Source organism: Mustela lutreola, chromosome 1, assembly GCF_030435805.1.
Source record: "Mustela lutreola isolate mMusLut2 chromosome 1, mMusLut2.pri, whole genome shotgun sequence".
Classification (NCBI taxonomy): Eukaryota; Metazoa; Chordata; class Mammalia; order Carnivora; family Mustelidae; genus Mustela; species Mustela lutreola.
In genome coordinates, this window is record NC_081290.1 from 125,957,589 (window position 1) to 126,029,677 (window position 72,089).

The following is a 72,089-nucleotide window of genomic DNA, read 5'->3' on the forward strand; positions in this document are numbered from 1 at the left end:
CTTTCCTCCCGCCTTCCCATCCTCACTCCCTCTCATCCCTCATTCCTTCTTTTTGGTTGCTGAATAGTACCATGGGAAGGATACCAAGAAAGAAAGAGTTCTCTTGATAGGGCTCAAGCTATTTAATTGTGAATGTTAGAATATATGTGAGGTTTTCCAGCTTAATGCAGTCACACATACACATACACAGAGAGTTTTCCACTTTAAAAATTTTGTTTTGTTTTGGGCTGAAAAAGTGATATATGTTAAAATAATGTGATAATGAGTGATAAGTGATATATGTTAAAAAATGTTAAAATAAAATTTTAAGCTATTTGCAATAGTTATCATACTCATTTTAAAGCCATCTTAATTATATATAAAATAATTTATATAAATTTATCAAATAACAGGGTCCTTGCTCTTTGTGTACTATGGTCATTATAAACACATATGCAGTCTTTTATACTCTATTTTTAACTTGTTCTTTATCAGCCAAGAAATATTCATCCAGGCCCCACTGATAAAGGAAAAATGCCAATATGTATAAAATATATAATATATATAAAATATCATTCCCTGCCCTCATGAAGTTCTTTAGTTGGGGAGATACATACATTTGCCTACAAAGGTGAGACCTTCCATAACAGTTATTTAAGAGAAGGGAACAATGTAGTAAAGAAGGTAACAGTTACTCTTGAGTATATGGAAGATGTGTAGGGATCACAGTGGATTTTCCCCAAAGGGAACCCATGAGCACAATAGATTCATTAATTTTAAGAGTAAAATGGCTCTCTATACAAAATACAAGTGAATATTAATCAGCCTCAGAACAGGATTGGTTTTATTCTTTTTCTAACCAACAGATTTTCTTACTATGCCTGATTATTGCAATTCTACCAAGAATCATAATTTTGTTTTAAAAGCTTCAAAAAGAAGCCTAAAGCTTATCTCAATATAAGGTGGGCAAGAATATCCAAGAAAAAAAAAATCTGGAAGGAGGAATGATCAGAAAGTGTGGTTGAAATGTTTCTTTTCTACTCAGTGTTCAATCTCTGTTTAAACTGAGCAGCTAGGACATTCCTGAGAACTGTAATTGAATCAAGGATGTGTCGTCCCTGATAAACAAGTCGATCTGATCAGACCAAAGGAAAAGACATCTCTCTAATTAGGGGAGAAGTTTTCTCTGTATTTCTCCCATGGATAAATGAGCAAGCATTTTGTCTTGCTGTGCAGTTTTTTTTTCTTTTTTTTGAATTGTGGTAAAATACACGTAAGATAAAATTTACCGTCTCACCCATTTTTAAAACATACGGTTCAGTAATGCTAAGCACACACACTTTGAGGTACAGCCAATCTCCAGAATTCTTTCCTTTTGAGAAACTGGATTTCTGTACCCATTAAACAACTCCCATTCCTGTGTAGTTCCTTGTAGTTCTGGCAATATAAAAAAGTTTCTAGTTTTATGAAATTTCTTTTGTTTTTCTGTAGTGATGATGGGATCTGACAAAGTGATCCATGATGTCTTTCTTTTCTTGCACATGCGCCTTAGGGAGGTTAATCCTGAGAAACCTAAGTGACTATCTCAAAGCCTGTTTCTCAACCTGCTGGCTTTCCTGACATTGTGGCCCTCCCCCTCCACCCCCGCCCTTAAGAAAGACAATGCAAAGGGGTCGGGTGGCAGGGAGAGGGACTGAGGGGGAGAGGGAGAGGGAGAGGGAGAATCTTAAGCAATCTCCTTGCACAGTGTGAACCCAATGCAGAGCTCCTCATGACCCTGACATCAGGACCAGCACCGAAATCAAGAGTCCCAGCCCTTAACTGACTGAACAACCTAGGAGTCCCGCCTCACATTTTAATAGCAGATGCAAAGAATATGACTAACTCCTTAAATACTATGGATTCTTTTTCATTTTATAGATTTAATGAGGTCCACCCTCTTGATAACAAGGGTAGTGACTACAAGGATGTTGGCTGTATTATTACTTATTATAGTAAACAATTATAAGGAAGCAAATTGCCCAAAATAGGTTAGACTGTAGTTGCAGCATCAAAGATTATTAGAAAATGCATAATAGCATATGTTCATTATCTATTGTTGAGTGGAAAACACTGGTAACCAGAAATTTATAAAAATATAACACATATGTATACATACATATATTCAAACATTTTTATTCTTTAAAATTAAAATAAGATCAAAAAAAGTTTTGCACTCAAATATATATATATTTATATAAATAAATTTTATATATGTATTTTATATTTATATATTTTATAGATATTACTCTATATTTAATAAATATATGCAAAGATCTATGTATACAGAAATACAACACATAGGTATACACACACAGGTGGCATGGGAGAGAGGCACAGAGAAAAACAGAGAGAGAGAGAAGGAATTTTATTTCTATTTTCTTCACTCTCCATTTAATTCCAACTATAGGAAAAAAGGCACTGGAAATTAAAAGCTGGAAGAGTACAAAATATGTTAACTATGATTATTTTGGGGAGATGGAAATGTGGGTTATTTTTGCTATTTGCACTTTCTAATTATTTGGTAAATTTATAATTACATTACCTTTGTAACTTATGTATTACTTCAAGAAAAAGAAAAGTTTATATCCAAATTTTCAGTCAGTTTTGAAAAATTTTCAGGCATTTCTAGTAAAAGATGTATCAGCATAATATGATCATTTCATCTTTTTTTAAAAGTTCTGTAGTTAGCAGACAGTGTTATGTCAATCTGAGGTGTATAATACCGTGATTCAGCATTTTATACATTACTCAGGGCTCATTATGGTAAGTGTACTCTTCATCCCCTTCACCTATTTCACCAGTCTCCTCACCCACCTTCCCTCTGGTAACCCTCTATTTGTTCTCTATAATTAAGAGTCTGGGTTTTTTTGTGTGTGTGTGGGGGTCTTTGTTTTGTTTCTTAAACTTGACATATGAGTGACGTCATATGGTTATTTGTCTTCCTCTGACTGCTTATTTCACTTAGCATTTATACTCTCTAGATCCATCCATGTTGCTGCACATGGCAATGATCATTTCATCATTAGCCCAGAAATGAAACTCATACCACGTTTTCCAAAGTTATGAAATGAAATCTGGCACGATCAATAAATAACATCATAACCCAATAAAATAAATCTTGAATGGTTAACTTTAATTCAGCACAACATGAAGTATGATACTAGAAAGCAGACAGTAAGTACATCTCAGGTAATTCTTAAAATAACATCCTAAATTTAATACCAATAATTTAGTTAACATTATACAATTACATGTAACATGTTTCAAAATAATCAAATCACCTGAAATTTTAAAACAGAAAGAATTCAGGGAAGTCTCCAGTTAAGCATTTATATAGCATTCATTATTCTGTCAGCCAGTGTACCTAGGAAGCAGGGCAACTGATAATATCTTTGCTTTGTGTAACATGGGAGCATATGGGACTAAATACCTATTAATATAGCACTTCTGAAATTAGAGCCAAGATGACATCAGGGAAGTTTGTTTTCTGTACGGGTTTATTCTCGGGAACTACTTTGACATGCAATTTCTCCCATTTTGTGAAATTCCTTTTTCCCATTGTATCTTCGCCTGTGACTTAGGGCTTGAGAAACTTATGTCCATAAGTTTCTACCACCCATGAAGTAGTCATGTAGGTGTCCAAAGAGCCTTGATCTGGTGGAGTTATGGAGAAGGCACTGGAAGGATAAGGACCATCTGAAAGGATCACAATGAACCAAGCTGATAATGACCATGGATACAAAATTTAGTGTGAAAAGTTTTATTGGGTTCTCAAAATTATGGGATGGGGGCAAATTACAACTAGAAAACTGGACATCTCATCTCTAACTCTGGATTCTTCTGGTTAGTGGTATGGGCGTGGGCAAGTCAGAGGAATTTTGTTCAACTTGGAAAGAGGGTTTGGGCCTGTTTTATTAAAGTATTAAAACACTCCCAGATGCAGTTTTATCACTCTAAGGTAATACAGCTATGGACACTTAACTATTATCAGCTACTGCTTTGGCAACAGTGAAAAATATCAGTTTCAATACTATTAAAACAATAAATGAGCCACTAACATTTTCAAAATGTGATATAATACAAATCTTGGAAAAATTGTTATCCCTGAACATTTCTTATCTTCTTCAAGAAAACTGCCTCTTCCTTCTGATCTAAAATGCCATATAGTTTCTCTTTATTTATGTAACACTATTTTCTACAAACACTATTTGTTATGGAAAATACATTGTGTAAAATATTTTATTTTTTGTACTGATAAGTAAATTTCTAGGGAAATTCTTTTCAGTAATGTTTTAGAATATTCATTAAATTCTTATTTTCTTTACTTTGAAGTGTCAAGTGATCAATACAATTTACAAAACTGGAAGCTTCACCAGAAAATGTATAGGTTTTTAGTGTCCTTAATTTGAATTCCCTCTTATTATAAATTAATGAAAACTTAATGAGCAAATATGTCTATTTACATTTGATACTTTTAAGGACATATGGGGAACTCATACCCCTTAAACAGATAAATATATTCACGAGAATACTACCAGGCTGGATTCACTCCTTTCGATCTCAGAAAATAAGCAGGACTTTATTTTCACCCAGCTCCCAAAACTCAACTTTATTTCTGCTGCAGGAAAAAAGAGGGTTTCATTCAACTAGATAACTGGCCAGCACAGGTTGCTGTAAATGGGAAATAATATATTATTTATCATAGTAAGACAAACTTCCCCATTTGAGGGAAACAACTTGTTGGGTCTTTGCAAACACCTCAATTTCTCTTTTCATCCCATTTCACAAGCAGTGCTAAGAAATTAGTATTTATGTTTCTTTTTAGGAACTCCCTAATACAGGTCATCTCCGTATTCTCCTTTGAGTGCTGGACTGGCCAGGAAAGTGGAGATTTCTTCTTGTTTACTAAAAATGTATGTCAAATAACCATTATCAATGCTGCCTACATTAACCTTCTCACATACATGAAGTGGGGAAATGCAGGGCTCTTGACAGTCCCTAAATGAAAACAATGCCATGTGGTTTACTTTAATTACTAATTTCATTCAGTGCTCACAACACTAAGAAGGGATAATGGCAAGCTACTGAATATGATAATGAAGAAGAAAATAATTGGGAAGTGTAAGCAAATATTTAATATGAAATTTATGACACATATCCCCGATCTTTTTTTTCCTTTTACTTCCCTGGAATTTGCAAATTCCTTTTTAGCTGTGAATAGTTAATTGGATATCAAAAACAACGATTCATTCTGGTAGGCACTATATATGTATTTGGTGAAAAAGAGATGAGCTAAATCCCATGTTTTGATAGTACATAGTGAGGATAACAGTTTCAATTTCATGAAGTATGCTCCTAGTTCCTGGCAGTGTGCTTCTAGTTTTGTTTATAATTTTAAAACCAATTTATTCGTAGCACTGATGTGATCATAGAAAGTGACCCACGGTATCTCCCTAATTTTGCACATGCACCGCAGTGACGTTAATCCTCTGAAACTTCCTGAGTGACTATCTCAAAGCCTCTGTTCTACAACCTGCTGGCTTTCCTCACATTCTAACGCTAGGTACATGGCATTTGACTAAATCTTCAACTATTATGGAAACTTCTTCTACTTTATAGATCTAATGAAGTTCAACATCTCTAAATAACAAACAGATATTTCTTAAAAGGAAGATAATCTCCGGATAACAATACATGATTTTAGGATCCCAGAGGTGATATGTGTTTGTAAAGTTGATATAATACAGATTCTGGAGGGAGAAAGACTTAATTCTCATCCTGATTCAATCACATGCTAAATGTATGGCAAGTTATTTCTCTGAGTCTCAGTATTTTTTAATCTGCAAAATAACACCTACACAGAATAATTGTCTAAAGATAAGAATTGACATCTGTAAAGATCCAGCAGCAAGCATACATTAGGTGCTTAATAAATAGTAATTATTTATTCTCATTCATCATTGCGCTGCACCATTGGCAAAAGTAGTATTGCAGCTCTGAGAGCATACATTCGGTCTGTGATAAATCAGCTGACCAGTTCAAGTATGAGTCCAATTAATTTAAAGATATGCAGAGATCAAATAAATAAATAAAGATTCTTTGGGCATTTTCTACAAATTGCCTTCTATATAGGTGTCTTCTAAATATAAACTATAAGACTCTGGAAGGGCTAAGAGATTGAAAATTACGTTTACATGAAAATTTACATTGAAAATTACATGGCTTTAGTCTGGAAAAAATTAACAGTGATAACGACCTTGAACTCTCATGGAATTTCCATAACTATTGCGTGAAGTGTATTACTACCAAGAAATGGATGTATTTTTGGTTCCACTGGAATAATAAAGTGAGATAGAACTTAGAAGACACATTTTAGAGGTCTACTCATTATAAAAGTGCCTACGATTGTCACCTTAAGTCTGGGACAGATAAAACATAAGGCAAACTTTTGAAATAAAATGCCTCAACAATTCAAGTTCTACTGACCTACTGCCTTAACTGACTGAAACTCTAACTTGCACAGTGCAAGTGCAACTGCTTGAGCTAAAGATCAGTTTAAAAAAAAATATATATATATATATATATACATAAATATGTATGTGTATTTACATATATGCATACCCCCAGAGATGATTCCTTTTAAAACCTGAACCTAGGTGCACAATCATTCACAGATTGCATTAATAATTTCTATGATTATAGCACCTAGATGGTTTCCTATTCTGGGGAATAAACATACTTAAATACCATGCACAGCTTCAGGAAAGTGACCATGGATCATCTGACTGTAAGGACTGTCAGGACGTGATGGTCATTCAAATGGTAAGAGCAATCTGATTATTAGCTTCTCATCTGAGGCAGTTTACCTACAGTCCAAAAAAAAGCTTTCAGTTATTTCACTGATTAAACTCCAAAGCATCTTTTCCATTGTTAGTGGAAACGGCTGGCATTTAATAAAAATAGACTTTTCTAACTATAAGTAATTGAATAAATAGTGGCTAAAATGGGGAATTGATAACTAAATTATGTAAAGCTGAGAAGTATCAGAACACTTTTGAGAATACAGTTCTGCTTGGAGGGCTCCAGGGAGGAAGTGCCTCATTTTCCAGAAAGGGATGACGCTTCTTTTGTTTTCGTTCGATTCTTTCCTGCCTTTCTTTCTTTTCCTAAAGAGAAAATAGAAAACTTTAAATGTATATACATATATGAACATTATTTTCAAATCAAGTTGCTTGCTAAAGAACAAAGTAACCCATTATAAGACATTAAAATGTCACTTCCTATTTAACTGGTTATAAAGGAAAAGCGGCTGAGTATATTGCTCATCTATATTACCAATAGGTACTAATGCATCACTTAATCACTTATTTTTTAATATTTAAAGTGATAATATTTAAACAAAATTATGAAAAATGGGGGAAAAGACCTATAATTCCATAACTCAAAGAGAAAATTATGAGAAGTTAGTGATGACTTGAGAACATAATCTCAGAACTTAATTTACTGGGTGCAAAGGTTGAATATGCCATGACCAGCAGGGACACTTCAAAATTGTTATAAATAGTTGAAAATTAAGTCTCACGTTTCGTTGATTATTAAGTTTGAGCACATTATATTTTTCTTTAGCCCTTTCGTGAATTTTTTTGCTTAATTATCTGGCTATGGGTATCGATGCTTTTAATGCTTAGTAATTTGCATATTTTCATATGATATATATTATCTTTGCAGCACACATTTTACCTACATTACTGTCCTTTTTAACAAAAAAAAAAAAAGAACGATTTCAGCCGAGACAATTGTTTAAAGAGTAATGTAATCAAAACTTGTGTGCCCACCATCTGCCTTATGAAAAAAAACAAGGACCAATACTTTTGAAGGTCTCTGTGTTCATTCCTCCATCATACTGCTTCCTCTCCACCCCAGTGAGGTAACCATTACTCTCAACTTGATGCTTATCATTTCAGCGCATCTCTTAGTACTTGTATTATAAATGTATTAATTTCAAAACAAGTAATTTTGTTTTGCATGTTTTTATAATTAGAGAAAAATGTAACATGCTGTACTTTTGCAGCTTCCTTTTTTATCCATCTTAATATTCCTAAGAACCACCTATGTGAATTACAGCTCTAGTTCATTGATATTCCATAGAATATTCATAGAGTTCCAGCATGTCAACTTATCACTATTTGTTAACCTATTTTTGTGTTGTTGAAAACATGATTTTTTTTCCCCCTAGTAAACATCCCTATTTGATGCCTTGTACTTATAAGTCAAGATTTTCTCTCCAAGTATCTGCCTAGGAGTGAATCTGCTGGTATTAATATAATTTGCTGGGAAATGATTTATTTTCCAAAGCAGCTGTAGGAACCCACCACCCCAAGCAGAACCTACATGGACTTTTTATGTTAACATATTAGTGATTTTAAATTCAGTATCTATTTATGTTTTTCTTTTTATTTCTATAGCACTTCTCGGTTTAGAAAAGCATCTTATCCCTGTGAGACTTGATAGTGTTTTGTTTTCCTTCAGTTCTTCTATTGTTTGGCATTTTATATTTAATGCTTAGGTGCTTTCGCTTTGCTTTGAAGTGATCTCATGCCCAAATGTGACACAAATAACCCAAGTTACAGTTTCCTTGCATCCATTAATTTGTGTTATTTATTATATAGCAGCACATCCTTCCTTGTTCTGAGAGGTCCTGGGGCAGGGGATGGGGGTGTCTATTATTTACTGGTATTATACTGCTTTGATTTGTGTTCATTCATCGAACTGTTAAGCACCAAGATCCTACTCTGGGTCAAGCAGTATATTATAGGGGACCACGTATAACGTGATTCTAAAATCCCAAACACAAATCTGGTCCTTGTCCCTCAGGGGATTTTCAAAACAGACAGTTAACAAACAAACAACAGATCATTTCAAATTGTGAAAATTTCTATGGAACATATAAAAAAAAATTGTTGTAATTGCTAAAGAATAAAACAGACTGCATGGCTTCAAAGAAAAGTGGATTCAGGGAAAGTCATTTCAAAGTGAGACAAGCCAGATAAGAGAAGCCCCTTGTGAGAGGCACTGAGGAGAGAGCATTCCAAGCAGAGCGCGAGCAGTATGTGTGAGGGCTCGGACACGTGGGAGAAACGTGGGATGTGAAAGAAAACAAGAGGGCCAGTGCTAGCCAGTGTGACTCAAACTGGGCAGAAGACAGGACAGGGTACCAGAAAAGACAGGTGGGTGTGTGAGGTGGTGTGGGGCCTGCAGGCCAATGGTAACATCTGGAACACAGGTAAGAGAAGTCAACAAATGCCATTGAGGAGAAAGGCAGAGAAATGAGAGACACCAGGGGAGCAAGGTACCCAGGGGAGGTGACAGTTGCCAGAAGATGAAAGTGGCTAGGGAGAATGTTTGAGAGGTCTGGGGAATGCAGCAGGAAACAACACATTGGATTGCTAGATGGTTTGGCAAAACTAACTTTCGAAGCGTAGTTACAGTATAGTGATGGCGAAAGAGACAAGGCTGGAGTGTGCTGAGGGTGAAAAGGGTATGGAGTGTAAATAAAACTTCCTTAGAAGTTTAGCTATTAAAAAGGGGTAGTGAGATGTGGAACCACAACTGGAGGCAAATGAGGAATTAAGAATTAAGAATTATACATCTTGGAAAGTGATGGGACAAATCCAGGAAAGGAGAATGCTGGTTCATGGGAGAGTAGGACAGTAAATTTATACTTTATTGCTTGATAGAAACAGTCTTCTACCTCATCTTATTTTGGAAATATTACCTTCTATATTCTCCCATTTTTATTATGCTGGATGAATTTTAGAATCATTTTGTTTCCCTGCACATACTCCCTTCAAAGAAAGGGCTATGTGAGGGTTACTATGAAAATTAAACATTAATCCAGGAATTCCTGAAATGTTAGCAGCACTAGCTCTTTTCATCCTACAGCTCAGATTGTCTCTTCATTTCTCTAAGTCTCTGCTAACACTATAGAATTTGGTGGTTTCCTCATATTGATGATTTTCTCAAAGAGCAGCAGTATCCAGGAACCTTAGATAGTGTCACCTCTACAGGCTGGACAGCTTGGGAGGGGCAGCATCTTGGTATATTATGAGGTGTCTATGATTCTTTCATCAGCAAGTGTATGGAATTGATGTGTCACAAGAAGAATACGATAATGCAAGGTTTCCATAAGCATACAATTATTCACATACAACAAAGGGAATGAAAAGAGATATGAAATTCTTTTTACTGTCTTAACATTTTGCCCCATGCCTGATATTCCTACTAAAGCAAAGAGTGATTCTCCTTTCAGAATCCTAACTAAGAAAAAAACAGCAACAACAAAAAACTGTAACTGGGCCTCTGTTATAAACACTGTAGTATCTTAGAGAGAGACACACTTTCCAGCTAAGGAGCAGAAAAGCAGTGTGGGGCTGAGTCCACAGAAACTGATTGCACATACTATGCTCTTTTTGTCCATTCCATTTCACATGGGGAGAGAGAAGAAAACATGAAACAAGTCCGCTCTTAAAAGCAGGTGCTAAGTCAGAATAGGAAACAGGCAACTATTTATCAATCTTAATATCAATTAAGATGATCAAAAAGGTTATCTGGAGTAATCATTAAATGAATCTTGTTAAACAGTCCTTTTGAGTACTGTTTTTTGGAGTGTGAATTTTTTACTCATTCCCTTATTAATGGTAACTATTCATTAATCTGGGAACCAGCATAAAGAAGAGAGTCTTACTGATCTTTGACTATAACTTTCCCCTAAAACGATAACCCATCCAATGCTCATTACTTAAAGCAGGTTTTATAACAATATCTTGAGATGTAACTTTACATTAAAGTTGAAATTCTTAGATTTCCATATGGGGGTATTTTTCCATTCTTTCTAGAAGCAAATTGCAATAAGAAATTGGCAAGTTGGAGGACTAGATCTGTAATGTGACTGGATGTTTTAATAAGTAGCATTATATTTGTCAAGGTTGTACTACATATCAAAACAAGTTATTTTCATCTTTGATAAGTTTTTGTTCTCCAGAGGACTGATTAGAATAAGAAAGTGGTTAAATACTATAATAAAACACAATGTACCTAACAGTGACTAGGTCATTAAGAAAATTCTATTCCCATCATCAAAAGTATGTGAAAACTGAAAAACATGCCAATTTAGTTGCCCTAAGTGATATAGCACAGTTAGTATATGCTTCCTTGATAGAAGAAGACTTTTAATTATTCTTGAACCAAGGACTATTTAAGAGTTTAAGGAAGCCATCACAAAACACTACCTTTTTCGTTCAAACCATCCAACCAATTCTGATCACCTTTTTTTCCTTACTGTTTTTCTGCATGGACTTAGCATAAAGTAGCACTAAAATCAACACATAAACAAGAAGAAATTCTGTTGGCCAACTTATTAGGAATCATTAAATTTGTAAATTGCTTCAGGAAGCACTGACATCTATAACATCATTATAAGACTGAGTGTTTCTATCCAAGAGCAGTTTGGATCCAGGTTCTCAAGTCTTCATTTGTGTCCTGCAGGAGTATTCTAAAATTTTCTTCATAGTGGTCTTATACATTTCTTAAGTTTATTCCTAAGTGCTTCATTCATCTTTTTACCCTATCTTTAAATAGACTGCTTGGTGTCCTGCATGCCTCTCTAGCTACTGTTGGTTTTAAAGCTCATGTGAAAAAGTAAACAGTAACAGTCAGAAATACTTTGAAAGACATGCTAGGAAGGAAGATTAACCAAAACAGATACGAAAACATATGAAGCCCTGAATGAGACAGTACAGTGCTGGAATATGTACCATAAGATTTGAGATTGACCAATGGGACAGAAAGTCAAGAAATTGACCCCAAAATCTGGGAAGGTATCATATAACAAAGGCAGTACCTCAAATCAGTGAGTAAAAGATAGTCTGTTTCATAGGAAATGCATTTGGAAAAAATAAAATCAGAATCATATTATCATCACTATTACTATTATCAAGGTAAATTACAAGCTGATCAAATGTTAAAATGTCAAGATACTAAAATTAGAAAGTTATTAGAAGAAAAATGGGAGTACTTCTTTTAGCCTCAAGTTATAAAGAAAGCTTTTTCAATTATGCTTGAAAATCAGAACCTAACAGATTGATAAGTTTGACATCAGAAAATAAAATTAGTTCTTCATGGCATAAAATACTATATGCAAAGTTTAGAGACCAACAAAACAATGGGGGAAAAAGTAGTTGTAACTCCTATCAGAAATGATGGGTTGATTTCCCTAATACTTAAACAAGCTTCTAAAAATCAAGAAGAAAAAGAGCAACAGAAAAATGTGGAAAGTCTATAAATTAAGTTTCCACAAAAAATTATAAAAGACCCTTATACAAATGAAAAGCTGCTCAAGTTCAGTCCTAACCAGAGAAATACAACCACAAAATACCCTGGATGATATTTTTAAGTAGCAGATGGATGTGGATTTAAAAAAAAAAAAAGGCAGACAAGCATTCCTACTAGAAAGATACCCTACTGGATCCCAAACCCAGCGGAGCAATTTTACACGGTTTGGTTGCTACAACATGGGATGTGCTAACCACTCAGATGAATGTGTCACCAACTCATATATAAAGTACTTATTCATATGAATGCATTCTTAGCCAAATATTGATAAACATGCATATTTATAATGATATTTTAAGCCAGAAAATGGTATTTTGCTTAACATCAATGAAAAGTGACCATAAACATAAGTACGTTAAAACAAACAAAAAATACAAAAAACAAAATAATGTTAAGTCCAGCTAGACATTTTCCTCCCACACTTTCTACTTACTTTCTTTCATTAAAAATTACCAAAATGAAACCTTCTCCTTGAGGTCATTAGAAAGATCAAAAGAGAATTTAAAAAATGGAGTAACTTTCTCACTATTCAATCCCGTATTACTATGTGTCATGACAAGTCCCACCTAAAATAGCCTGGCATACCGTCAGCAACACACTTGTCAGCTCTCCATGATTTTAGACAGAATAGTCTTTGCAAAGGAAGAACAGGCGTGATTGGTAAGTAAATGCATCAGGATGCAGATAACGAAGAATATTCTGCTTGACATTTGAGTGCTTGAGGAAAGAGTAAAAGCATCAACAGAAATGAGTAAATCAAAGAAAATAGGATGGACACAGGGAGAGAAAGAGATTCCACAAGGCAGCTTCAGGTAAAAATGGTCAGTAGGCAGAGACAGAGAGAACTGGATGGGAAAGTCACGAATAAAGGGCATTCACAAGACACAAGTGCATTAACAGACAATACCTACCAGCCATTTTTCATATTCATCAATAGCTTGCTTATCTTTATCTTTTTTCTCTGCTCTTTTCAGTTCTTCTCTTCTTTTCTCATTTATTTTCTCTTTCTCCTTTTCTTTGAAAAAAGCATCCTTCTTTTCATTCCTATGTAGGATATTACAGAACACCGGATGGTTAAAGGGGAGGATAGAATAAGAAAAAATTAAGATTCCTGAATATAGCTTTGCAATAATGAGATGGCAATGTTTTAGTAAATTTCAAGCAAATAATCTTTTCAAGAGCCTTAAAGTGTTATTCACTTGGAAACTATCAAATAGCTCTCATTTGGGATTACCATTTCTCAACAGCAGTTAGGTTATCTTTCCTTTTCTCAGCAATCGTCTCCTCCTCTTTCTGCTTCTTCGCTCTTTCATATTCTCTCTCCTTTTTATTTTTCTCCCTAAGATATTCCATCTTTTTCTCTTTCCATCGTTCAAAGGCCTGAAAAAGTACACAGTGATTTTCTTATTAACTGTGAAAATGATCAATAAGGAGAGCCAGAGCTAGTCACTAATCTCCAGTAGTCAGAGAAGGTAAAATCATGCCACCAAGAACTTTAAGCCGCCGAGTACCTGCAGTGCTTCTTCCTTTCTCACGGCATTTTCTTCCTCTGTTTTCTTCTTGTTTTTGGCCTCAAGCCTTTTTTGGGCAGCTATTTTCTTTGCTTCCTTTTCTTTCATAGCCTTCCAGGCCTCAAAGGATGCTAATGCTTCTTCTCGCTTAGCAGCTTTTTTCTGTTTCAAAAAAATAAGAGACAGACATATAAACAGTGGACAGACAGCGGCAGATACAGACACATACTGATTGTGTTGAATTCCCTTCATCATCGTCATTTCTAGACCTTGTTGTTCAGAGTAGGTAATTTTTTTAGAATGGTTGAGACAAGTGGATTTAGAAAAAAAGTGTTATCGGAATTACTCATTTCAGTTTAAAATATCCTTTTCTAAACCCGTTTATCAGATATTGATCTGCTGTTCATGGGAAAGAACTCTTTTTTGGAAGCCTACTAAACAAACGTTATCAAAATAAACTATAATGGCCTGAGTGCTACTGCAAAATGCTCAGAATAAAACATTCCTTCCAAGGAAAATATCAGGAAAGTTTCAGGCTTATAAAGTAAGAGTGAACTCAACTGGCCAAGTCCTGCAGAAAGCCCCGGATCTTTGCTTTGAACCTGAATTTTGACTGACATCAAAGCATAAAACTGTTACAAAATGAACACAGCCGGGATGCTGAAACTCGGTGCCAGACTGAGAAAAATGTAGATGAGGGTATGGTAAGCATGTTATTACTTTGACTTACCTCCATCTAATTCCATTATATTCTCTGCCTTATTACTTAATGCTAAATGACATGAAGTCTTATAAAAAAACACGCTTTAGAAGTAAAGGTACAAGCCACCTCAGCGAGTTGTGACGATGACAGAAGAAGGTGTCGGGCTTGCAGCTCAGCCATCTAAGGCCACAGAACTGCTGATGGGGATGCAGGCACACCCCTGCATGCTTCTCCATCAGTACCAGGCATTGGGGAACCCCGTTTCCTTCTGAATCCCTTTAGTACTGGACAGCACAGAGAAGGGTTTCTATTTCAGAAGTCGGGAGGGAACTTAGCATGTTGCGGACCACCAGGCAGGAGTCAGAGGTAGAGACTGAAGTACAGATCAGAGTAAAATAAGAGTCCACCTCCAGTAAGTGGGAAGGATACCAGTCAAGAGCTCACATGGGCGTTAGTATTTTCTTTTTCCCCAAAGGCATTAGTCTTTTTTTTTTTTTTTAAGATTTTATTTATTTATTTGACAGACAGAGCTCACAAGTAGGCAGAGAGGCAGGCAGAGAGAGGAAAGCAGGCTCCCTGCTAAGCAGAGAGCCCAGTGTGGGGCTCGATCCTAGGACCCTGAGATCATGACCTGAGCTGAAGCTAGAGGCTTTAACCCACTGAGCCACCCAGGCACCCCTCCATAGACGTTAGTCTTTAGGACATAGATAAAATTCAAGATGGAAAAGAGGAAAAATGGAGGTTCATATCTGCTGATCCTTTATGTTCCTGGCTAAGTTGTAAGACTGAAGTCAATTTTAACAGTGAAAAGTTAAGTAAGAGTGAATAGGTAGTCCAAGTAATAGTTAAGTTCCTAAATCAGTAGTGTCAAATATATTCCACACATACAAAAATCAGAAATCTTTGCATATCTGTTTTCATGTGAGATGGTTATATTTATATCAAACTAAAAATGTATGAAGTGCCAGAGAAATAAAATCAGTAATCAATTCTTTTATATCCATGTTATTTTGCCATTTAAAAAACAGTGGATTTAGAAATGTTACTCAGAGATATTTTATTAACTTAAAAACCCAGAATATTTTCCATTTCTATATTTCAGAATACCTGTTCATTTTGGATCCTTAAGTTTTCACTTTCGATCCTTTTAATTCTGTGCATTTCATGTAAATATACATTTTTCTTTTCTAACCACTCCTGTGAAAACAAGAAAAAAGTATATAACATTCAGTTTCCCAAATGATTCAGAATTCTTACTCATTTCTGAAATATTTGATAGAAATTTTATTTTTTTATTTATTTGAGAATGGTGGGGGGAGAAAGAAAGAGAGGGAGAGAGAGAGAAAACAAGCAGGGGGGAGGGACAGAGGGAGAAGCAGATGCCCCACTGAGCAGGGAGCCTGTTGTGGGACTCGATTATGACCTGAGCTGAAGGCAAACACTTAACCAACTGAGCCACAGGAGCACCCAAGAAATTTTAAAAAAGCAAAATACAAAATGTAGAAATTCCATATAAACTAGTATCACTTTTCTTTTTCTGATAATATTCTAATATATAAAGATGAGTTAAGAAAATAAAACTTATCTTAGTTTTAACAACAGACTCTGAAGATTGAACATAATGGCTACATAAATTAACAGTTTTCTCCAAAATTTACAAGTATAATTTTCTAAAGTGTACTAGTGTACTATTTTGTAAAACAAACAAGACCAAAAAAAAAAAAAAAAAAAGGATGTCTTTGGGAACTGTGAAAAAAATCAGGCAAGTCTTGTTCTGTATAAGCTTAATGCAAAGTCTTAGGAAAAAAGTAAAACTCTTTGTGTTCTTAACAATATACATTTTAAGGAGAAAAAGTATAAAAACATGTATAGACCTTAACAGTATTTTCATAAGTTGCTATGGCATATTCTCTTAAACAACCATGATCGGTTAAGCAAAGCTTGGAAGGAAGTATTCTAGTAAAACAAAAAAAACTCTGGGTTGCTCAGGTATTATAAAAGAACATCTTTCCTAATAAATTAAGTATTAAGCCATCATTTATGATAGGGTCTTTTTATTCCTTGGTAAACAGGTAATCTTATTACGTGATCAGTTCTTCATTTTTTGTTATATGTTTTCCTTTTTACCTGATAAACAGCTGCCCTTATGCTGTCTGCTCTTTCAGGTTCTATGTTCTGTTTCTGTGAGGGCTTTTGGTCCAAGACTTTCAAAGTCCCTAAATAGTGAGAAGAGGTAGTTGTTGACGGAGGTCTCCTTACAGAATTAGATTTCTTTAAGAACTCAGGGGTCATTAATCTGAAAAGATCCAAATAAATCAACAGAAAATATTAGTTGTACTTGGTAGAAGAAAAATTCACTAGAATTCACAACTACTATATTTGAAATTATATTGTAAATTAATAAATTATAAGTACTTTGGAAGTGATGATAAAATAGGAAAATGATAGTTTTTTCTTCATCTACTAAGAGCTTCAAATGGATGCTCTTTCAAGATATTTATAATTAGAACATTTTCAAGAAAAATGGACTACATCTCAAGTTATATGGAAAAAAAAAGTATTAATAAAGTAGATTTTAAGTCTCTTGTATCATTTTGTTACAAAAAACAACTCTAAATATAAAATTAGAACAGCATCCTCTATTTCAGGGGTTGGCAGGAAAATATGGCCCATGATCCAGTTTGGTACCGTCTATTTATTTTTTAAGTTTACTGCACCACAACTATTCCCCTGCTATACCAGCAGCACTGAGTAGTTACAACGGAGACCATACAGCCTACAGAGTCCAATACATGTACTAACTGGCAATTTACAGTTAAAGTTTGCGGACTCTAGTTTTATTTGATTTATGGTAATTGAAAAGACTGAGAAGGTTCTGATTATCATTTATGAGTTAGGCATTTGTTATCATCAGTGTGAATGAAGCAATATAGAGTCTTTTCATCTAAATAAACCAACTTAGTCCACAGAACCTCGAGGTTTTAAGTACAATTTTCATGTGTGGGACAAAGGTGTTTAATAGAGAAGTATGATGCTGGACTTCAGCTTTATTACTGATATGTACTGTCTCAGGAAAAACAGGACAGAAACTCCATCGTAGGACCAATGCAGAGCATAGAGAACTCCTAACCAACTCCTTTTCATAAAAGAATATGATCAACTCAGGAGTTTTATCATGAAGTAATGAACTCATTCATTCATGAGATGAGAGTTTAAAGAAAATCAAGTAATACCAAATGAAATTCACTTTACAGAAGTTAAATTAAAACTAGCTATATTGGAATGTACATTCATTAATAAGGGATAACGACAGCTTTATTACCTGCCAGATGCACTGGAAGCTCTAGAATTTGTTGACCTTTTAGTCTTCATATTTCTATCTTCAATTGTTTTCTATTAAAGAGAAAATACCACAGATGGATTACTCACTGTAACTGTCATAGTTACCTGCCTAGAGGCCAGGAAATTAATGTTTTTAGAGCATCTACTATGTGTCAAGTACAGCAGCTACTGGAAACTAATAAGGATGCTACATTTTAGGACGTGAAACACAAAGCCAAATGTGAGTCATAATGGAGATAAACTAGGGTCCAGTGAGTGTGACTAGGGTGAGGGGTTACATTAATGACAGTGACCAGGAAAGGCCTCCCTGAGGTCTTTTTTTTTCTTTTTATTTATTTATTTATTTATTTGACAGAGATCACAAGTAGGCAGAGAGGCAGGCAGAGAGAGAGGGGGAAGCAGGCTCTCTGCTGAGCAAAGAGAGCCTAATGCGGGGCCCGATCCCTGAGATCATGACCTGCGCCGAAGTCAGAGGCTTAACCCACTGAGCCACCCAGGTGCCCCTGGCCTCCCTGAGGTCTTGACAGCAGTGTCAAGTAAAATGATGGGTAAAAAGGGGCCCGCATCAAGGAAGGTCTGTGGGAAGAAAGAAGCAGTAAGTACTAAGAGCCTAAGAAGGGAAAGAGCTTGATAGTTTTGAGAAACAGAAAGTGAACGACACCAGTGCACAGCAAATGGCAGCGGGAGTGGATGAATATATAGTCAGAGAAGAACAGTGTGAGGTCCTGAGGATGTGGGAAGGAATTTGCATTTTATTCTTCTGATGACAATCCAATTGAGACCTTAGCAGGGGAGTGATGTGATTTAGACTTGAGGAAGATCCCTCAGGACAGAGTAAGGATAAAGCCAAGGATTCAATCAAATGAAATGTTACACTCTTACTTGTTATACAAAATTCCCTGTTGTTATTGATAATTGCCCCTATTAGACATTTCTAGGATCCTGTCTGTAAGTTCCAGAATACCCTTTTTCTTTTTAAGGAGTAACTTCTGTACTTTACAGAGACAGATCAGTGCTAGCATTGAAGTGAGACCACAGATGTAAGCACATCACTAACTTGGCATAAGTGATTTTTCCTGAAGAAAGTGGTTAGGAACAATATAACTGGAACATAGTTTAATGAACCATCTCCATAAATTTTAATACAATGCACTAGCACTAATATTCTGTATTATAAAAGTCCTACTCAACCACAGTTTTCAATTAGCACTGTTACCTTCCCCAAGATTAGGTATACATAGCTACCAGCTAACTATAGCTATAAGGAATAAAGACTAAATTTAAGAGGAATAAAGACTAAAAGTACTGTACCATAAATTTTAAAAACTATAGTTTTCTGACACCTTGTAGTATAGTGACAAGTAATCCTACACACCAAACATTTGGTTCTCAAGGTAATAATAGTAATAATAACGTTTGTGATAATAATCCTGTCCATCCTTTTAAGTAAGCAAGACGGTGATAACATGTCGTAAGGATTTTCCTTAAAATTTGTAAAATGTTTCGGGGTACCTGGGTGGCTCAATGGGTTAAAGTCTCTGCCTTCAGCTCAGGTCATGATCCCAGGGTCCTGGGATCGAGTCCCGCATCGGGGCTTCCTCCTCTCTCTCTCTCTGACTCTCTGCCTACTTGTGATCTCTGTCTGTCAAATAAATGAAATCTTAAAAAAAAATTTGTAAAATGTTTAAAAATGATACCTAAAAGAGTAACTTTCACTAAGGAAGTTGTTCCAGATAGCTATATTTTTATAATACGGAGACCTATAGAAACCTACCCACTTATGGGTTTGTATTTCTGAGATATTTAAGAGTATATTATGATCATATGCCTTTGATAATTTTTAAGGAAATACTGACTTTTTTATATTCACTGCAAACCTCCACCAAAGTAAAACTCTACTGACTCTATTGTCTACCTAACAATATGTCATTATCAAAAAATGAGTTTTCCACAGACAATTCAGAAGTACATAATGTGGCAGATAAAATATTTAAAGCGTCTATTTTGAGTTTCAAACTGTAGTATAAAAGGCATAATTTCATACAAATACCTTTGAAGGCTCCGTTGCATCAGTAGATATTAAGATACTCTGATCTTTCACCAATGGTGGATCAACTGTTAAGTCATTCATCATCAGTTCAGCTTTCTCCTTTTCTTCTTCAAGGTCATTAGTAATCACTTGACTTTCCTGGGATTTCTCAATTGGAGGAGTGACAAAGTCTATCAAAAATGAATTCTCTTCATTTTCATTGGATCTCATGTGGTTTTCAGGGAGTTCTTCGTTCTGATCTATTTTGAGACAGAGTCACAAAACTGAAACTCCCTTCCGAACTAGTGACAGATTCATTTGCTTTCTACTAAAAGGAGTGTTTACAAACTCTTTGTCTTTCAGAATACAATAAAGGAGAGCTACTGTATTCAACCTGAGTAAACTTTTCTCCAGTGATCTATGAAAGAGAAAATGGCTACTCAATCTACAAAAACACCTGACATACCTAACACTTAGAAAAAAATATAGGAGTAAAAAAATGGAATAACTATCCTAAAGCAAAAGACACACCAAAAGCTCCTGTTGATGATAAACCAAGTAAGTAGGCTGGCAATATCTATTCTATTCAAAGTTTGGCCTTCTTAGCTGGAACAAGAGGCTATGTAAGCTGGAGGCACACATCTCTACGTTACCAGAGGCACAATCAGTACAGCTGTAAACTTGTATAGGTGCAGGGGAACCAAGAACCCATGCACTTTTAGAAGAGTCATCACACCAAATAAAGCCATCCTCCAGACAGCTTTATCCCTGTTAAGATGCTTGCCTTTACTAACAGGCACTAAAGGTGAGCCTGTTGCTTATCCTTTCCATGCTCCAAAGGACAGTCTCAGGCTCTGGCATGAGAAGATCCCATTTTGCTATCACAGAACTGCTTCTGTTATTCTGTCTGCCCCACTTTGGAACGTTTAACAGAAAGAAATCAATCACCAACTCTCAGCTCTACTCGGAGCCACCTGCTGGCAACCTTGTCTCTTTATTGTCAAAGTCTTAATTCTGCTGCTTTCATTAAAGCCATCTTTGAAACCTGCTTTGCAGTAAGCAGGAGTTAAGATAATTTTGTAATAGAGTTAGACCTGTTCATCTGGAGAGCACTCATGACTCCAAGTACCATCAGTGGATTCTTTAGAGCTGCTAATCAATGCGTTCAGTTAAAAGAACGACTATGGAGCCAAAGATTCAAATTACAGCTCCGTTACTGACCTTGGGTATGTTTCTCAATATCTCTGCACTTCAGTTTTTCTCATCTGTAAAATGACAAAAACTATACTACACAGCAAGCACTTAATAAATGTTACACATCTCGGTCCTAGAAACAGTGATGCCTTTTTAGCTCTCATGAAGCTCTAAGTCATAGGACTAGGGAAAGACATACATTACCCCTCACACTATCTGCATGCTTACCATGACACTGTTCTCAGTGCTTTACATGTATCATTAACCCATTTAGTTCTGATGGCCACTGTGTGGGGTGGGTTGCTCTTATGATCCCCATTATAAGATCATTATACAGGGTCAGAGAGATTAGTTGCTTTACTCTTGGAACTGTGTCTAATTCTGCATCTAAAATCACATGGTTAGTAAATAGCACAATTTGAGGCAAATACAAACCTGTCATTCCTATAACTATGTATTCTTTCTTTTACAAATAGGATTCTAAGCAGTATAGAGTTCACACATAAACTAAGATGTAATAATCTGATACAACCACCTTTTATGGATGCTTTTCCTCCAGATCCTGGTGAAAAGGAATCTCCAAGACTTTCTTTAAGGGATGGCGATGATAAACTTGTTAAACATGGTTCCTGTTTAAAAAAAGAAAGAAAGAAAGAAAGAATTTACAATGTAGGTTTAGTTCTTAAGATTTGTGGTAGGGCAACAGCATTATTAAGCCCATTTTAAAAGTCTGAAATCATCATAATTAGGAGTTTGCTGTTGAAACACCAAAAGCATTAAGCCTATGGAGGCTAACATGCTTTACGTGGAAGACTTGATGGCTTGATCATTAAAAGGGATCACTAAAGAGCTATTCTAGTTCTTGAGCCAGCATCTCGATATTTGTTTTCAGTGATTTTCAAAACTCTTAATCTCAAATCAGATCTCATAAATATTTGAGATGAAGATTTGATATATTTTTCTCTAATTCTTATTTCTAAGAAAGCATAAAGGAGACAGTAGGCAAAAACCCTTGGTGTCAAATATTACTATTTGGCAAATGAAAGCAATTTATAAAACCAAGTAAACAGCTACTACCAAATATTTAGATAGAAATAGTATAGATTTCATGCACTTGAGTCTTCCTCAAAATTCTGAAAAGTATATCTGAAATGAAATAATTGTGTGTGTGAACTACACATCTCTTTAGAGAACAGTAATCTAGCCAAAAGTTGATGGTATCACACTGTAAGAAGTTTGACTTTGTTGTATAAATAATAAATTCTATTTTTTATTTCCACAATGTTTTATGGTACAAATACAATTATTTGTTAAAAGCAATAAATAGAAACCATCTAGGAAGATGACAAAAGGGATGAAACACAGGAATCTATCTCGAGAGACAAAGCTTTGCAGAGGGGACTAGCAAGTTAGTAGCTTTATGTCTGAGTGAGTTCACCCATCTGTGCAGCTTGAGTGGTACAAGGTTACAGCCTTACTGGGCTAGCTTAAGGGAGCAGAGGATAGAGTCTAGGACTAGAAGATCAGCCAGTAAGTTTGAGGAAGAGCTGCAGTAGGCATGAACCCCAAAATCTTCGTATAAAATTCACTCAAAATTCTTTGCTCATCTATGCATGGCATAGAAAAGACATCAGAAAAGATCCTATAAAATCACAGCAGTTACAAATTGAAAGAACTAAGCAGATATCTGCAACAAGGGAGACAGAGTTGGGAATTTGAGTTCAGCCACAATATCCGTATACTAAAACACCATTCAGAGGAACATAACAGAATCTAGAATCTCTATAACATAATCATTCACAATGTCCTGTATTCAATCAAAAAGTTGTTAAATACGTAAAGAAATGGAAAATGGTGGCACATACTCATGAAAACAAAAATCACAAGAATAGTCCTTGGAAACTAACCTAGAGATGACCCATATATTACAATTAACCTTTAAAGTAGGCATTATAAATATGCTCAAGCACTTAAAGGAAATGCACGCATGGAGGCTGACACAGATGGGATCTTAGATACTAGAAATATAAAAATACCAATGGGCATTATACAGTTGGACACTACAATACTGAAATAAGAAATTTGCTGGTAAGAAATTTGCTGGATAGATAACAGCAGATCAAGATGGCAGAACATGGCTGTGAACTTGATGACAGAGCCATACAAATTATTCAATCTGAAAAACAAAGGAAATAAAGACTGAAGAAACATGAACAGAATTTTAGAGATTAGATGAGACATACCAAAGATTTGAGTACTAAAAGAAGAGAAAAGAAAACTATGGCAGGAAAAAAGTATTTTAAAACTTCCCATTTTCTTAGAAAGTACCAGCTTATACATCCTGAGAACTCAAAGAAACCCAAGTAAATACTTTTTAAAAACACACACATCTAGTTACTCTGTAGTCAAATGCTATAATACAAAATTAAAAAAAATTTTTGAAAAGCAACCAGAAAAAAACCCAAAACAAGATATATTTAGGAAGGCAACAAAATGATTACCACTGATTTCTCACCAGAAATAATACAGGCCAAGAACAATGGAAACCTATAAAGAGTTGCGAGGATGAGAAGGGAACTGTTGGCCCCGAAGCATATATTCAGCTAACCAATCCTTCAAAAATGAAAATGAAATAAATATTTTTTAGGTAAGTAAGACTACAGAACCCATCACTAGCGAAACAGAAATAAGCTATTAAAATTGAAGGGAAATAATACTAGAAGGTAATTTAGACTTATAGGAAGGAATAAAGATCCTCAGAAATGCTATATATAATTTAAGAAAACTGTATTTATTTTTTTCCTTTAATTTATTAAAAGTGGAAGACAAAAAATTATGTTTAAAGAGAAATTGTAACACTGAATTGTGAGGATTATATCATATATAAATGTAGCGTAATATGACAACAATAGCAGGATGGACGAGGGCATATATGGTACTACACTATCACAAGATTTCTATATTAAATATGAAATAGTGTAGTATCTAAGTAGACTGATAATTCATAGCTGCATCTTGAAATCCAGAGCAACTACTAAAAATATAACACAAATAAGTACAGCTAAAAAGGCAAAAGAGGAATCAAAATTGGAAACTAAAACCCATGTGGTTAACTCTCAAAAAAAAAAAAAAAAAGGCAGGGAAAACATTATAGAGGAAGAATAAATCAACTAAATAAAATGCAATAAACAGAAAACCCACAGCAACAAATCAGTCCCAAATTAAAAGTAAATGGACGGGGCACCTGGGTGGCTCTGTGGGTTAAGGCCTCTGCCTTCGGCTCAGGTCATGATCCCAGGGTCCTGGGATCGAGCCCCACATCGGGCTCTCTGCTCTGCAGGGAGCCTGCTTCCTCCTCTCTCTCTCTCTCTGCCTGCCTCTCTGCCTACTTGTGATCTCTGTCAAATAAATAAATAAAATCTTTAAAAAAAAAAAAGTAAATGGACTATACACTCACAAATGGAATAGAATTAAAAAGTAAACTGTCAGACTTGATAAAAAAAAGGTAATACCAAATAATTATTACAAAAGAGTTAATATAAAAAATTAAAAAAGAAAGTCAAAAATAGTTTGAAGAGAATGATAGGAAAAGGTACACCGTGCAAATACCAGTAATAAGAAAGCTGAGAAATCAGACTAAGCAAACTGCAAGATAAGGAGTATTACCAGGGGTAGAAACTTTTCATAATGTAAATAGGGTTGAGACATAATGATAATAAATTTGTATGTGTCTAATAACAGAGTCATAAAACACTGACAGAACTAAAGGGAAGCGGAGACACATTCACAAACATAACTGAAGATTTCAACACCCCTTAGTCAATATTTGGTAAAACAACTAGACACAAAAACAATGAGGATGGAGAAGATTTCAGAGACATTACCAGCCACCTTGAGCAAACTGAAGTTATAGAACATTACACCCAATGTCTGCAAAAGTTACGTTCTCTATAAATGCAAATTGAACTTTCATAAGATACACTTAGGCTGAGCCATTAAAAAAAACCTAAAGAAATTTTTTAAATGTGAAATCAAGTAAGATATATTCTCTGCTCATAACAAAATCAAATTAAAATCAATACAAAATTACATCTAGAGAAGATACAAATATTTGAAAATAAAACTAATCACCACAAAATAACCAGTCAAAAAGAAAATTAGAAAATACATTTAAAGGGGGCACCTGGGTGGCTCAGGGGGTTAAGCCTCTGCCTTCAGCCCAGGTCATGATCACAGGGTCCTGGGATCAAGCCCCGCATCGGGCTCTCTGCTCAGCGGGGAGCCTGCTTTCCCCTCTCTCTCTGCCTGCCTCTCTGTCTACTTGTGATCTCTGTCAAATAAATAAATAAAATTTTTTTAAAAAAAGAAAATACATGTAAAAAAATATATTTAAAAAAATGACAGTGAAAGTGAAAGGCATCAAAAAAATGGGGTGCTCCTGAAGCAGTGCAGAGAGGGAAATTTGTAGTTGTCAATGGTTTTAATAGAAAGGATAAAAGGCTTATAAGCAATGAACCCATTTTCTAACTTAAGGGTATAAGTAAATTAAACCCAAAGCAAGTAAGAATAATAAGTGAAAATCAGTGAAATTAGAAACAAACAATAGTGAAAATTAACAAAGTCAAAGTTGGTTAGAAAAGTTAGAAAAGTTTAATAAAACCGGATAATGCCTATCAGGATTTAACAAGGAAGACAGAAAACATAAACTTTTTATTAGAAATAAAAGATGGAATGTTATGATAATCTCACTGTCATCAAAAGGATAAAAAGTCACAACCTCCCATTTATAAATTCAAAATCTTAGATGAAATGGACAAATTTCTTAATAGACACAAATTACCAAATTGATGAAACAGGGAATCTGAATACCAAAATATGTATCCAAAAATAAAATTTACTGTCAAGTATCTCTTCACAAAGAAAATTCCACATTGATTTCACTAGTGAATTTTCTCAATTAAGGAAAAAAAAATTGATACCAAACTTTCGGTTTCATACCAAACAAACTTTTAGAAAAAAAGAGGAAGAGATACTCCCCAACTCGTATGATACCCAAGCCAGATAATAACATTGTAAGGAAAAAATTATAGGTAAATAGCCCTGTAAATATGGATGTAGAAGTCTTAACAAAACACTAACAAATCAAATCCCACAATAAAATATTCTACCATGATCAACTAGATTTTATCCCAGGAATGCTTAGTTTGACATTTGTACATATATATGTATCATCTCCACACCCCCTGCTCTCTTCTCTCTCTCTCTCTCACACAGACACACAAAAAGGAAAGGTGGGAGATGAGGATGGTAAGAAAGCAAATGTCACCATTTCAAGATCCAAAATTTCAAGATATTTGAAGGAAGATAAGGAAGTAGAAGGAGAGGCATGGTATCAAGAGAGAGTGTACACAAAGTTAAAAAGTCCTGATCATAGTTGAATGTGGATGGAAACTGACCAATTTTTGACTCTTCCAATAAAGGGCCAAAGGTCATACGTATGGCAAGAAAAGAGTTGAGCAAAAAAATAAATGGGAAATCCTTGAGAAGGTGGGTTTAAAGAAGATTCAGAGCACAGGAAGATTTTTATAATGAAAAATATGTAACATTTAGATTATTGAAAATAGAAGTATGCAGGGGCGCCTGGATAGCTCAGTGGGTTAAGCCTCTGCCTTTGGCTCAGGTCATGATCTCAGGGTCCTTCCTGGGATCAAGCCCCACACCAGGCTCTCTGCTTAGCAGGGAGCCTGCTTCCCACTCTCTCTCTGCCTGCCTCTCTGCCTACTTGAGACCTCTGTCAAATAAATAAATAAATAATCTTTAAAAAAAAAAAAAAAAGGGAAAATAGAAGTATCCAATATACCCCACAATAACATAAAAGTTTTGTGTTATGGTCTATGTTATAATCAGTAAGGAGAATATGGTCTCTAGATCACCCAGCAGCATAGAAACACTTCATGATCTAATATTGAGATAAAAAAGAAGTATGATACAAACATTATGTAAAGACGACAAATGTGATTAAAAAAAAAAGTTTAGAAAAACAGGCTAAAAGGAAATAAAACTGATAAACATAGTTACTATGAGATTGTGGGATTATAAATTGGTGTCTTATTTGATTAAATTTTGTCATAATATGATGTTACTTTAAAAACTTTAGGAATATCATTTTTCCCCCTTAAATCAAGGGATACAGAAATGTTAGCAAAGAGCATTTAAAGCGAGGCATCAGTACCACTTTCAATAGTGTTCCCTTGAAATTCATGTCTATCCAGAACCTTAGAATGTGATCTTATTTGAGAATAAAGTGTTTGCAAATGGCAGTAGTTAAAATGAAAACATACTGGAATAGGTGGGCCCTAAATCCAATGACTGGTGCCTTTTTGTAGAGAAAAGAGAGGGAGACACTGAGACACAGGGAAGAGAAGGCCACGTCATGATGGAGCAAAGGAAGGATGTGATGCTGCTACAAGCCAAAGAGCACCAAAGACTGCTGGTAACCAACAGAAGAAGCAAGGAAGGATTCTTCTCTAGAAGCTTCAGAGAGAACATGGCACCGCCCATTGGACTTCTAGCCTCCAGACTGGAGGCTTCTGTCTGGAGTTTGTGGCAGCTTGTTATAGCAGCTACAGTAAACTAACACGAAATCTGCTTGAACAGATCATTTTATTAAATATAAAATGACTGGGTTTGAGAACACCTCTTTTTCTTTTCTTGAATTTTTCAGAACAAATTAGGAAAGGGCACATCGAGGTCAGAAAGATTTATATCAAATTGTCAGCTTTACTGGCAAAGCTAAACTACGAAACCAGATTTGAACCTGTTGTCTACCGTGCTCATACTTCCTTGTCTGAACTGGAAAGGTTTATTTATTTAGTCATAACACACAGGAGTTACCCCCAGTTTCCCTCTGTACCACCTTCCAGGGACCAGATCTTTACACACATCACTACAGCAGAGGAGTGAGGAGAAAAAGAAAGAAGCTTAGTCAGGTACCACTCCATTCCTTTTCCCCAGTTTGCTCAAGCAGATTATGGAGACAGAGTGTTCTTCCCATTCTAAATGTTAGGTGGCAGTTCACTAGGGACAGTGCAATGTAAAGAGGGAAGGTCCAGTATTCTCTCCTAATAACAATACATAGTAAACTCCCTGATGAAATCCCAAAGGGTCACATTTACTCCCATTCTGGCAGATCCCCAAAATATAGGACAATGCCATGATCATTCAATATACCTTTGTTGAGTGAATAAAACCAAATAAATAAAATGACATTGGCAATATTATCCTTAGCCATAAATAATATAATTCAAAGATATGTGAATATGGGACACTTGGGTGGTTCAGTCAGTTAAGCGGCTGCCTTTGGCTCAGTTCATGATCCCAGGGTCCTGGAATCGAGTCCCGCTTTGGGATTCTTGCTCAGCAGGGAGCTTGCTTCTCTCTTTGCCTGCCTGCCACTCTGCCTGTTTGTGCTCTTTCTCTCTCTCTGACAAATAAATATATAAAATCTTTTAAAAAAAAAAGGTATGTGAATAAACCTATAAATTCTTACGATGAAAGATAGTATCACACAGATTCAAAAGGGCAACTTTTTTTTCACATTTTACTTTCTCTGCAATTGGATGATTCATTTTATAATTACTGGTGTCTATAGTTTTCTCCTTTCTTAGCAGTACATAAAATAATGCTACATCTTTGTTATATCTTAGAGTTGGTGAAGTTTTAGACTCAGTGGAATACTGTATATTAAAAAAAAAACACTTTAGATTTCCCTATCAACTGCTGAAGAAAACATGTATGACACACACAAACATCCACACACATGCACATGCATGCACACAAATATTCTCTTTTCCATAATTAGCTGCAAAGACCTCAGTTCAAGAGCACAAGCCAGCAATTCAACAGTAGTGCTAACCTCAGGATCGAGGGTTTCGGAGAACAATTTTTTCATAGCTTCTAGTTGTCTGTCACTTAGTTTTGGAAAGGGGGAGGGTGCAGAATGTGCTTCTAATTCTTCATGGAGGGCAGTGGTCTCATCTTTGCCTAGCCCATCTTTCTCCTCGCTGTGGCTGTGTTTTTTCAACATGCTCCGTGGACGAGGTAAAGGCTTAAAGTGCTTGTCTGCTTCAAGACTGCTGCCATTTTCTGTTGAAAAATAAACCGTTTTAAGGTGAGCATACCGAACAGTGCCCATGACTTCATCTACCACACTTCGCCGCCCCACTTCCTTCCTGTGCCTGCGTACCGTGGCTCTCTGTCCTGGAGAGCCAGAAGCAGCCCACAACCCTTCTCTACACAGAGCTCCCAGAAGCACAAATAAGCAACAGCTCACGACCAAATTTTCTTTATTAAAAGTAGTTGCCATCCTGGAAGGAACTAGCATACTTATGTTTTGTGAAAAGTTAACGCTTCAATTTTATGAACTCTCCTAGCATGCAAAAAATTAAAAAAACAAAAAAAACAAACAAAAAAAAACACACCAACTATGCCCCAGTTTCTGCCTCTCTGCCTCTCTTAACAGGAGGGGGCTCATCTATGAGCCTTCAGCCAGTATCTCTGGCTAGGCCGCATACAGATTAGTCACATTCCCAGACTTGATAGTCAAGACAGTGACCATGGCCCTGTCCAGGGTTTTACAGATTGGGAGGGGAGGTGGTTCTAAACAACAGAAATTCTAAGAGAAAGGTAAGTTCTGTTACAAGTTCGAAGATGATGTCGGTACTTGGGGCAGAAGTGTTCGCTCTCCCTGGACAGAGGAATGAAGAACATTTATGAGCTGCTGCTTTTTGCCCATAAAACTTTTCTGCAGTTATTACAAATTTCTCAGTGACTATTTCCATTACTTCCAAGTTTAAAACAACAATCTAGGGCTGGTGTATGTCCAGCCCTCAAAATATAAGAAAGTTTTTACATAAACTTTTTGCCCAAATTTTACCTGTTAAGCATATTCATTTCTTCACTGTTCTACCAGTGTTTCCCTCTAACAAAATTTCAAACTAAAATAATCAGCATCTTCCTCCTCTTCATCTACACATGGCCTTATGAACACTGCTAGAAGACCCCATCATCATACCAAGTGGCACTACTATAAATGTTTCAATTGCAAATTTTAGCTGTGTTCTAAACTCTGGCGAAATGTTCAAGCCATCCCAGATGTTCCCTCTCTATCTAATGGGTCAGGATACCCCACTGATTCTTCTTGCTACATCTCTCATTTAACCCACTTCATGCATCCCCACCCACAGCTCCTCATCCGCTCTTTCCTAGATTACTGCCTCGAAGGTATTTGAAAAATGAAAATCAGATCACATTACTCCTTTCCATAAAATGCCTCAATGGCTCCCCAGCGTCAAATCCTGTGGAATAAAAGCTTAAGGTCTTATGGTCTTCTCCAGCTGGCGCTGCCTCATCTACCCGCACATCCATTTTGTAATCTGTGTTCCAGAAATGCCAGGCTCCCTGCTGTCTCCCTGCTGTGCCGTAATCCCTCCTGCTACCATACCTTTACCCAGCTCATCTCTCTGACTAGAATGTCCACTTCCCGCTGCTTCTCCTGACAAATGCTTGCCTGTCTTTCAAGCCTCAGTGTAAGCAGAATATTATATAATGCCTAAAAGAAGGTGTTGAGTCAGGTTTTTTTTTTTTTTTTTGTAAATTGTGGCAAGAACAATTTACAAAATTGTTAAGAGGTAGGTCTGTAACCAGGTCTGTGGTTACAGCCTATCTTCTTAACAAACTTTAAGCGTACAATACGGTACTGTTAACTAGAGAATCAGTGTTGTACAGATCTTTGGAATATATTCACCTTCGTAATGAAACTTTACACCTGTTGAACAGCAAGCCCCCTTTTCCTCACCCCAGAGCACCTGGCAACTACCATTCTACCTTCTGTCTGGAGGAGTGTGTCTAGTTCAGGTATTTCATACATGAATCTTGGCTCTGACATTTACTAGCATTATAACCTTACATGACCATATCATCTCCACGAGCTCAGTTTCCCCATTAGTAAAATTAGTTAAGAATTCCCAAGGCCCCTGTGGGACCTAAGTGAGAAAATGAAGTGCATAGCACAGTGCCAGACTCATGGTAAATGCTCTCAGTGAACATTAATAACTGTGGTAAACTTTTCTTTCTTTTTTTTTGTTTTTGTTTTGTTTTTTGTTTTTTTTTTTGGTTTGTTTGTCACTCCTGTTTTCTTTGGGGTAGTCTCTCCTCTTCTCCATCCTTGTAATTCTAGTGGGTTAACAAACATCTCCTCCGTACCTCAGTGAGAGGGGTGTGCCCACAGTATATGTCACCCTCCCAGCTTATCACAGAAACATCATTTCTCCTGTCCATAGCAGATGGTCAGGTCAGTATTTTTCTATTTAGAGTTGGAGGATATGCCTTTAAGGTCACAAGGCCCAAAGAATATGATTTGGGGACTACTAGTGGCATTCTTTCCTGCCAGGTGAAGGGAAGTCTGAGACAAAGAGACCCAATGACAAAAATATAGGACCAGCGGATGGAGTAACTGGGCCATTGACAGGGGTGGGAGGAGACAGTGAGGAGGTCTGGAATTCAGGGAGGGAAGAAGAATTAGAAGTAGAGAATGCAGATCACATAAAACTATGGTTTACAAATTTAATCAGACCTAAAGAGAGGTCTTTTGACATCCATGCTCAATAAGGTGATAAATTTCTTTCCACTGAAGTTTGAGTCAAGTCATTTGCAACCAAGACTCCTGACTATGGGTACTATTATTTCAGTTAGAACTATTATTGCCATTTCCTCCAGGAAGCTTTACTGATGCCCTCAAGTAAACTTAGGTGCCTCCTTTCCTGCGTTCTTACTACACCTTTTATATACCTTCCCAATAAATGGTAAAGTCTTTGCTATAGTCTAAATGCTTGTGTACCCCTCAAATTCTTAGGTTGGAATCCTAAACACAAAGGTGATAATATTAAGGCAGTAGGGAGGTGACCCCATCACAAGGGTGGAACCTTCATGAAGGGGATTATAAAAGAGCCTCCAGAGAACTCTCTTGCCCCTTCCACCATTGTAAAGACACAATGTGAAGTCTGAGATCTGGGGCTCTCACCTGACCGTGCTGGCACTGTGATCTCAGACTTGTAACTTCAAGAACTGTGAGAGATAGGTTTCCATTTTTTAAAACCCATCTAGTCTATAGTACTTTCATATAGTGGCCCAAATGGACTAAGATAGTCTTGGAGGATCGGTACTATGTCTTTTGGTTTTTTTGTTTTGTTTTGTTTTTGGTACAATGTTTTTTAATGTCGTATTCTTAGTTATCATCACAGTGCTTGTAACATACTGAAACAGATTGTATTTATAATAAATATGTATGGAAAAATAAAATGATCTGCTTACGAACAAATGCTAAGTAATAAAAGCATTTAGAAAAGTGCTTTATGCCAGATTGTTCTAAATACTTCAAATACATAAACTCATTTAATCGTCTCAAACCTTTAGTTCAGGTTCAACTATTACGCCCATCTTACAGACAAATAAAATGAGGAACAAAGAGGTCATATGCTCACGGTCATAAACTCTAGTTTGTGGGATTAAAGCAAGGGCACCCTGGCTCCAAAGTTCATGACTTTAGTCATTTTAATGTTAAAATAAAAGCAACACATCCTCCAAAAATTACTTTCTGCAATCATTCCCCATGTGACAGTTGCTCAATCAAGTGAAGAATCTAGTTACTGCACTTTTAACAAAAGACAGCAAGAACAAAGTAAACTTTCAGGTTCCAATATTTTTATAAAGCCTTAATTGCTACTTGGCAATGTCTCACATTAAAAACACTAAGTTCCAAACTTCATAAGAAAAAGAAAAAAGTCTAAAAATTCAGAAAAGGATAAAGCTTAACTTGTGAACCACACTCTTTCTTTCATTAATGAAATCATTCACTTATGATTACACTAAAATACTTATTGAATTGTATATGCCAGGCACTAAACACTAATCTCAATATTTTTCCTCAATCTGAAGAGTCTACGAATAATGACTTTAATATATTTTATACCAAAATTCCACTCCACTCCTAGAAGTACTGTCAAGCTTTCAGAAAGAAAAAAAAAATACAACTATACATTTTCAAATTGCTTTCTTTCCTAATTAAGTGTAAATGACTGTTTTTGGTAATTATTTTTATATAACATAAAATAAATTACAAATGGCTAACAACATTAAAAATAAGTATTGCACATTTGTATCTAGTATTTAGAATCTTGGTGCCATCTTGTGGTTTAAAGACAGTATTTCTTTATTAATTTTAATTTGTCACAGTTTTTTTTTTAAAGTGTTAATAGATTATTGATGATTATCCACCATCCAGTTCTAACTAATACTTCTACATAAGACTAACTTTTAGCTTCTGTATGCTTACATTTTCTTATTTACCTAATGAAAAGCTTTTTAGAATCAAGACAAATATGGTAAATACAATCCACAAAAACAGATTTCTAAATTTACTGGAACCAGGTAACACTGTCTGCTCTATCCTTCTTGAAGATTCCCCATTCATATTTTTTTATTAATGGCTCCAAGAAGTTCTCCCACTAAGAAATCACTTTAAAATTTCTAAAATTCTTTGTTTTTCCAATAATACCAAAGAACAGACTGTAGGATGTACTTTGGGAAATGGTGAATTACTAGATTACTCACCAAGTTCCATTATGTCCCTTTCTCTCCACTTTTGGTGCTATTCAGTACACCGGGAAGGTACATTCAGCAACTTAATTCTGTTTCATTATGTCTTGTGCTTATATTTTTGGTAGAACTATATAGTTTCTGAGATATACTTCAATAGATTCTTGAAACAATTCAGTAGAACAAGAGCAGGTTTTATCCTCCTCCTCAAGAGGACAATAAGGCCTACCTTATTTGCCAAGGTCACATATAATTAACAATACAATGGCTCTTCTCCTAGTAGTTCCTGCTCTGTTCATATTTGAAAGTCAATGGGATTGTGGGGGAAGGAGTGGTTCCCTTAAAATTTCTGAAATAAAGTTCTGTGTGATGTTACTAGTGATATCTAATATGTGAAGTATGAAATATTTACCAGTAGAATATTTGATGATGATATAAAGGAAAGATATTTTTATGAAGGTTAGTATCAACTAATATTTTTTCTATAAAACAGGAAAAAAATGCCTAGAAGACACCAAAACCTTAAACTTCTATGCCCGTTTCTGTATCTATGGTGGCCCAGGGGACCTCTTGAGAGGCTGGTTCCTGCTTCACTTCGTCTTTGCTCCATTGTGTCTAGAGCTCAGTAGAATTGTGAAGAAATGACTCTACTCCCAATCACACCAGGAGCTTCCCTTCAGAAAACTGAGTTTGAGTGGATTTTCCCAGGGAACAGAGAAAAACTAAATGGGGATTCTGTTTCCGTAAGGCAAGATGGAGGCTTAAATAACAACACCAACAACAAAACTCTCTCCCTTCACATTCTCAAATGTCAAACAGATCTTCTGGCAAATGATGGCATGGAAATGATTGAAGGACTAGTTCCTTCCTGCTGTAACTAATTTCTGGAGTGTAAAATGGATTAGAAAGGACTGCATTGCAGTCCCATCTCTAAAAACAAAACTGAAGCCCAAAGGCCTCAGAAGGCTGGACCTAGAAACTTTGGGAGCCACAGCTGTAGAGGGCAAGGTACTCTGGCCTTCTGTTAGGCACCAGCATACATGCAAGACTAACATGCAACCGGACATCAGAATTATGAGTTTTCTCTGTGGTTCCATTATTTTGCTTTATAACTCTAAATTACAAAGTTATGCCTATTTCTTAAATATTTACTAGCTACCATATAAAGATATTTTGTGATTATCTTAAAATAAGTTTTCAAGGGGCACCTGAGTGGCCAGTGGGTTTAGAGTCTGCCTTCAGCTCAGGTCATAATCTCAGGGTTATGACCTGAGGAAGCAAGTCTCCTTCTCCTTCTGCCACTATCCCTCCCACCACGTGTGCTCTCTCTCATTCTCTTTCTCTCACTCAAATAACTAAAATCTTTTTAAAAAATTAAAAATAATAAATTAAATAAGAGAAATATAATTATAGTAACATGAATTACCTGAAGATTTGCCTTTGACTGGAAGAATTCTGGGTTTAGGTTTCATTTTAATTTCGTCTTTTTCAACTTCCTGGTCTTTATTTTGAGATTCAGATAAGGGAGTTCCAGCCATATCTCCACAGCCTTCAGGGGCCATTTCCTCAACATTTTTGGTGGAGAATACTGCCTCATCTTCCATTATGTCACTGTTTGATTTCCTGGTTTTCAAAAATGACAGTTTTGGAGAATTCTTTTCTTCATCATCTGATAAATGGAAATCATTCATCTTTTTCTTATCCAAATTTTCATCTACTGAGGTGTCAGAAAAATCACCTAAGGAAACTGAAAAATGGAAGAGAAAAAATGTTTTCTATAGCCTTTTTAAAGCTGTGAAGGTCATATTAATCAAAAAGATTATCTTAAAGACTAGAAATGAATTTACAACAATGAATGGACAAGTATCTGCAGCTCTAACACACAGCTAACTTAGGCAGTTGTTATCGGTATTTTTGGAAAAAAAAAATTCAATTTCATTAATTTATTCAAAACATACTTAGTGAGTGTGAACTGTGTGCCAAGCTTGCTCTGAGAAGTTATTCAAAGGTTCCTCAAAATAAAGATGACTTGGGTTATTTAAATTAGGTTTTGGACTGTAGAGCTTTTATTTGCAAATGACTTCATTATATAAAATCAAAAACACTGGTAAGTGGAAGATTTTACTAGTTAATTAAATTATTACTAGCTAATTAAATTATTTTCCATAAAAACTTTGGTACTACAATTTCATCCATACTGAGTATTAGATTTTACTGTGAGAAGAGTATTAAAGAATGCCAATTTAACTATACAGCAATGCTTTAACTACTGTTCTGATGATTTTCACAGAGAACATTAAAAATTATTCACTTAATATTAAAGTATAAAGTGCTGAATTTCAAGTTTAGAATTCTGTGTGCTTACATCTGAAACCTAAATGTTAATATTTTTACAGTATCGAAAGAGACAAAATTAAGTCATACCAGCACTGATATACTAGGTTTTCAAAACTAAACCCCTATTACAGCCAAAAGAAGATCTGATTTACAAAAAGCATTATAAAAGTGATTATGAGGGGCGCCTGGGTGGCTCAGTGGGTTAAAGCCTCTGCCTTCGGCTCAGGTCATGATCGCAGGGTCCTGAGATCGAGCCCCGCATCGGGCTCTCTGCTCAGCGGGGAGCCCGCTTCCTCCTCTCTCTCTGCCTGCCTCTCTGCCTACTTGTGCTCTCTGTCTGTCAAATAAATAAATAAAATCTTAAAAAAAAAAGAAGTGATTATGACATGCACTAAAGTTTAGTTCTCTGGGCTCTAATTTTGAATTCGCTGTAGAGTCTAACATGGTTGACACTGTTGTGTCCAACATGGTTTATAGCAGACAGGCATACTTTTACTTCAAACCTGCTATCAGTTAATTTATATTTTCAGTATTCACCATTCAGAAATAAAGATAATCATACAACTTCTTGAGCTTCCGAGTGGCTTTTTACTCACTAAAAAGTTGGAAATTTAGAACCAATTATTTAGAACCAGTTATTTTGACATAAGTGATTATTTTTGAAGGGATGAGCTAAACACAACTAAGGAAACAAAAAGAGGAAAAGTGGTTCACTTTTCCACATTGACACATACCAATTTCATCGCTCTCAAAGTCATCTGAGTATTCAGAACTCCTTTGCCTGGCCGAGCGAGCTGTAATTGCTTTTATTAGCTCATCCTGAAACGAGGTAATTAAAATCAATTTCCATCCAAACATAGAGGTCTCATATTTAGAATTAATTCTTTAAACAAACAACGCTTGATTAATAACTGCTTCAAACTTGGGTTTCACTCATGTAACAAATATTCAATGAAAGCCTACCTTATGCCATGCACCCAGGCCCTCAGACTCAATGTGTAACATCACAGACAAGCCCCTTCTCCTTATGGAACTTACAGTTCAACAGGAGGAGACAGGCAACAGCAAATAAATTAGTTACAGGGTGTAATTAAGGCAGGAGAGTAATAAACAAGATAGGACTCAATTTAGACAAGATTTATTACAAACTGGCATTTTGGAAAAAACTGGTACTTTTTAAGATCTTTTGTTTTAGCACACTGCAGTAATAAATGTAATTAATACCGCAAACTTAGAGGCTGAGTTCAAAACTGTAGTAACTGGATGGAAAAAACTGAAATGTTATTATAACAGAAAAAAACTACATGCAAATTTCAAGTTTCTATATAACTTAACTTTTAAAAAAGTTGATTTAAACTTTTAACTTAGTAAGAACCTAGTAGTGAAGCTAGTTATATAGTCTGTAAGCCACACAGAAGAGTTGGTAGGTAACACTTGAGCCCAAACAGGACCACCTGATAAAACATCCAAAGGAATGTAAGATATACTCCTGTGTTACACAGGGCCCTTTGTAGAATCATTTCAAATCCAACATTGCTAATACAATGTTTACCTTTAAAATCACTCAAAATAAAAACGTTTGAAATACTTACCTGGAAAGAAGTCCTTTTGGTGACTTTTGGACTCTTTGTATAAGCCAAAATTGTGCTAAAAACTTCATCGGACATAGTGTTTTTTTATTTTTACTCTACCTTTATAAAACAGCTAATAAATAATAGGAATAATTCAAACTCTGATGATATCTGAAATAAAAAACAAATCAGACTTGTTTGCATATTTGAGAATTTCTATTACTACTCCTTAGTGCTAAAAAAAAAAGAGCAAACAAAAAATATTAAGCATCTCATAACACTGTGCTACATATTCACTTAAATATTTAGCGTTCTTATAAAGAAATATAAAATTTTCACAAGTTTATTATCAAAAAAAGGAAAAGTCAAATTGAAGTTATCCTGAAAGAATTAGCAATTATTTTAAGGATGAGCAAATAAACGACTGTAACAGCTTAGTATGGTAAAATGTTGCCAGTTAAAATACAACACCTTATTTTTCACTTCTGTTCCATACAGAAAATATAATAGTGCCCATGAAACAGCCATACCTTGTTTTAAAGGCGATTGGCAGCATTTTTAAAAGATACAGCTAGAAGGACAACCAAAACAAACAAGCAAGCAAACAAGCAAAAGCTTGCGTACAGCTCTAGTGAAAGACAAAGATCATAATGCTACACTTCAACAGCGATATATATATATGTGTGTATATATATACACACACACATATACATATCTTTTTTTTTCCCCCCCAATCGCTCCTCCCTCTCGCAACAGTGCTCACAGGGCTAGATAAAACAAAACGAAGTTTCCAAGATAGGCAGTATTAAAATCACTGCACGAATGGGCCCTTGAACTTTTCCAGTGCTCGGAGCCGAGGCCTGGGCTTGGGCTACCCAGCCGTCCGCCGCAGCGCGCCACCAGGGACCGCGCCGGGCCGGCCGAGTGGCGCTGGGTCCCAGCCGGCTCCGCACTGCACCGCGCCGCCTCCCCGCCCAGCTCCCAGCACTCGCCAGGCCCGAGCACACCGAGCGCCATCCACGTCCCGTTCCTCCAACACCCTCCAAGACCCGCGTTCTGCCCCACCCCAGCCGATCCTACGGAGGGCTCCCGCCTCCCACTGAGCTCCTGGCCTTGGGCCGGAGCCTCCCGCCCTGACCTGGGCCTGCCGGCTCTCGGGGACCGCACCGGACTGAGCACCTGACTGAGCAAAGGGGAGGGACTAAAAAGCGGAGATGGGAGACGGTTGCTAGGAAACCGCGTCTCCGGAAGGAAGTGACTTCCCAACCGCCAGGTCTCTCGGGTCCAACGCCGCTCTTCCGCCTGAAGCGCTGCGGAAGGAACGGCTGAAGGAAATGACGTCACCCCTTTGGGTCCCTGGAAAAGGGTGCACTGTCCACCGCAGCGCTACAGCTGTTGCCTAGGAGACAGGCCCCTCCGGCTCCCACCCGGAACCAGGAGCCTTGTGTTTTCTCGTGGAGTGAGATCCTTACCTCCACCTGCTGCTCGAGCCAAAGCACATTTACCGTTTTGCCAGAGTTGGGATATGTAGTTCTGTGAATCGGAATAGTGCACTGACAGAATAGCTACATAGTGACATTTGCGGGCTGAGGAGAGGAACTGCTCTGTTGAATCCCGATACTCCTTCCCTATACCCGTGTGATGTCAGGCAAATTATGCTCCAGTTTCCTTTTCTGGGAAAAATATAATGATGATGATAGCCACTTTAGAGGGTTGCTGTGAGTACCCAATGGAATAACGCAGGTGGGATACCTGCAAGGGCGCCTAGGATTGCATTCAGTCAATATTAGATACACTTTTTATGCAACTCAGTCACAAAGCACCTGGAAAGAAATCATCTCTTGTGGACACAGGCGCAAACCCATTCCAAGTATTTCTTTAAAGCTTCCCCTTTTGTATGGGAAGTGGATAATCTGGTTAAAATCAAACCAGTCAATAAACAAAATGGTCTAATACTGGAGCACCACATGCTGCTAAAGGAACCCAGATCAAGATCACTTAATTAGCATAGGGAATCCTTCAATAAACAAAAGACAAACACTTCTTTAAAGACTTCAAAATAACATGGATTTTGTACTATTTTTAATTTAAAAGATATTTAATCCAAGCTAAATTGTCCAAATAAATATATTGACCAGTAATTAAAGTTGTACCTGATATTTTTCCCATATCTCTAAAATTTATTAATTTTTCACTCATTCAACAATTATTTATAAACAAATCCCATTGAGATATATGGTTTAATAAACAAATGTATTGAAAACTAAATGTGCACAAAAAATATGAAATTTAGTTAAAAATTATGCTTTTAGCAACATTTACAACATTTACAATTCAACTTTTTCAAAATTGTGTTTGGTTCATGTTCTACTTGTTTGGAAAATGAAGTTTGATCAACATTTGCTTAATTTTGGAATTTTCAAACATTTTTGAGTGAGATTTCTCATTCTTACCAGTTACTGTTAACTTTCTAATTCATATAAATTATTAATAAATAAGTATGATGGGGTGCCTAGGTGCCTCAGTGGGTTAAACCTCTGCCTTCTGCTCAGGTCATGATCTCAGGGTCCTGGGATGGAGCCCCGCATCAGGCTCTCTGCTCAGCAGGAAGACTGTTTCCCCCCTCTCTCTTCCTGATCTCTGCCTACTTGTGATCTCTCTCTCTCTCTCTCTCTTTCTCTGTCAAATAAATAAGTAAATAAAATCTTTAAAAAAAAAAAAAAAACAAGTATGATTCCATTGTGGTACCTGAGCCCACAGTGAGAAGACAGGATCTACATCATCCTAATATGCGAAGTCCTAATTTGTTCATGTTGAATATTTATATCCACCCAAAAAAACTGTTCATTTTTAATCCACCTGCCTAATATGTAGTTTTCATTTACATGTGATTTAAGAAAATAAAAGTCACACAAAATATTAATGAAAAAGCCTTTAAAATACTCTTTTCCATAGAACCCACTGGATTTTTAATTTCAACTTAATACAAAATAATTAATAAACAATATCCAACTATGACTTACAAAGCTATAGTAAACAAAAGCAGTTAACCTGACCTCAATCTTATTTCTACACAAAATCTAAAGCACAGTATTTTCCTACTGTTATCCTAAGCAGTAGAATATTATGTACTTTATCAATATTTTCAGGTAGCTTCAGTATAATATGTTAAAAATGACATTATATAATACCTGAATTAATACTATGATTTTATCTAACACATAATTTGCAATAAATGCATAATTGTTGCGTGAACTCATGCATAAACAAATAGCATTTTAAATGAAAAATAATTTTTGAAACATCCCCAAAGGCCACATATACTCAATTAAAAAAAAAAAGGCACTACAACACACACAATTTCAGTAGCTTATATAACATCTTCTCTTTATTTTGTTTTTCTTTTTTCAAGTATATATTTGATCTCAGAAATATTTGCTTAGCAAGTATTTTTTGAGTTTATGCCCTTTTCATTTCTCAACCTTGCCTTCACTCATTCATTCATTCATTTAGTACATCCATATCAATAACATTCTAGGTCAGATCCGGAGAGTTCAAATGTAAACCGGAGTAGGTCTCTGCCTAGAGATCTTATAGACCAGAGACAGCTGGAAGGTTGGGTAAGCATACAGTGATTATGCATTGTGCTAATTTCTCTGTAGAAGTACAAAGAGAGAAGGTCTCAAGAGAGAGCATAGAATTCTTCCTGAAGACACTACTAAGTTTTCACAGAGAAACTAAGTGTGAGTTGATTAATGAGTTTAGGAAGTAAGAGAGATCAGAAGTATATTTTAAGCAGAGGAAATGGTCTATGAATGTGAAGTCTATCTCATTGCAGATATAAGAATTTGAACAAAATGATAGTGTGTTGCCTTTCAGGTCACAAGGTGAATGAGAAGATCTATTTCCAATCATAAGGCAACTGAGGAATGACTTCTTCAAAAGTTCCCTGCCCTCCGCTCAGCAAGCAAATTATTTATTGTCTTGTGACTGACAAGCGCAAGTTAGAGACGAAGGATGTACTCACAGCCAGTCCTGGGTGAATAAATAAAGCACATGTCTAGCATTTTGAGAAGTGCACTACAAAAAAGCAAATCTTCACTGATGTCAAATGATAAGGACTATATATACATTAAACACTGAATGCTCATGCTGGAAGAGAATGAGAGTAAACAACCAAGATGCAAGTGCATTACTCAATGCCAGTGCTGACTTCCGGGGTGAGAACTTCTAGAAGGAAAGTGTTGGAATCTTGAGGAAGCCAGTGATAAACAACTACACTGATTAAAAGTGTTTATCAGCTTCCAATTAATGAAGGAAACCAGCCACTGTTAGTCTATTATATCAGCATGTCTAATGTACCATCTTGAGACTCAGGTAGTTTTGAAAAAATATTATTCAACTTGATAACCAGGTAGTTATTTTCGTCTGTGAAATGTTGGACAAGATTGGTTTGTTATATTGACTTTATGATGCTACTGAAGTTTTAAGAAATCTTCAGTTTTATTAATGTTTTCATACAGACAATGAAATTATTCTTACTTTGGAAGTTGAGCTAGTGTGTTCTTTCTTTCCTGATCTATTAGCCCACACTGTGTAAATGGTTTTACATGTCATTTCTTCCAAGTGTAGCGCCCTCTTTCATCTATCTTTTTGGAGTTGCTCAGTACCTTCCTGCTTTGTGCACCTTCACCTTAAGACAAATCTGATTTGGGGATAGAAAAAGACAAACTATTACTGTTTTTGCACAAAAAATGCTTGAGTTTCTGAGGAATTAAGATACAGTGTTGAGGAAAGTCCAGGCATTGGTCAGTCAGAGTTTCCTTGTAAAAGATCACCCCTTTCAGGATGTTCAAAGAAAGAGAGGCCAGAATCCAGCTGTAGGTAGTGTGAATAAAACAAATTTTTCAACACTATGGAGAAAATATAATTTTGCTTTAGCATTTCACTTCTGTGAGAATATAGATTTTCCTAATCTGGGAAGTCTTCCAGGTCAAAAGAAATCCGTGGCATGCATTAGTAACCTACTTCCAAAAGATGGCAGCAAAGGATTTAGCATCCTGGAATATAACAAGAACATGATCATTAATATTTTGGGGATGTTTTATTATGCTTAGAGTGATTAAAAATTACACTGAAAAATAAGCTACTTTTAAAATAATTTTATAAAGATTTTTGAATGATCAACCTTTTCCTTACATTAGAATGTTAGGAATTTAGTTTAATGTGACAAGAAAATATTTTTTTTTATAAATATTTTTAAAAGACCTGCATAACTGCTCATACTCCAAGCTATACTCTACTCTCCTGAACTCAGCCGTGGTCATTGTTAAGAGTTAGCATTCTTTTACATACTATTTTTCCTATTCACATTTAAATGTCCAGGTTACACATAACCTGGTCTTTTCACTTGAGTATCTTTTCATGTTAATTAAATTTTAATTGTGCATTACTCTATGGTTATACAATTATGGATATTCTAAAATTATTATTGAACTCTCTTTAGATTATTTCCAGCTTTTATGAGAGCTGGAATTGTTGGGTCAAAGTATAAATACATTAGCTGGCTTTATATTCATTTCCAAAATGCCTTCCACAAAGGTTTTTACAACATATGCATAAGAACATAACATAAGAATAGTGTTCACCTAAATTTATTCATGACTTAGATACCTTATTGCTCCCTTATAAGATGCAATTGTGTAGACTAAACTTTTCTTATCATTTTATTGTATAATTCCTGGGTTAATTGTCTCTTTTTAAAAAATGTCATATATTGGCACCAAATAAAAAAACTACACATCAAGTAAAAACATGAATATAAAATATTTCCTTCAGTTTTTTAAAGGAAACATTAATGGTTAAAGAAAAAAGGAATTATTTTAAAATCTAACAGAAAAATATTCTTCTGGAGGTAAAAATAAAACATTTCAAATCTCCTAATTCCATAACTATTACTCCTAACATTAGGAAGGCACTATTTAATAAAGTGTTCTTAAGGAGATCCATCAGGTCACAGAACTGAAAAATAACATAAATTAAAACTCTTCATGTTTAAAACAGGCAATGATGAATGCTGAAGCATTACTAAATAGTTTACCTAACTTCAAAGACACTACATTTGCCCAATCAAGGATTCAATTTTAGGCATTTTATATACATATACTGTAGCCAAACTTAGAATAAACATTCGTAAAAAGTTTCTATTATGCAAGCTTCTTAACCTTAAAATGAACTTTTGTGATTCCTGAGTAAATATATAAGGTGATGCTTTTATTCCTTGACTTGGATTCAGATGTCAGCCTTTCATTTTAAACAGCATGTCCGTACAACCCATAGCCAGCTGATTTTTTTTTCTATTATGGAGGAAAAAAAGAGGAATGTATTCTATAAAAATCCGATGCAGGCTTCTTCTTTTTTTTTCCCCCTGCATTACATATTATAATGTTTCTTTTCCTTCTATAATGAAAGCCCACGAAATTTTCCCTTTAAGATAGCCAATACTATCTGTTAGATAAGATAAAATTTTCCCTATTTGCTGCCAGTGAATCTATTTTTTTCCCCTGTTTTTTTATTATGTTGGTTTTATTTTACATTTTGAAATGTTATATGTCAGGGGTTGGTAAAGTGATGTCTAAAAGGTTACAGATCGTACAGATTTTGTTTTTCTTCTTCTTCTTTCACTTTTTTTTTTTTTTTTTTTTTTGGAGAGGGCTAAGATTGCAAAACCTAAATCTTTTGGAAGTTTGGACTTACCTTTTTAAAAAGGAAATCTCACTGTTTTAGATGGAATGAAGTAATGAGACCTGATTTTGCATCTGGTTTATGAATATCAGTTTCGAAGTTTATATTTGAGTATGTTTTAGATTCTTTTCTTTTAGACAAAGCAATTTAAGAACATTATGTCTCACTTAGAGAGTTCTGCTGTCTAAATGAAACTGTGTCACCCTGCAAGAATAAGTTAGAATCCTAGAATGCCATAGAAATAATAACATAATCCTTGGTATATGAGTTGACAATGTTAAGGGAAAATACATGTTGGAATACTTCTAATGACGTAGATGGAATACACCAAGATCTGATACATGTTTTCATTCTTAGCTTTAATTATCACAATTTTATTCTTCATACTTAATCAAAATGTGCTATCCTACTTTATATACATCGATTCTAGTTCTATGCTGCAGAATTTCAGAGAATAAATCTAATATTTCTATCACATGACAAAATTTCCATTTTGGATATATTTAGCATATTCTCTCTCCCCATTTACCTTTTTCCTTTACTGCTATTTTCTGTAGTTTCAAAAGTCCATTATCATCCTGGTTGTTCTTTTCTGGATAATATAATTTGATTTTGTCCTTCAAAAGTTGTGTCTAAAGATAAGCAGAATAACAACCTAGATGTGGTTTAACCTATGTAAAGGAATGATTCCTTTCTAAGGCATGAAAACTGCTAACAGTCTGAGCTTATGTTGATGTCTTTCCAGAAGATGGGTTCTACCATTGGTTCATGTTGTGGACTTGTATCAACCAGATGCTGTGATTTTTTAGGTACAATATGATTCAAAAGAAACTTTGAATCAAAATGTATGTGATATTTTAATGTGTTAAATATCATTGTATGGTTTGGGGCAACTCTTTTAAATCTTTCACTCTATAGAAAACTTCTTGAGTTCTTATTTTGCCATCCAGCATACAATTTTTCACTTTTGTATTATCTTTAAATTTAATAAAGATATGTATATGGCAAGGATATTTACTACAAATATCATTAGATGGGTACCTGGGTGGCTCAGTGGTTAAAGCCTCTGCCTTCAGCTCAGGTCATGATCCCAGGGTCCTGGGATCGAGCCCCGCATCGGGCTCTCTGCTCAGCAGGGAACCTGCTTCCTTCTCTCTCTCTCTCTGCCTGACTCTCTGCCTACTTGTGATCTCTGTCTGTCATATAAATGAAATCTTTTTAAAAAAAATTGTAAAATGTTTAGAAATGATACCTAAAAGAGTGACTTTCACTAATTCAAAACCTCAGAAGTTGTTCCAGATAGCTATATTTTTATAATATGAAGACCTATAGAAACCTACCCACTTATGTGTTTGTATTTCTGAGATGTTTAAGAGTATATTATGATCATATGCCTTTGATAATTTGAATTCTCAAACAAAAATGGGCATTTGGGCTCTTTCCATAATTAGAGAAATGGAATTACCACTTATATGATATATAATGGAATATTACTCAGCCATAAGAAAGAATGAAATCCTGTCAATTGTACTGACATGGATGGAATTAGAGAGTATTATGCTAAGCAAAATAAGTCAAGACAAATACCATATGATTTCATTCATGTGGAATTTAAGAAACAAAACAGATGGAGGAGGGGGACAAAATTGCAGAGGAGTAGGGGACCCTATTTCAACTGGTCCCCTGATTTGAGCTGGATATCCACCAGAGCACTCTGGACACCCATAAACCCTGCCTGAGATGTAAGATTATATATGTTTAGATCTCTATGGGACAGCAGATCATCAGTTGAGAGGTACAAAAGACAGAGGTGGGATTGTGAAGAAAGATATCAGGAGGATAAACAGAAGGGGGAGGGAGCCACCAGAAGGGAGCTATTGGAAAGTAATACCCCAATGCAAAAGTGCCCTGTGCTTGGGGACCAGTGATACCTTGGGAACCAGTGGCTGTGGGATGAGAAGGGACTGATAGTAACACTCAAATAGAACAAAAGGGCTTAATGGACAATTGCTGGGATGGGGGAGGGGAACCTTGGGGTGCTGCAGGCACAGATCTAAGCCCACGGTCCTGGGACCAGCTGCAGCTGCCACCCACCTGTGCCTGAGAGGACCCAGCATGGAGTTGAGTTAGTAGTCCCTGGGGCTGGCAGCTTCAGTCAGTGGTCCCTGGGTCCCCTGGGTCCCACCTCTGTGACTGCCTCCACCACCCCTTGGGGCTGAGAGGACCCCAGAAGTACTTGAGTCTGGGTCCCTGGGACCAATGGCTACCACTGTCACCACAGCCACTGTTGCCACCTCTGCCACTGCGGCAGAGAGGACCAGCCTTGGACTGGAGCCCACAGTCCCAGGATCCACAGCCACTGGTGCCAGGCTTGCCCAGACTGTATTGATCATGATTTTGGTGGTACAGGGGTACAGAGACAAAAAGGACCTTGGGGGACCACTGAACGGGTCACTTGGGGGCACGCACTACCTGTGGAAGCCTGCAGTGTTCACCAGAGCTTGCAGAAGGGGTGTCTGTGTTCTGGAGGATTCAGAGATGAGCAGTCTGTTTCTCTCTAAGGCAAAGGTCTGGGTGCGGATAGTTTACTTTGCTCTGACCCTCCAAAAAGGTGCGAAAAGCCACCAGAGAATAAGAGCCTCCAGAGAACAAAAGCCCCCCAAAATAGTTTCTATGGAGCCCAGTCCCTTGATAGCCTGCAGGGCAACTATGCCCAAGCAGGACTGATGGAACAGCAATACAGCAGGTTCCTCCCCCAGAAGACAAGCTGAAGGAAGAAGAAAAAAACAACCACAGGGTTCCCATAAAACTGTAAAACCCCAACACCAGGGAAAACAATATATTAAGCTATTGTCTAACAGTCTGTATACTTCTTAGATACAACTTTTCTCTCTCTATCTCTTTTAATTATTTTTCATGATTCTTGTTCTTTTTTTAACCTACTTATCATTTCAACTAGATATTTAATACAGCAAATTTCATAGTAACTTTTTTTAACTTGAACATTTTCATACACTTTTTTCTTTTTCTTTATATCTGTAGCTATAATATAGATATAGATATAGATATAAGCTTCAATGTAGTCCTTTATTCCCTACTCAATTATTCATATATATATATATATATATATATATATATATATATATATATACACACACACATATATATACCAGTTTTAATGTCTGTGTATCTCTGGAAAGTTGAATTCTCAAACAAAGATAAGAAGATACACCCAGGAAGAACTGAAATACCCTTACTCACCCATACTGAGGGATTATAACCACCTTCCTGCCACCCCCCCTTTTTATTTTGGATTGTTTTTTCTTTTGTTGGTATTTTGTTTATTTGTTTGGTTTTGTTTTTATACTTTATAAATATTACTCTTGGGACAAAAGATATGGATTTGGCTTTTTTTTTCTTTTCTTTTCTTATTGGTGGTGACTTCCTATTCTTCTGAAACTTCCTAGGATACACCTTGCCTGGATAGTGGTTGAAATTTTTGACTGTACATCCCCTCAACCACAACTCAACAGAATGACAAGGAGGAGGAATTCTCAACTAAGAAAAGACCCAGAGACAATGGTCTTTCCAGCAGATCTAATGGATATGGATCTAAGTATGATGTCAATAGACTTCAGAGTAGTAGTTATGAAGACAATAGTCAGCTGGAGAAAACTATTAATGGCAACATAGAATTTAAGGGCAGAAGTGATAGCAGATTTGGCAAAACTTAAAAACTTGTATCAATGAGATACAATCTAATCTAGATACTCTAAGAGTTAGGGTAACTGAGGCAGAAGAATGAACTAGTAATCTTGAAGACAGACTGATGAGGAGAAGGAGGCCTGGAACAAACAGCTTAAAACCCGTGAAGACAGAATTAGAGAAACAAATGACACCATGAAATTCTCCAGTGTCATAATTATTGGGATCTCTGAAGTGGTGGAGAGAGAGAGAGGACTAGAAAATATATTTGAACAAATTGTAGCTGAGAATTTCTCCAACCTGGGGAATGAAACAAGCAATCATGTCCTAGAGTCAGGGAGGACACCCCCCAAGATCAGTGAGAGTGGACAAATGCCCAGGTATGCGCTAGTAAAACTTGCAAATCTTAGAACCAAGAAAACCATTTTAAGGGCAGTTAGGGGGAAGAGATGCCTTTTGTACAGGAGGAGGAACATCAGAATAATATCAGACCTGTCCACAGAGACTTGGCAAGCCAGAAAGGGCTGGAAAGGCATATTCAGGTACTAAATGAGAAAAACATGCAGCTAAAAATTCTTTATCTGGCAAGGCTGACATTCAGAACAGATGGAGAGATAAGAAGCTTCCAGGGCTGGCAGACACTGAATGATACATGACCACTAAGGTGGCCCTGCAAGAAATATTAAAGGGGGTTCTATAAAAGGAGAAAGACCCCAAGAGTTATATAAAACAGTGATATACAGAGATAATCCATAGAAACAAGGATTTCACAGGCAACATGATGACAATAAAATCTTATCTGTCAATAATCACTCTCAATGTGAACAGCCTAAATGCTCCCATAAAACAGCACAGGGTTACAGATTGGATAAAGACAGGGCCCATCCATATGCTGTCTATGAGAGACTAATTTTGAACCTAAATGTACATCCAGACTGAAAGTGAAGAACTATCTTTCATGCCAATGGATCTCAAAAGAAAACTGGGGTAGCAGGTTTCTACTGCTGCTTTCTAATATCAGACAAATTAGATTTTAAGCTAAAGATACAGAGATAGTCAGAGATACAGAAGGACACTATATCATTCTTTAAGTGTCTATCCAACGAGAAAATCTAACAATTGTGAATATCTATGTCCCCAACATGGGAGCAGCCAACGACATAAGCCAACTGTTAACCAAAATAAAGAGACATATTGATATTACATTAATTGTAGGAGACCTTAACATTCCACTCTCTGCAATAAACAGATCAACTAAGCAGAAAATCAATAAAGAAACAAGAGCTTTCAATGACACACTGGACCAGATAGACCTCAAAGATCAATACAGAACATTCCAGCCTAAAACAACAGATTAATTTTTCTTGAGTGCACATGGAACTTTCTTCAGAACAGATCACCTACTAGGTCACAAATCAGGTCTCAACCAATACCAAAAGACTGGAGAATATTCCCTCTGTATTCTCAGACCACAGTGCTTTGAAACTGGAACTCAATTACAAGAAAAAGTTTGGAAGAAATTCTAACACTTGGAAGCTAAGACCATCCTGCTCAAGAATGTTTGGATCAATGAGGAAATCAAAAAGGAACTTAATCAATTCATGGAAACCAATGAGAATGAAGACACATCGATCCAAAACCTATGGGATACAGCAAAGGAGGTCCTAAGGGGGAAATACATAGCCATCCAAGCCTCACTAAAAAAAAAAAAAAAAAAAAAAAAAAGAAAAATCCCAAATATACAAACTATCTTTACACCTTAAAGATCTGGAGAATCAACAACAAATTGAACACAACCCATGCATGAGAAGGGAAATAATTAAGATTAGAGCAGAGATCAATGAATTAGAAACCAGAAATACAAAAAACCACATTAACAAATTAGAAACTGGTTCTTTGAAAGAATTCATAAGGTCGATAAGCCACTGGCCAGAATTATCCCTCCCAAAAATAGAAAGGACCCAAATTAATAAAATTATGAATGAAAGGGGAGAAATCATGATTAACACAAGGAAAAAAAATACAATGATCAGAAATTATTATTAACAACAATATGACAATAAATTAAGCAACCTGGAAGAAATGGATGCATTCCTAGAAACCTATAAACTACTAAGACTGAAACAGGAAGAAATTGACAGCCTGAATAGACCCATAACCAGTAAAAAGATTGAAGCAGTAACCAAAAACTCCCCAAAAATAAGAGTCCAGAACCTGAAGGATTTCCTGGGGAATTTTACCAAACATTCATAAAAGAAATAAAACCTATTCTCCTGAATCTGTTTCAAAAAATAGAAACAGAAGGAAAAGTTCTAGACTCTCTATGAGGCCAACATTACCTTGATCCCAAACCAGGCAAAGACCCCATTAAAAATAATTTCAGACCAATATAGCTGATGAATACGGATGCCAAAATTCTCAACAAGATCCTAGCTAATAAGATCCAACAATATATTAAAAGGATTATCTATCACGACCAGGTGGGATTTATCCCTGGGATACGAGAGTGATTCAACATTTGCACATCAATCAATGAGATAGAACACATAAATAAGAGAAGAGACAAGAACCACATGGTCTTCTCAATTGATGCAGAAAAGGTACTTGTCAAAATATAGCATCCTTTCCCAATTAAAACTTTTTAGAGTATAGGGAGGGAGGAACATTCCTGAACTTCATAAAATCCATCTATGAAAAATCCACAGTGATTATCATTCTCAATGGGGAAAAGCTGAGACCCTTCCCATTGAGATCAGGAACACAAGGAGGATGCCCACTCTTGCCACGATTATTCAACATAGTACTAGAAGTCCTAGCAACAGCATCAAACAACAACAACAAAAAATGGTATTCAAATTGGCAAAGAAGACGTCAAACTCCCTTTCTTCGCAGATGACATCATGTTCTATGTGGAAAACCCCAATATCTCCATCACCAAATTACTAGAACTCATATGGCAATTCAGCAATGTGTCAAGATACAAAATCAGTGCACAGAAATCAGTTGCTTTCTTATACTCTAGCAATGAAACTGTGGAAAGAGAAATTAGAGAATCAATTCCTTTTATAATAGCAAAAAAATCACAAGATACCTTAGAATAAACCTAATCAAAGACGTAAAGGATCTGTATTCTAGGAACTACAAAACACTCATGAAAGAAATTGAAGAAGACACAAAAAGATGGGAAAACATTCCATGCTCATGTATTGGAAGAATAAACATTGTTAAAATGTCTATGCTGGCCAGAGCAATCTATATTTTCAATGTCATGCCAATCAAAATACCAATGGCATTTTTCAAAATGCTGAGACAAATAATCCTAAAATTTGCATGGAACCAGAAAAGACCCGGAATCACCAAGGAAATGTTGAAAAAGAAAAACAAACCTGGGCATCACATTGGCTGATTTCAAGCTATATTACAAAGCTGTGATCACCAAGATAGCATGGTACTGGCACAAGAACAGACACATAGACCAATGAGAGGCCAGATATGGACTCTCAATTCTATGGTCAACTAATCTTCAACAAAGCAGGAAAAAAATATCCAATGGAAGAAAGACAGTCTCTTTAATAAATGGGTGCTGGGAAAACTGGATAGCTAAATACAGAATAATGAAACTTGACCATTCTCTTACACCATACACAAAGATAAACTCAAAATTGATGAAAGACCTCCATTTGAAACAGGAATCTGGGGTGCCTGGGTGGCTCAGTGGGTTAAGCCTCTGCCTTTGGCTCAGATCACGATCTCAGGGTCCTGGGATCAAGCCCCGCATCGGGCTTTCTGCTTAGCAGGGAGCTTGCTTTCCCTTCTATCTCTGCCTGCCTCTCTGCCTACTTGTGATCTCTCTTTCCGTGTCAAATAAATAAATAAAACCTTAAAATAAAAAAGAAACAGGAATCCATCAAAATCTGGAGGAGAAAAAATAGGCAGTAACATTTTGACATCGGCCACAGCAATTTCTTTCAATACACATCTCCAAAGGCAGGGGAAACAAAAGCAAAAATGAACTTTTGAGACTTCTTTAGGATAAATATCTCCTGCACAGCAAAGGAAACAGTTAACAAAAGAAAGAGGCAATCTACAGAATGGGAGAATATATTTACAAATGACACTACAAACAAAGGGATGATAGCTAAGATCTATAAAGAACTTCTCAAACTCAACATCTAAAAAACAAATAATCAAGTCAAAATATGATCAGAAGATGTGAGCAGATACTTCTCCAAAGAAGACATACAAACGGGTAACAGATACATGAAAAAGTGTTCATCAACATTAGCCATCAGGGAAATTCAAATCAAAACTGCTTTAAGATACCACCTTACACTAATTAGAATAGCAAAAATTGACAAGGCAAGAAACCACAAATGTTGGAGAAGTTGTGGAGAAATGGGAACACTTTTACACTATTGGTGGGATTGTAAGTTGGTGCAGCCATTTTGGAAAAGAGTGTGAAGGTTCCTCAAAACATTAAAAATAGAGCTACCCGGGACTCCTGGGTGGCTCAGTTGGTTAAGCAGCTGCCTTCGGCTCAGGTCATGATCCCAGCGTCCTGGGATCGAGTCCTACATCGGCTCCTTGCTTGGCGGGGAGCCAGCTTCTCCCTCTGCCTCTGCCTGCCATTCTGTCTGCCTGTGCTTGCTCTCGCCTCTCTCTCTATGACAAATAAATAAATAAAGTCTTTAAAAAAAAAAAAAGAAATAATTTAAAAAAATAGAGCTACCCTATGATCCAGTAATTGTACTACTGGGTATTTAACCCAAAGATACAGATGTAGTGAAAAGAAGGACCCCTGCACCCCAATGTTCATAGCAGCAATGTCCACAATAGCCAATATATGGAAAGAGCCAAGATACACTTCAACAGACAAATGGATACAGAAGGTGTGGTCCATATACATGATGGAATATTACTCAGCCATCAGAAAGGATGAATACCCAACTTTTGCATCAACATAGATGGGACTGGAGGAGATTATGCTGAGTAAAATAAGTCAGAGAAAGTTAATTATCATATGGTTCCATTTATTTGTAGAACATAAGGAATAGCATAGAGGACATTAGGAAAAGGAAGGGAAAAGTGAGAGGGGAGAAATCAGAGTGGGAGACGTACTTCTGAGAAACAAACTGAGGGTTGTGGAGGTAGGTGCAGGGGGCTGGATGGATGGGTTAGCCTAGTGATGGGTATTAGGGAGGGCATGGATTACATGGAGCACTGGCTATTTGTTTGCAAGCAATGGATTGTGGAATACTACATCAAAAACTAATGATGTACTGTATGGTGACTAACATGACACAATAATAAACAAATAAATAAATAAATAAATCTGAATAAATAAATAAATAAATAAAACAGATGAAAACATGGGGGGAAAGAGAGAAAGGGAAACCATAAAACAGACTCTTAACTGTAAAGAACAAACTGAGGATTACTGGAGGGGAGATGGGTGGCGGGGATGAGCTAAATGGGTGATAGGGATTAAGGAGGGAGCTTGTGATGAGCACTGGGTATTGTATGTAAGTGATGAATCATTAAATTCTACACTTGAAGCTAATATTATCCTGCATATTGACTAACTTGAATTTAAATAAAAACTTGAAGAAAAAAATTTAACACTATTAAATATATTTAAAATTAATATAATTAATTTAATTACATATAATTAAATTACAGATAAACTTTAAGATGGTTTGGGAGGAACAGAATTACATTGCAAAAAATTACTATTACCAGACGCATCGAATATTGAACTACTGAAAGGTATAGTAATAGTTTTATTTTAGCAAATAAAGAATTTAAGCATAGAGTCAGAATGAAAACAGAAATAGTCCTAATAGTTCTAGGATTAGTTAGGGGACATTGATAGAGTAGGTGGAGTAAATTTCAAAAATGTAAGAATTTCTTTTTTTTTTTTTTGAGTGTTACATATAAATTATTCCAAATCCTAGGATAAGCTGCATTTCTATTACAGGAAACACCAACAGACATGTTTCCATTTCTTTTAGTTTCTATCTTTAGACATTTGGTTATTGATAAGAATATTTATTTCTATTTGATTTTATAGTTAGACTTTTGTTGCAAAAACACATAAATACACACACAGTCTTTCATAGTTTTTGAGTAGGATTCAAACTATCATTGAATAAGAAATCTTTTATAACTTTGGGCATTGCTTTTATTTTTTGGAGTTAGATTTTACCTTATTCTATCACAGCACTCTCATCATAGAGTGATGATGTCTCTACTGTATTCCTTATATCCATGTCAATATAAAGCTACATCTTGAAAAAGGGGAATAGTGGGGAGCTTCATTTTTTTTTTTTTTTTTTTTTTTAACCATAGGCATGCAAAGAGGACCACTGTGCGGTTGCAGGTTCTGCTCTCTGGAACTTCACAGAGAAATGGTAGAACCAATGGAGTAGTGAGATCAGGCACAGGAAACAATAAACAGGAATGGATAATCTCCTCACCTGTTCAACAAATCAGTTGGAAATTAGATGTCTATTTCTAAAATGGAGGTGATAGGAATATATGTAGAGTGGAAGAATATGAAAACCAGGGAGTGCTACCCAGGAGATGGAGAGAATGAAACACAGGGTAAAGGAGGAAGCAGAAAGTGCTTTCAACTACATCAGTGTCTGTGTGCAAGGAAGGGCAGCATTTCCCAAACTGTGAATGTGACCACTAATGACTTATCACATTAATTAGATCATAATCAAGATTAAAAAGAGATTCCTGGCATAAGCTAGATTAGAACAGTACATAAATACACAGACATTATAAACCAGAAAAGTATGTGCTATTTCAGAAAGCCTATATTCCCACGTATATAATGAATATATTATATACGGAAAATATATAACAAATATTTATAATACATTACATAATATACAAATATAATATCTATAAAATAGAAATTTAATACACATATTGTATATGCACATATGTTGAGGTGGTATAATAAAATATACTTTTTTCAGTACGTAGGAGCAAAAATTTTGACAGCCACTGAATTGTTGAATGTCGTCCGCTCTTTAAGGCAAGAGAATGGGAGGAGACAGAGAAGAATCTCCTAGTTCTTATACAACCTGAAACCAGTTTCCCTAAAAACACAATATTTAATTTTTCTACCATTATGGGAGGACAACTCCAATTTGTGTGACAGCTTTACAAAGAGAAATGGACTAAGCACTCTAATTTTGCAGGGGTTGATACAATTAAGAGCATCAAAAATGTGAATAAAAGTTAGAGAAATACAGAACTCCATGACTACACACCTGCTTCCAACCCCACAATCCCACTCTTTTTCAGGCAAACCTATGTTTTATTATTACCGATACACTGTGTTTTGGAAGCATCTTTTAAATAGAAATGCCATTTCTTCTAAGCCTCCCACATACCATCATTCAAAATTCTTTCCCACATTTATATCCTCCACAAAACCTTCTATAATTAACCAAATACAATGTGATAATTTCTCCCTGAGTATCCACCTTTATTCCACACTGTCCAGATCTTAAAATAGATAGATTCCATCATTTAATCTCTATTATATGTGGGTGTTTATAGAAAAAGTGAAATAATTCTTGTATATAACTTCCATGGATTCAGAATTAAGGGTATTGTGTGTTCTCTGTGTGTAGATATGATATAGGTCTTACATAATTACATGTCTTTCTAGTCAAATGTTACTTCAGAGAAGGGTTGCACTTATTTCAATTTTTGTATTTTTTAATGGAGAGGGGTGAAATTTGCTTCACAGTCTTTCCCAAGGGCAGCGCAATGGACATAAGAGAGTTCAGCTACTTTTAGTTTCTGGTGATGATAGAAAAGGTGCTAATTTCACACTGAAGAACAGATCGTTTCTTGAATCAGTTACCGTAACTTCTTTCGGTAATCTTATTCCGTATCTTTTTCAGCATAGAGTATTTTATGATTTTTCTTACTATGCTCCCCAAATAGTGCAAGCTTGGACTACTTTGTAATATATTAAAATATATTAAAAGTGCTTGCAAATATGATAGTCAAAAACAGTATAGAGGGCATTTACAATTGCACTGCATGTGTGTTAGAATAAATCTCTGAACTCACCCTTGCTTATCTTCTTGTATCCTGGCTTTTTCTTACTGGTTTGTGGGTGGAACATTCCTCTTTCAGTGGTTCAAGAGATTACAAGATTTTTTTACAAGATTAAATTGGACATTTATGATTCAGACATGGCATTAATTGTTGATGCTCCCTTTAAGTTTAGAATATTCTTATTGTTGGACTTGTGCAAATGGCAGATAGAGGAAAATAATTTTTTGAAAAAATGAATCAAAATATATTTTAGAAGGAAAAAGATCAGAAACAAGATAATAGACAAGTTTGGAAATCAACTCAGTGGGGGCAAGAGTGTTGATTAATTAACAGGAATAATACTGTAAGACCATACTCATACCTGTGGCTCTGACCACCAATTCTTCATTGTAAATCAATGGACATCCAAATCAGAAATTTTCTCAATGCCTGTTGAAACTAGATATAAACCTATCAAATTTTATTCAATTATATGAGTAGCTCTTAGATTTATGTACCATTTTTGTGTCGTTATCCATTAATTTTTTCTATTTGTTTATTAAAATTAAATCTTCTGTATTCTTTTTTTCTTTTTATAAGTTTTTTAGACTTTTGTTTCATGTTTTCACTTTTCTTTACATCTTCAATTTCAATGTAAACATTTAAAGTAGATTTAAAGTAGATGTTGCAATTTTGCACTGTGTTCATGTGTCTTGCATAGTGGCATTTTGTCTGTTTTAATTTGTCAGTTAAATTTGGGCAATAGGATCAGAAATCTGCGTTAAAATCCTGGCTCTTCCACTTAATAGGTCTGTGAATTTGGGTAAATTGCTCAACCTTCTGAAGCATCCTCCTTTGCAAAACAGAAAAAAATGAAGATTCCTTTCTCTGATTGCTGTTGAGAAGATTAATAAAGATAACATGGAAAACATTATCGTAATGTTAGAGTCAATGATGGAGCTGTGCATTTTGTTTATATGTGATATACCTTTCAGTTTTTTATATTACATTTTCTGTCATTTATTATATGTTATATAATACATTATATGTTATATAATACATACTATATGTTCCAAACTCCTCCTATCTCTATAGACACAACCCAACTGCCCCTTAATTAATCAAGATCATTTACTCTCTTCTTGCAAAAGAAACCCAAATGCCCAGGTTATAGTCTTAACTTCTACACGGGATCATTGTTTTATATCCTGGGTGAAGCATTAATCTTTTGGGAAGCAAGACCTTTCAAACAGAAAGAACCCACCATTTCAGGGATGAGAAACATGATCTTCAGGTAATTCATTAGGAATAACAGTAAGTTAAGATTTCCTTCTTCCTTGCTTGTTCCTGAAACTGTGTACCTTTGGGAGAACTAGCCATAATATCTGTCCCAGTTCAATGCACGTACTGCATCATGTGGGAGAGTACCCTATTCTGACCAGTACAGTAACTGAGATCCATTCAACCATTACATGAGAGCCAGTTGCTTCTGAGTAAGGGAAAACATGACACAACCAGTGATCCCATGGGGTCACCGTAGTACATCATTTTTTTCTTCGGTTAAAAAGTGTTCCTCAGTCAAATTCAGTGCTCTGATGGACACCATGATGGTAAATATGACATTCAAAAAACATTTTGGGTGGTGTTTCTGGCAGAGCAATCTAAACAGAGAAGACAAAGCCACATGCAGAACAAGTATGTATATTTCAGTAATCACAAATCTCAACTTCCTCCACGATGAGTATAGTCTAGTAGAATCAAACTGTATAAAAGTGACTGGTCGGTCCCATCTGCATATGGTGCCCTAGCAGGGGCGTGTTGTTGGTGTCTGCTGTCGGAAGGTTAGAAATTCAACATTAACAAGCCAAAACAGCCATGGTGAGGATGAATTTAATTTGCTGAATTCGTGTATAATCTCCCTCCTTGTTGAGGATTCCACTTTGAATAAACACAGGGGTAGCTGAAGAAAGGCTGACTAACATTCACAGGGCATTAGCTAATCTTATCCATCTGATTACGAATAGAGTCTTCCTGGCTTTTTTATATTTAGCACTCAGAACAATAAACTAAAAATTGGGACCCCTTCCAAATGATCTATGCACAAACTTTCTTGTCATCAATTCCGTAATACTTTATTTCCAAGAAATCATCAGACAGATCAGTGCCTTGTTGTAGAGGAGCTGCCATCCCTCCTTTATCATACTAAGAGTGAATAAGCTGATCAACTGCCCACAGTGCTGCCCACTGGAGGATTTCTCACCCTCACTCTCCTTTGGGCGCTGTCATTTTGCACCAGTGCACTACAGACTGATATCAGCAGATTGCCTGCTTTTTTTCCCACCCCACACCCCCATAGCTCGTCCTAGGAAATTCCCAAAGTAGTCTTTGTTTAGTTTGAGAAAGAGGTGAAATGCAGTTGGAGTAGATGCCACAAAAATAGGAAGCACCTACTCCTGTAACTTCATGTTTGCCTTCAGGACTGTTACTTGTCCTCTCTCATTCTCAGATCCTACTCCCTCCCAAGTAAAATTAAGGAGTGTGTTTCATGGTATAATATCTACCATCATTTCGAGCCTGCAAAGAAATATGTTAGAGCTCTTGAAGGATACTGGAGCTCCCCTCACTGACATATGTCAGTGCTGCAGAAGAGTGTCCTTCTGGATTCTTCGGGGCATGTATTAAGGATTGGTTGACTAAGCTACACATAATAAAGCTACTCCAACATTTCCAACTCCTTATTCTATAGATTCCTTCTTTGGGTTGTACAAAGGAAGTTCTGGAATCTCAAGTTCATTGACTACACAATACCATCGAATTCAGATTTCCATCGGACAACCAATATTAAAATTACTTCTAGTGCTTGAGCTAACACATTAAACAAAGACACTCTGATAAATATGACATTAAAAAATTCCATCTGACAGAGTGTTAGGCTACTTCCTCCCCCAGTTTAACACTGATAGAATGCAATCTCACAAATATTCTCCAGGTTTGCACTGAAATATGTTGAAAACTATTGTGATTATTTTGGTCTTCATGTAATATTTTCCTTTTCCTTGTCCATACTTTTTCTTGTTCATATGCAGCATATAGGAGTCTGACTCTAGTTACAGATCTAGAGCTATCAAGAAGTGTGGAGAACAGGGACATCTGGGTGCCTCAGTCAGTTACGTGTCTGCCTTAGGCTCAGGTAATGATCCCAGGGTCCTGCCTCGCATCAGGCTCTCTGCTCAGTGGGGAGCCTGCTTCTCCCTCTGGCTGCCACTCTCCTTGCTTGTGCTCTCTCTGACAAATAAATAAATAAAATTTTACAAAAAAAAAAAAAGGACAGTTTTTTAAAAAGAAAAGAAGAAGTATGGAGAATACATTTTGAGGCATAAGAAAAATGCCTCAAATAAAGGCAATGAAGGATTTCCAAGGAAAGAAATCTAATGGGCTGAGACTAAGAAAGTCAAGCCCTTTCTCTCAGACAGTCACAGTGGAATTTAAAGGATAAAGGTCACCAGATTATTCTGAATCTACCCCAATTTCTCATGTCCAGTTCTTTAGGACTCACACTTTCTCAACCATGTCCTGACTTTCATAAAGAAGACCTGCTCAGATTATGAATTCACTATAGTTCAATTTGTGCTACAATTATAAGCAGAAGCATAAAATTTATATTTGCTTTAGTAAACTGTGGTGTTGGAGCTATGAGGGAGAAGATTGTCTTGCGTAGTTATGGAAGCTCTCTGAGAGGCCCAGAACTACTTCTGGTAGCAAATGTTCCATGAGCCAGGGTTCAGTAAGAAGAGCAGAAAACATTCCAAGTATTGAAAGCCAGAAGGATATCATATAGAGAATTAGGGGATTTAAAGAAAAAAAAAAAAAAAAACTATAGGAAAACCTTTAGGTAGGAAGAGCAGAGGAGCTACTACAAATTTTAAGGAAGTCAGGTGGTGTGAGGTATGAGGAACAACTGTTAATGCTGTGAGCTGCCCACAGCATGATGATGGCTGTTCACCGGAGGCTCCCGAGGACACGTAAGGCCGGCAGTGTTCTGTCCCACATACTGGCTGGTACTCCAACACTATGCTCTAGAGGAATTATTTCAACCATAAAATGTCTCTACTTGACTCCCTTTAATGGGGTAATCAAGACTATTGTGTGCTTCCAGAAACAAACACGTAATTTATTTTGATTGACAAAATAAACAAGAAAACTAAAAATAAAAAAGAATTCAAGAACACAAAACCAAATACAACATAAACATTTTCTGTTGTGGTCTGTTTTTATTTTTAGTTCCTTAACTATTACTCTTATAATGTTCTCCTAAACATTTAATTCAATAGTCGATGTCATATTCATTTTAGGAGTGCAATCTAAAAAACAAAATGAGGACTGTTGGGAAAAAAATCACCTCGATATTATTTACATTGCTAAAATAAATGAGTGATTTTAAAATTAAAGTACTTTTATTCTGATGGTTCAAATAGGGAGATTCCCCCCCACACACATACTTTCTGGTGCCTAAGAGGAAAAACTTTTCTTATTAATGTATTGTGACCCGTTAACCCATGCTTTACTCCTCTCCACAGATGTGGGATGAATTACTTTATGAAAGCCATTGATCTGTACTAGTTGGAGCTAACCATTTTAAAATTTGAAAGTAAAAAATCTCTTTCTAGAGACCCATTTAGAACACGGTGAGACTGCAGTCCTGAATAAAAGTAGTCCCATATATGTTGGGTGAGGTGGTGCAGGATCTGGGCTGGAGAAGGGGCCAGGGAGGAACTCCATTTAATTCTCACATTTCAGCTATAAGCTCCCTTATGGCTTCATCAACTATAAGGCAGATCTGCCTTCCTCCAACATCTGTATCACAGGTGGCTTTGAAATCAGATTTGTAAGAGGAACCCAACAACACAAGGACAAAGTGCTCAACTGAAAACAATGGGAGAATGTAATGTACATTGTACATGTAAATGTACATTGTAATGTAATGTGAATTACATTGTATAATTACAATGTAATATACAATGGTGACAATAGTTAATGATTCTGTATTGTATATTTGGAAGTTGCTAAGAGAGAGTCAGATGGGCCAAGGACTTGATGAGACACATTTTCAAAGAAGATAGTCAAATGGCCAATAAACATGCAAGATTCTCAATATCATCAACCATTAGGAAAATGGCTACATTTTCCCATTCTCAAATGTAGAATTTCCCATTCTACATTTCCTAAAACCACAAGATACCACTTCACACTATTAGGATGGCTATATTTTATTTATTTATTTATTTATTTGGTAAAGGTTTTATTTATTTATTTGACAGAGATCACAAGTAGGCAAAGAGGCAGGCAGAGAGAGAGGGAGAGGGAAGCAGGCTCCCTGCTGAGCTGAAAGCCTGATGTGGGACTCCATCCCAGGACCCTGAGATCATGACCTGAGCCGAAGGCAGCAGCTTAACCTGCTGAGCCACCCAGGTGCCCTATATATATATATTTTTAATTTAAAAATATTTTTTTAATTTTCAACTTAAATTTTAAAATTAAATTTTAATTTTTTAAAAAATTAAAAAAAATTAAACTTTAGAAAAATTTTAAAAATGGAAAAAAATAAATGGCAGAGGATTGTGAACAGACTAAATGCCAATGAACTGTACATTTGAACGTGTTTTATTTTATGTTATATGAAGTAAAAGTAAACCCTATATGTGGTTCCTTTACATGTGAACCTTGAGAATCAGATTAAATAAATTTTGTGAAACAAAATATCACACAGAGGCTTTGCGCAGTGGGGACGTGCAGCTTTATACCTCAGGCTTTAGCTAGCTGGACAACATGGGATTTATAAAAGGCCCATCCCGGCCTTAAGCGAATATGTATGAGCTTACTGAGCCTTAATAAGCATGCAGAGGCAATGATTCTGCTGTAAGAAAAGACTAATCTCTGCACACCAGCCTGTTTAGCTCCTGGGAATACATATGTGAAGGGCTTCTTTGTGCATTTGACACAGGATTCTCAAACTTCAATGTGCTTGCAAGTCCCTTCAGCAGCTGGTAAAAATGTAGATTCTGATCCAGTAGGTATGGCGTGGAATCTGAGCTTCTGAATATATAATAGGCTCCTAGCTGACACAGAGGCTGCTGGTGCACAGATTTCTTGAGTGGGATTAACCAGCCTATTTGGATCTGCCGTTTTTAGAGGACCAGCACCAAACAGTGACTGGAGTGCAAGGTGAATGGATACGTCTCCCTCTGACTCCCTTTGGGTGACGCTGTCCTTATAGGCCCCTCTTTCTTATTTAACTATTATGCACTCTCATTAAGAATGTAGGGGTGGTATTATTTTCAATAATCTTAGGAACTGAAATGATAAAATCGTGGGAGAGCAATGCCTACCTGCATTTTCTCTTCTTGACTTGTCATGGATCTTTCTTTCTCTTCTTCGCATCTGTCCTTTTGCCTACCTATCACTTTGCCTTTCTTCTCTTTCTCTTTGGCCCACTCTTTGACGAACTCCATCTGCCTCTCTATTGTACTCCTTTTTGTAATGAAGGGACTAAGAAAGAATAGACCAAAGGCTAGAGAGAGACTCTTATACTGTCAAGGATCAATTGACTGACAGATACAGAGATAGAACCCAAATTTCCAAATGCATATTTCTTTTTTTTTTAATTTATTTTTTATTTTCAGCATAACAGTATCATTATTTTTGCACCATACCCAGTGCTCCATGCAATCTGTGCCCTCTATAATACCCACCACCTGGTACCCCAACCTCCCACCCCCCGCCCCTTCAAAACCCTCAGATTGTTTTTCAGAGTCCATAGTCTCTCATGGTTCACCTCCCCTTCCAATTTCCCCCAACTCCTTTCTCCTCTCTATCTCCCCATGTCCTCCAAATGTATATTTCTTTAAAAAATTACACTTTTACAAAACTTCTGCAGATATAATTTAATAAGACATCCTATTTGTATAGAATCACCTATTTTAAAAATATAACAATTAATTCACTGCCCCTCTTTCATTTCTGTTAGAATGACCTATTGTTCCTGGTATGTTTTGCTAATGTGGAGGATAGAGCTAGTGTAGAACAGGAGAGATGAGAGAAGGAAGACAAAGCTTCATGGCTTTTGCTGCCCTATTATCTATGTAACTGCAGAAATGATCCCAATTTTTCACCCTTCTCTATTCATGCCCTTGCTATATGACTTCTTTATTCCTCACATCAAAGGTAGAGTTTATTTACTTGCTTCTTGATTTTGGATCAGCCATTTGACTTGTTTTGACCATTGGGGCTATTAACAAATGTGACACCATGTAATGGTTAATTTAGCTTAACAAAATGTAAACAAGTTTTGAAATCTACTGTCAGAAGTGTACATACTAAAATTATCAGAATACATTTGGTAAGCTTGAAAATTATCAGTAGGGTAATATCATTTCTTGTTTTTGATATTTATTTCAACAAGGACCATTATATTATACTCTTCAAAGTAGATCATCTATAAAGGTTTTGGGCAAAATGTTGCCAAAATCTTATCTATAACAAATTGGCCCTGAACTTTAGAAAATGAATGTAATTTAATTAGGATAATGCTTTTTTCTCAGATGTTGTTATGATAATGTTCTAATTCTATCAAGTGTGTAACTATACCATACTTAAATTCCATTAGAAACATTGGATAGATATTTTAATAATTTCATGATATCAATATTTATAAAAATCTAGCAGTTTTATCTCATTGAAATTTATAAAAATTTTTGGATGTCAACTTAAACATGTGAGAGAGAAACATAATTTATAAACATTCATTTAGGAGATCATGAGCAAAATGTTTAAAGACCACTGAAATGACTTAATTCAATTTGGTTCATATGACTGCTAGCTTATTGTAATAGAATTTAGAACCCACCGATAGTTAAATGAAGATTAGAATCAGCTTCTTTCCTATAATCTTGTCATGAAGTTATAATGAAACTGAGTTTACTGAGTTTACTTCTATATTCTTCCACAAATAGGCATTTATCAGTGAGCAAGAAAAAAAGCAATCATATAATTTTTTTCTGTAAGCTCAATGAATTCCCAACTTTCTGTCTTTCTTTGGTGCTTCAAAAATGCCTTGAATGAAAATTTTACTTCAGAAAAGTAAGACATTTCAATGTCAGGATTTGGTCCATCATCCACTGAACTCAAGAAACTAGAAATCCTCTGAGAACCACTGGTAGGATATAGGATATTTTAGGGACCAAGTCTTGGGTACCAACTCCTAGCATACAGTCTCCTCTACCCAATAGCGTCTTAATCCTAGTTATGCAAGAATGAAAAGAATCATGACACTATCAGTTTTACTAATGAAAATCCATTCCCAACATCTATTAATCTTAGTAAATTCTCTAGTGTTAATGGAGGGTTACAAATCTTTGAATTTTTTGTTGAAGCTAAATCTAGAGCATAGCTTCCTGATTAGAATTCTAACTGATCACTAACATTACCATCTAAAATTAGAATTCCCATTAGAGTCTGGATTCTTAATTAAGGCAATTGAGCCAACCTACAGTACAACTGAAATTGACATATGCATAAATTCATACTTTCTGTGCTTTCTGTATGCTTAACTTAATTACATATGTCATAAATCATTGGGTGTAAGAATATATAAGGTAATTAAATCCTATCAGATTATTTTTCAAGTTGCCTGTGCTAGTTTATATTTATAAGAACAAAGAATGAGAATATCAAACCCCACAGTTTTGCCAATAGTTTTTGTTGTCTAATTTTTGAAATTTTTTACATTCTTATGAATTTTAAATGTGTGTCTTTCTAATTAATAGTAAATTTGGACATCCTTCAGACCACATTTTCAAAAAAATGTTAGTCTTTTGGGATTCCCTTTCTGTGAATTACAATATATATAATTGCATATATAAATATTCAATTTATTTAAACAAAAAAGGTACCTATTTCTTCCACCCCCCACTCCCCACTCCCCTATCTCTGACAACCACTAACCTGTTCTCTGTATCTATGAGCTAGGTTATTTATTTATTTATTTATTTATTTATACGACACCTTAAGAGAGATCATATAGTATTTGCCTTTTCTGACTTATTTCACTTTTCACAATGCCCCTGAAGTCTATCCATGTTGTTGCAAATGGCGAGGTTTCATCCTTTTTTATGGCTGAATAATATTCTATTGTATATTTCTGTATAAACACACATACATACCACAATTCTTTTTCTTTTTTTTTTTTAAGATTTTATTTATTTATTTGACAGACAGAGATCACAAGTAAGCAGAGAAGCAGGCAGAGAGAGAAGTGGAAGCAGGCTTCCTGCTGAGCAGAGAGCCCGACGCAGGGCTTGATCCCAGGACCCTGGGATCATGACCTGAGCCGAAGGCAGAGACTTGAACCCACTGAGCCACCCAGGTGCTCCATGCCACAATTTCTTTACTCATCCCCTCATAAACACTTAGGTTGTTTCCTTTTGTTTGTATCTCTATTGGGTTTCCTGTCTTTACCTTGTTGACTTATACTCATTAATAAATATTTCATGTTAATTAGGCTCTTCATATTTCAACAGAGACTTGGGTTCTGTTAAGAGAAAAATACATATGAAAATAAAGAAGGCGGGCACCTGGGTGGTTCAGTGAGTTAAAGCCTCTGCCTTCAGCTCAGGTCATGATCCCAGGGTCCTGGGATCGAGTCCGCTTCGGGCTCTCTGCTCAGCAGGAAGCCTGCCTTCCCCTCTCTCTTTGCCTTCCTCTCTGCCTACTTGTGATTTCTGTCTGTCAAATAAATAAATAAAATCTTAGAAAGAAAAGAAAAGAAGCCAAGCATCTTTGGAGCACAACCTCTTGGGAATCAAGAAACAGAGACAACTTACTTGATTGGAATCTATTTTTACAACCAGAAAAACTCCTTTTAGGTCCAAATAGCTCTGGAGATAGATTCACTGCTTATCTCTTAGCAAAATGTATTGATAATGCTCCAGCCAGATTTCCTTGTTTTATTTTCTTGTCACCTCCCCTCCTTTGAAGTATTTTCCACATCTAACAGCCAGAACATGCAACTGTTTCTCAGGTTACTATTTTGGGCAAAGGGACCCTTCTCTGTTTGTGTGATAAAAGCCAAAAGTCCCTAAAATACGTGTGTTTTCAAGTTAGCCTGAACAAGTGACCTACTGGTCCGTGCTTAGGAGAGCCTTATCTCTTTTGCCTACCATCAGATGATTGAGGTCCGATCTACACACCCAAGTTCCCCTGCAAGAGCAGTTGAGGCGGGGGATTCATCCCCTTTTGCCAACGTTTTCCATTTCAGCACTGAAAGCCCTGTATCTAGGAATTGCCCTTGGTCCTAGGCAAGCCTACCTGGGACTTTGCCTAGCTTCACATTCTTGCAGAACACCCTCGTTCCTGTCCAGCTTCCCACACCTCTCACTAGTTTCTACTCTGAGTAATTCCTTAACAAAGGACTTGCATGCAAAGTTGTCTTGGAGTCTGTTTCTGGGGAAGTGACCTAGGACACTGTCTTAACTCACACCTTATGTTATTATGACTCAGCTGGTTTTCTGGCCTTTTGGCTTTTTTTTTTTCATGCTATTACTGATGTGTATCTCCAAGGCCCAGTTTTTCATTTCCATGAAGACAACCATGTCCTGATTGGTGCAGTTAGTCAACAAGATCATGCTGGCAAGAATTTAGCTAACAAAAAAACTGTCGCATATTTAGCAGATATTCTTTTTCATAAAATAGCTTCTACTAAAAGCAACACCCCCCAAAGCCTACATTTTATTATTTCATTAAATGCTAAGTATTTTACGAATTTAGGAATCTTTGACAATGTTATCCAAGGGAATATTTTTAGGTAAAAGTAATAAGAGATATAGGTCAAGAGGCAAGGCAAAAAGTAGTGGCATAGGAGGCATACAATAAGAATGTAGAAGTGGCAACATATTCTAATAATTGCATTTCATTCATTAATGTATACTCTGTAACTTCAATTTAGACAAGCAGTTCCTTATAATACAGCTTATGAATACATAAATATTAAAAATTTATCTATCTGTATGTTCTTAGACAAATCTACTTAAGGCATTTGTGGTTTCGGTGTGTGATTTTGCAGCTATGAAACTTACTTTCTTTTTCAAGCTCTGCAATTTACTTGAAGTTGTTTATATAAGGAACACCAAATTAGCTTGTTATACTTAGAGTCATTCAAGTATTTCCACCTTGCGTTCGGTGTTTGAATCCTTGAATAAAATAATTTAATTTTTTTTCTATTGCTTTCTCTGGCATCTTTAAAAATTAAAAATGACATACATATTTTTAGATGTTTTCTAGCAATGCTTCTCAGAAAATTTACCTAATTCAGAAGATTTTACCTTTTATTTTAAACCCATTTCTTTTTTCGGGACGATGATGAGATTCTGAAGATTGAAACATCTCTAAGGATTTTGCATCCGTTCCAAAGCTGTATGCCTATGGGAGCAACTCCTACAGCATCTATTGTTTTAATACAGGATTAAACTCAGACCGTTAGTGTGGGTATTGGGGGTACCATTAAGAGATTTTTTTTTAAATCATCCCCTTCCCTTGTTTTCGGATATTAATGTGATTCCTGGATGTTCTTCTCTAGCCAGCTCTTCATATTGTCAGGAAAATACCCTTTATTTTACTTAATAATTGCTTAGACATTTACTCTTCTCTATAAACATCTTGGTAATTTTCAGCCTGAAACAACAGAGCTTCCGCTCCTTGAAGCATACCTTGGCCAACAGAAAATCTAAAGTAGGATACAGCTAGCTGCCTTTAGTCTGTTGTCTTCCCCTACAGCCCATCTTTTTTTTTTTTTTTTAACTTCCAAGTTTTTAAAGTAACTAATACATAATATAAAAATACAATAGTACTGAAAAGCTTGCAATAAAATGAGTGGGTTCCCTCATTCTCCCAGCCTACCTCTCCTGGCCCTCTGTCCCCTTAAAGTAAACAATGTCTTAATTGAGGCTTTATTTTTAATGATTTCCCATAAAAAAATCATCTCTAAAAATATGACTCAGTTACTATATCTTGAGTTATAATTTTTAAACATCTACTTGCATACCTTCTGGTGAAACAGATACAATTTATCTCACTCATACTTTGCCACCAGTATGGAACTGTGTCACTTTTGGATTCTTCAACATCCTTTAAACTTTAAAACAAAACAAAACAAAAAAAACACAAATTGAAATCTCTTTGTCTCTTTTCCATTCTCTTTTACTTTGTAGAAACACACATAGTGTATTACCGAAAGCCAAAAGAGAAGACAGAAAAATAGTTCGTTTACCCAAATAGTAACAAGGGTGCTAGTGAGATTTAGGTCATTCTTGCTGATATTTACAACAATGTAATCCTTAGTGGCATATTGTTAGAGGTAGCACTTGATACTTAAGTCTTACTTCCTATCTTGATATTTTTGAGTAAGACGAAGGAAAAATAACAACAGCTGCCACTACACACTACAACAAAATGTGTGACATTTTCTATGTTCCTTCTAAGTATTTTTAAGTCCACACCTATGTATTTAAATCCTTTAAATATCCACCACATCCTGACTTAAGTGTGACTGTGCCCATTTTACAGATGAAGAATCAAAAGGAAGGGAGGAAGGTGTCTTGACTAATAAGGGAGATACTGAATTGTTTCGTATAACCAGCAATGGAAATCATGCCATCTCACTTCCTTGCCCTCTATTGAGCACAAAAAATGTGCCTCTTATGGCAGTTTTATTTTTTATAATTTGAGGACCCTCCATACTGTTTTCTGTTGCAGCTGCACATTTTTCATTCCCAGTAGAGTGCACAAGGGCTCCAATTTCCTCACATTCACACCATCAACTTGTGTGTGTGTCTTTATAATAGCCATCCTAGGAGGTTTGAGGAGATATCTTCCTGTTTTGATTTGCGTTTTCTAAATGATTAGTGCAGTACCATCTATTCAGATATCTGTTAGCCATTTGTATGCCTTCTTTGGAAAAATGGCTAACCCTTAGTGCATTTTTAAATTGAGATATTTCGGGGTTTTGTTGTTTTTTTTTTAAGATTTTATTTAATTATTTGAGAGAGAGAGCACAAGCAGGTGACAGGTAGAGGGAGAAGCAGACTCCCCACTGAGCAGAGAGCCCAATGCAAGACTCGATCCCAGAACCCTGAGATCATGACTCAGGCTGAAGGCAGATGCTTAACTAATTGAGCTGCTCAGGTGCCCAAGAGTTTGATAATTGGAATTAATTACTTATTCTTTAAATGTTAAGTAGACTCCATCAGTGAAGCCATCTTGTTCTTGACTTTTATTTTGTGGGAAATTTTGGCTATGATTCAGTCTCCTTACTGGACATAGGAGTGTTCAGACTTTGTATTTCCTCATGATTTACTCTGGTAGGTTGTATGTTTCCAGGAATTTATCTATCTCTTCCAAGTTGTCCAGTTTCTTGGCATATAGTTGTTCACTATAGTCTCTTATGTTTCTTTTTATTTCTAAAGCATCAATTGTTATAAATCCTCTTTAATTTCTGATTTTATTTAATATTTTCTTTTTTTCTTAGTTTAGTTGATAGTTTGTCAATTTTGTCTTTTCAAAACCCCAACTCTTAGCTTTCATGATTTTTTCTATTGTTTTTCTATTTTCTTTGTCATTGATTTCTCCTCTAATGTTTATTATTTCCTTCCTTTTAACATTAGATTTTGTTCTTTTTCTACTTTTTTGAGATGACATGTTAGGTTGTTTACTTGAGATTTTTCTTCCTTTTTAATGTAGGTATTTATTACTATAAAATTCACTCTTATTCTGCTTTTGCTGCATTCTTTAAGTTTTGGTATTTTGTGTTTTTGTTTTTGTTGGTCTCAAGATATTTTCTGATTTCTTTTTTGATTTTTTTTTGATTCAGTGGCTATTGAAAGTGTATTAATTTTCACATGTGTGTGAATCATGCAGTCTTCCTTTTGTTATTGATAATTATCTTCTTTCCATTATGATTGGAAAAGATACTTGGTATGATTTCAAATTTCTTAAATTTGTGCAGATTTGTCTCTTATATAACATGTGATCTACCCTGAGGAATATTTTTTGGACTCTTAAGTATATTCTGCTGCTATTGGGTGGAATGTTCTCTCAATGTCTTTTAGGTTTACTTGGTCTATAGTGTTGTTCAAGTCTGCTGTTTCTTTGTTGATGTTCTCTTTGGTTGTTTTATCCATTATTGAAAGGTGAACATTAAAATCTCCTAATTTTATTGTATTGCAATTTCTCTCTTCAGTTCTGTCAATATTTGCTTTGTATATTAGGTACTCTGACATTAGGTGCAAATACACTTATAATTGTTACATTTTTCTGGTAAGTTAACCTTTTATCATTATACAATATCCTTTGTTTTTGTGACAGTTTTGACTTTTGGTCTGTTTTGTTTGGTTTGGTATAAGTATAGCTATCCCTGATCCCTTTTGATAGCCATTTTTATGGGATAATTGGACAATCCCATGGAATTATCTTTCCAGGATAATCTTTTCCATCTTTTGGGGATAATGGGACAATCCACATATGGGATATTACTTTTTCCATCTCTTCACTTTCAGTCTATGTGTGTCTTTAAATCTAAAGTGAGTTTCTTATAGGTGACATATTGTTGTATTTATTTTTTAATCTATTCAACCACTCTATTCTTTTAGCTGGGGTGTTTAATCCATTATATTTAAACACATTATTGATAGAGAAGGATTTACTCTTGTCATTTTGTTAATCATTTTCTGTTTGTCTTGTATTTTGTTGTTATTGTTGTTGGTTGTTATTCCTTTTTTCCTTTTTCTATCATTGTGTTTTGCTAATGTTTTTGTATTCTTTGATTTTTTTTTCTTTTTCTTTTGTATAATTTCCATAGTTCTTTTTTTTTCCTGGTTACCAGGAGCACACATAAAAATATCTTATAGTTATTGTTATAACAGTAATTATAACCATTATATATATATATAACTGTAATATACAGTAATAACTATAGTTATAGTTACAGTCAATCTTAAGCTGATACTTCAATAGCACATAAAAATTCAGTTATACCTCCCTCCCACTTTGTTATTGATATCACAATTTAAATCTATTCATATTGTTTATCTATTGATATATATTTTAGTAATAGTTATTTTTAATACTTTCGTCTTTTAAAGTCCACAACAATTACAAGTAATTTACCCTCTACCATTAAATTAAGAGTATTCTATATTTGTCTATACATATATACCTCTACCAACAAGTGTTATACATTCCCTTGCTATTATGTTACTTTTGTTTCAAGCTGAAGAACTCTCATTAGCATTTCTGTAAGGCAGATTTGGTGATAAACTTGTCAGCTTTTTTATCTTTTTAATGAATAAAGTCTTTTATCCATTAAAAGAAAAACATAAATTTATTTTTTAGAGATGTTTTAGGTTCACAGTAAAATTGAGAGGAAGAAACAGAGATATCTCATATGCACTTTTCCATTTATACATGCATAGCACCCCACCCCCATTATCAATATGGACCACGGGAGTGCTATGTTTGTAACAATTGATTAATCTAGATTTACATATCATAATCACATAGAGGCCATAGTTTACATTAGGATTCACTCTTGGTGTTATTCATTCTATGGATGTGAATAATTATATAATGACATGTATTCATCATTACAGTATTATTCAGAGTATTTTCACTGCCCTAAAAATCCTCTGTGCCATGCCTCTTCATCCTCTTCTCCCTAAACCCTGGCAACCAGTGGTCTTTTTACTGCATCCATAGATTTTATTCTGCCTTTTCCACAA

At 35.8% G+C, this 72,089-nt stretch overlaps 1 protein-coding gene across 1 annotated transcript; it reads right to left on the bottom strand.

The window, feature by feature from the left end:
- Positions 1-3,133: 3,133 nt before the first annotated feature.
- On the bottom strand, positions 3,134-39,041 carry MAP9 (microtubule associated protein 9). The gene is made up of 14 exons (XM_059173748.1): positions 38,891-39,041; positions 37,774-37,923; positions 36,916-37,000; positions 35,271-35,591; positions 29,106-29,335; positions 21,726-21,819; positions 20,018-20,256; positions 17,948-18,018; positions 16,753-16,921; positions 15,733-15,822; positions 13,923-14,084; positions 13,646-13,791; positions 13,323-13,455; positions 3,134-7,187 (listed from the first exon to the last, which is right to left on the bottom strand). The coding sequence occupies exons 2-14, from the start codon at positions 37,846-37,848 to the stop codon at positions 7,065-7,067; spliced, it is 1,938 nt and encodes a 645-aa protein (XP_059029731.1). The 5' UTR covers positions 37,849-37,923; positions 38,891-39,041; the 3' UTR covers positions 3,134-7,064.
- Positions 39,042-72,089: the final 33,048 nt, after the last annotated feature.

Coding starts and splice junctions, on each gene's coding strand:
- MAP9 (XM_059173748.1), bottom strand. CDS start 37,848: ATGTCCGATGAAGTTTTTAGCACAATTTTGGCTTATACAAAGAGTCCA. Junction 37,001..37,773: donor CCAAAAGGACTTCTTTCCAG/GTAAGTATTTCA, acceptor ACCTCGTTTCAG/GATGAGCTAATAAAAGCAAT. Junction 16,922..17,947: donor GCTTCCAGTGCATCTGGCAG/GTAATAAAGCTG, acceptor GGATCTTTTCAG/ATTAATGACCCCTGAGTTCT.